This window comes from Malaya genurostris, chromosome 2, assembly GCF_030247185.1.
Source record: "Malaya genurostris strain Urasoe2022 chromosome 2, Malgen_1.1, whole genome shotgun sequence".
Classification (NCBI taxonomy): domain Eukaryota; kingdom Metazoa; phylum Arthropoda; class Insecta; order Diptera; family Culicidae; genus Malaya; species Malaya genurostris.
The window spans coordinates 293,906,988-293,979,076 of NC_080571.1; the positions used below are offsets into that span (position 1 = coordinate 293,906,988).

At 37.6% G+C, this 72,089-nt stretch overlaps 3 protein-coding genes and 1 pseudogene across 4 annotated transcripts; 1 reads left to right on the plus strand and 3 right to left on the minus strand.

The window, feature by feature from the left end:
* Window positions 1-8,290: 8,290 nt before the first annotated feature.
* LOC131430630 (probable cytosolic Fe-S cluster assembly factor CPIJ010948) lies at window positions 8,291-10,300 on the minus strand. The gene is made up of 6 exons (XM_058595738.1): window positions 10,067-10,300; window positions 9,911-10,006; window positions 9,584-9,851; window positions 9,313-9,520; window positions 9,074-9,258; window positions 8,291-9,013 (listed from the first exon to the last, which is right to left on the minus strand). Exons 1-6 carry the CDS (start codon window positions 10,127-10,129, stop codon window positions 8,397-8,399), a joined length of 1,437 nt encoding a protein of 478 aa, XP_058451721.1. The 5' UTR covers window positions 10,130-10,300; the 3' UTR covers window positions 8,291-8,396.
* A 5,577-nt stretch (window positions 10,301-15,877) lies between these two features.
* On the plus strand, window positions 15,878-18,088 carry LOC131430633 (RNA polymerase I-specific transcription initiation factor RRN3). The gene is made up of 3 exons (XM_058595744.1): window positions 15,878-16,687; window positions 16,747-17,364; window positions 17,428-18,088. The coding sequence occupies exons 1-3, from the start codon at window positions 16,155-16,157 to the stop codon at window positions 18,086-18,088; spliced, it is 1,812 nt and encodes a 603-aa protein (XP_058451727.1). The 5' UTR covers window positions 15,878-16,154.
* Window positions 18,089-18,094: 6 nt separating this feature from the next.
* Window positions 18,095-21,597, minus strand: LOC131430632 (zinc finger protein 236-like). Of its 2 annotated transcripts, none has more exons than XM_058595743.1 (7): window positions 21,489-21,597; window positions 20,487-20,900; window positions 20,311-20,433; window positions 19,792-20,255; window positions 18,988-19,737; window positions 18,615-18,931; window positions 18,095-18,526 (listed from the first exon to the last, which is right to left on the minus strand). In XM_058595743.1, the coding sequence occupies exons 2-7, from the start codon at window positions 20,892-20,894 to the stop codon at window positions 18,213-18,215; spliced, it is 2,376 nt and encodes a 791-aa protein (XP_058451726.1). In that variant the 5' UTR covers window positions 20,895-20,900; window positions 21,489-21,597; the 3' UTR covers window positions 18,095-18,212. The 2 variants fall into 2 exon arrangements, with proteins under 2 accessions (XP_058451726.1, XP_058451725.1); XM_058595742.1 differs by having other exon boundaries at window positions 21,474-21,573.
* A 5,106-nt stretch (window positions 21,598-26,703) lies between these two features.
* Window positions 26,704-35,663, minus strand: LOC131429276 (putative nuclease HARBI1; annotated as a pseudogene).
* Between the last annotated feature and the right edge of the window lie 36,426 nt (window positions 35,664-72,089).

Here is a 72,089-nt window from a genome sequence, read left to right on the forward strand (position 1 = left end):
ATTTGGACACCGGATTACATTGAAATGAAAAGATACAGATCCGACATACTTTCAAATTCAAATTTGACGATTCAAAGAACGTAAAAAGTCTTCGAAACTGTACCAAACACTGCATCAATTTGTAAGTCTTATTAGTTAATATTCAAACAAACTGACTTTGGATAAATATTCCAAAGCGGAACTCACATTGATTTCAAACGATCTTCATAAACTAAGATAAAAATTAAAGGTTTTGGTTATCCAATACTTTTCGATTAGATAGAATCATGAGCTGCGAGTGAATTGATATTAGCTTTATTAACGCAGCTACAAATTCTTTGCTAGATCTTTTTTTTTTCACGCAAAATTAACATACAAATTTTTTTGGTATGATAAGATAATATTATGTCCGAAAATTTGTTAGAAATCTATCCTGACCAAAGTTTTGTCGTCCTTGGGTTCTCTTGATCGACCGCAATCTTTGTCCTACTGACTTCGTGTACGTTTTTGCAACCGATTCGACCGGACCAAACACTTGAAGCGCACGAATAACTACGTGCTTTGCATGCTTGTGAGACTCCTTTTGCATGTTTAAACAGCTTCCCGATTTTCCCTGCACAGAAAAGCGAATAATAACAGATCTGGCAGTTAAGGGTGTTGTAAAACCATTCACGTTTTTTCATTGCTACACAAACCAACCGGAATAACGCTTCCTAGGTCGATTCGACGTGCGAGGATACGTACACATTGCAGCTATAGGAATTCGATGTGATTGTTGAACTTTTCTTCACCAGATCCAATCGATTTTACCAAAATCAGCACATTGAGATACCTGTTTGCACCGCCTTCACGTTCCTATTCCCGAAAGAATTTCAGTCCAAGTGCTTGCTGAATCAGAAAAATGGTACTCCTCACAAGCGGTGTTGCTGCGGCCAGAGAAGTGGAAAGGTGTGTCGTTCGCCCTTGATCTTCAATAATCAACTTTGAAAAGGATTATTTTTGCGCCGGTTGAATCCTGCAGGCACGACTTTATTAACAGGTTCGTCACTTGTGGGTTCCTATCGTCGTACAAGTCACTCACCGCTTTTTTTCGGAACTAGAATAGCGGGACAACTGTGGCAGGCTTAGAACATATGCTTAATATCTATTTTTAGCGACTACGGAGATTTACGGACCCGACATGATTAGGTAAGAGTATGTGAAGATGTCAGATTTGACTGGGAGAGTTTTATTGTCATATGTTTTAGGATCTTGATGACAATATCAGCGAGAGCAATTCACCGTTATGTGTCCTCTGAGACGAAGTCAGAGAGCAACGGTATGGTAATGGATTTTTGGGACAATTTATGCAAATGAGATTAAAGAGAAGAACCTGATTCCAGGTCGTAAAACTGTATTCGATGCAAGCAAATAAAGAAACGGCGTGAATTCGGAGGTTTTTAAGAAGTCGTTGATTCGAGAACTCTGGAGGTGATAAATATTTGAATCTCATTGTTTTATTGGCATTCCACAAGGGCATCGTTCGTTTTTGCATTCGATTTCGAGCACTGAAAATTACAAGTTGTAACTGCCACGCAGATATTCTGTATACTAGAGCTTATATAGTTGAAAAAAAAAACACTTGAACTCATTAAATTAAATTATTTGCTTAAGACTATAGCTCTTGAAAACACTGGAAAGTTGTAATAAACTGATTCGTGTGGAAGTGAATCTAATTTAAGGACTACCCAACCAACAAAAAGTTCGGATAAAAGGGACTGATTTGGTTTACGAAGTTCATGAATAGAATTTTAAGTAGCCCGTTTTTTTAAAGTAATTATCTACACTTGAAAGCTTGCGCGACGCAACCGAACGAACTTCCAAGCTACTACTAGAATAATTGTTTTACGTTACGCATTTAGCTCATCAGTGCATGAGCAGATTATGTTGGACTGCCAATGCCACCTCGCGGATCAACATAATCCGTTAAGCAGACATAAAGTCATTGCTATTTGCAACGCACGGTATTTTGCACCGAAGTGTATCTTCGGTGTAATCTATGATTCACAGATTCTCAATATACTGCACAAATTTGAAAAATGATGATCACAGACTGACAATGAGCACCTAAAAGTCTTAAAAATGCTAAAATCAAAATGATCCCGATGTGTAATGTCGTTATGGGAAGTGTATTCAGATTTTGCACAGACTAATTATTGATTCGAACACAGATTTTTCAAAAAAAGGCCAAGCATCCTTGGTTCGCAGTTGACGGAGTGCTTTCTCTTTTCATGGCTCAGATCTAATGGTCCATAAAGACTGTCCCAGAAAGTATGGACGCAACCAAAAACCGCTGCCATTTCGCAATGGTTCACAATCTGTCAATTTTTATGGCTGCGTCCTGTTGTTTACACTCTTCTCTAACCACTTGTGCAGTTGTTTATTCGTTTTCATTAGTTTGTTTCGAAATACGTGGACTTTCAGCAGAACAACGTCGAAAATGGTGTACAAATGGTGCACAGAACGCGGACTGTCACTGAGAAAGATAGCAAAAATGGAAGGAGTAAGTGAAAAAGCCGTGCGAAATGCTATCAGGAAGTTCGGTGAGGATAACCTTTGAGGATAATCCGAAAACGGGTCAAAAAAAAGGTCCTGATAATTCTCAGTTGGATAAACGTATACTGAAGGCGTTCGAGCAAAAGAAGGAGGTTTCAGTTCGGAATGTGGTCAAAAAAAGTGGGCACTTCGAAGTCAAATGTTCTTCGTGCTAAAGAACGTTTGAATCTTCGTTACCTATAAGAAGCAGAAACAACCAAAACGTAGTCCGAAACAAGAAGCATCGATCAGGCCGAGTGTTCGAAAGCTGTACAATACGATTCTTGCTGGAAATTTGAACTGCATAATCATGGACGACGAAACCTACGTTAAACTCGATTACAAATCCTTGCTGGGACCACAATATTATACGGTGCGAGAAGGGCAAGTGTTAAACCAGTCCGAGACATCGTTTGAAGTCGAAAAATTGGGTAAGAAAGCTATGGTCTGGCAAGCAATTTGTAGCTGCGGTAAGATTTCGAAACCCTTCATCACCACTGCTTCAATGAACAGCGAAATATACATCAAGGAATGTTTACATAAACGACTTCTACCCATGATTCGAAGTCACAAGGATCCTGTTGTCTTCTGGTCAGATCTTGCTTCTTGCCGCTTTTCGAAATCAACGGTAGAATGGTATACTACCAAAAATGTCACTTTCGTCCCAAAAGACATGAATCCACCAAAAGGCCCGCATCTTCGACCAATTGAGGAATTTGGGGCATTAACGAAGGAACATCCTAGGAAACATGTCTCGGCAGCCGAAACCATTCAACAGTTCAAAAAAGATTGGAAAAAAGTGTCAAAACTTGTCGCCAAGAAGTCTGTACGGAATTTAATGAGAAACGTTCGCAAGAAGGTGCGCCAGCTAGTCTACAATGGCTAAATAGCAAATGTTGAGAATAATATTCTGTTGTTGTAGTCTAATATTATCAGTACACTGAAGTCTTTTTTTATGCGAATTTACGTACCGCATAACTCTGAAAATTTGTGAATTATTTACAGTGAAATCAAAGTGCGTCCATACTTTCTGGGACAGTCTATATCAGAAGTCCTTGCTCTGATGTGAGAACAAATTACGCGAGATTTCGCTTCAATCAATGACAATTACATCAACATTCCTCTGTTGATAGTTTGGACTGGAGAAAAATACAACGAAAAGTGAGCAAAGAAAGGAGGATTTTTCACAAATTGACCCTTCTGAGGCCTATATATGTTAACTGAATTACTTATCTGTTGAAATATGCAAATCGGAATATGAAAATATACATTTTAGTGTTCCGTTCGCAGTCAGAACTCGGTTTCCATCTTGATAATATATAAAACAACAATCGATTCACCTAAAGTGAGATAATTTTTTAATTTGAATATAAGTTTTCGGTCCATTAAATCGTTTAGAAAGATTGTTTGTGTGTTTTCGGGAATATAGTTGTAATTTAAAGTTATCAAGTATTTCCGACTTGAAAATGTTGAAATAAAGCTTTGTGCTCGGTAATTACAAGCGGTCGTGATTCGACGGATGATTCTGCAACGGCAGATGTTTATATTTTTCTTCATCTTCCTATTTTTCCAGAAAAAAATTGACAATCGCAATCATACATATCTCGGTTAGTTTTTCAAAAGGACGTATAAGCAAGTGACAGTTTCTCTTTAATCACTCTCTCTCTCGATTATTGTGATGTGATTAAAAAGATTTTCTTTGATATCACTATTCTGTTTGAAAGTCGAAAGTTTCGGGTATCATTTCATGCATAGAGTTGAGTGATAAACGTGGAAACCGCTTGGTAATTAATAGAAGAGAAAGTAAACAAAGAGAAACTGTCACTTGCTTATACGCCCTTTTGACAAAATTAACCGAGATATAATAATCTTAATTTTGGCTTGCAAATTGAAGCAATGAATATGAACAAAAGGGTTTTACCATCTGTGCTATTCACACACATTCGTATGTCAGGTAGAATTCACAGCGCCACCCAAGCAAGGAGAGCTGCTTCGTTCGTTCATTAGTTCATGAATATGCCCGCTTGCTGAGACCTATGCTTCATGAGGTTAGCATTTGATGAATGATTCTCATATAGTAGATGCCTATGAGAAAACTAGATTCATAACTTTTAGTTCCGATGAATATTAATTTAAAGAACATTGCTTTTAGTGTTTCTAGGATATATACACAGTGTAAACTGCCAAGAAACAAATTGATCGTTTTGAAAATGGACCCAAATGCAAAATTTCTGCTATAAAATGTTTAAAGTATGTTTGAAATGTGATCAAATTTGGTCTTGGAATGCGAACATTATGTTAAAAATGATTTCTGTAAACCTACTTTTTAAAAATAAACCATAAACATTGCCTATATGACTTTGCTTCGCGTCTTGTAGCATGCCGTGAAGCAAGGTCTTCTTTCTCGTACAATACTAACGAGAGAGAACCCTTCATTTCATTACATTGTCATGGATTGCTTAGTTCATGTTTAACTGAGACTGAGAGCACAGACAATTTACTTGGCAAGGGGAATTGGTCTGCTCAGTAGCATATACTCTCACGCATCCAGTTTCTCTCTAATATAGGTCTCTCATTCAGCTATATCAAGCAAAGTGTTCACAGCAGATGTTTTTTGTTGCTTCGTTTGTTTGAGGATTCACAATACAAGCACTGAATCTTTTTGTCAGTCAGTGATGCCACTTTTTGCCGAGATCAAATCCGTACATTTGGTTTCAAGTGGTCTCAAAATAATGTATTTACAAAAATTTAACAGCTTGGAGCTCTAAGCCATAAATTCAGACTCCCACTTTCTCAACCACTTCGAACAGTAAATTCTATTTACAACTTCGAAGTATGTATTTCAACACCAGACGGAAGATAAAACATGACTCTCAGTGAACGCTGCATTATCCATAATCATTCTTCAAAGTGAATGTTGAAAGTGAAGGTTGGCTAATTGACCGTTATCATACAATAATCAAATATTAGTTTCAAACTAAGCGATTATTTGGGTTATTAATCAATCGATATTACGATATCCCTAAGAATAAGTTTCGCGTCAAACAAGGGCAATTACATCAGCATTCAGCTGCTTGTCGTTAGAAATTGAAGCAAAATAAATCAAAAAGTGAACAACTATTGTGAAAATTCTTCAAATTAACCTTTTTAAGGACTATAAATGTTTACAAAAGAGCAATACGAATTATTCAACCGTTGAAATATACATATCGCACCATAAACGACAATAATATTACATCAAATTGTACTGGATAACCGGAAAGAGAAAGTGCGTGAGCTTATCATAGTTGAGTAAGATTCTGGAGATGAGAAAGAAATCCTGCTGCTGGATCTTGCACATACTTAATAAAAACATGAACGCAGTAAATGTTAAGAAATGAAATACAATAACCTTCTCTCAGGCACAATCACAAATTTTATTTAATAAAGTCATAAGTGATAGTTATTGCGGAAAAATTGAAAGTATCTGTTTAAAAACGCTGGTGAAAGACTTACCGAGAATTAGGTACATAACATATTATGTTTCTTATCTTTGGGCCCCTCCCGAAACGAAATCCTGAATACGGGCCTGATATGAAAGTGAAAATAATTAGTGAAATTAGTAAACCATTCGCAGTGCGAACTTCGTAGCTTGTAGCAAACGAGGGCAAACAAAAGTTTGAGTCGTCAGACCTGTAAATTGCGTAATAAATCAACCATAAAATCTTCGAAAATGTCTTTCTATGGGGCCGAGACAGGGATGTCAAGTATTTAAAAAAATCTATATTTCGGAATTTAATACTAATGAAACCTTGAGTCCTATACAGCGGTGAAATTTAATTTCACTTAGCAACACTATAATTGCACTTTAACACAATATCTTCTTTGGCTCATTAGATGACAAATTTCAAACTACCCTGCATTCTTCGAATTTTAATTTTTGAGGTGCAGATGGATGCTAATATTATATATATCTTAATAATATTAACACATTGGCTGAAAAGTCCCGGACCTAACAAAGAGAACACGATTTGTTTGGTTCAAAATTAACTTTATTCATCAACGTAATCTCCATCAAGAGAAACGCAACCATTCCGGCGCCGCTCTAACATTTCAATACCACTTTTGTAGAACGATTTATCTTTTGCCTCAAAATAGGCCTCAGTTTCAGCGATAACCTCTTAATTCGTGCAAAATGTCTTACCGGCGAGTATTTTTTTCACATCTGCGAACAGCCAGTAGTCGCTGGGAGCCAAATCTGGCGAATACGGTGAATGTGGGAACAATTCGAAGTTCAATTCATGTAGTTTTGTCATTGTTTTGATTGACTTGTGACACGGTATGTTACCTTGATGAATTAAAATATTTTTCTTTGCCATATGCGGTCGTTTCTTTGCAATTTCAGCCTTCAAACGCTCCAACAACGCTATATGATATTAACTGTTAATAGTATTTCCTTTCTCAAGATAGTCGATAAATATTACACCAAGCACATCCCAAAATACCGAGGCCATAACCTTTCCAGCCGATTGTTGCGCTTTGGCGAGGTTCACCGGTTGCTGTCCACTCAGATGACGATCGTTTTGATTCCGGAGTAAAGTGATGAATCCATGTTTCAATCATTGTCACATATCGACGCAAAAATTCCAGTTTGTTACGTTTAAACATTGCCAAACACTGCTTAGAATCATCAACGCGCTCTTGTTTTTGGTTATCGGTGAACAAACGTGGCACCCACTTTGAACAGAGCTTTCTCATAGCCAACTGATCATGCAATATAAAGCCAACACGTTCTTTTGATATCTTTACGATGTCAGCTAACTCACGCAACTTCACTTTTTTATGGTTGAAAACGATTTTGAGTTTTCTGGTATTACCGCCTCATTTGGACGTCCACTGCGTTCTGCATCATCGGTGTCTCTACGACCACGTTTGAAGTCAACAAACCAACGTTTTATTTTTGTTTCTGATAGAGCGGAATCTCCATAACATTTTTGAAGCCATTGCTTCGCTTGAACGGTATTTTTTTCCAACAAGAAACAGTGTAAAATTAAAACACGAAATTGTTTTTGATCCATTGTTCTGAAAATAACAAAAGTAGCGTCACTCTTAGCACGATAGCTCACAAACTAATGAATAGAATATCATGAAATTAAAGCATCCAATTTTCACATTATTTATGTAGGAAAAAAAACATGTTACTGGCGTTTATGAGGCAAGATCCTCGGGCCAATTGCAAACACATACAACAACAACAACAAACAAAAAACGTCCAGCTTGCCTTTTCACAATGCCCAGCAAAGCCTAACCACTTTCTCGGTGGGAATCGTGAAAATTCTGATTATTCGATTCAAGCGTTATGAACATCTCCGGTGAAGCTCTCGACGTCGTCTTGTGTAAGTGCCGTGAAGACTCGTGTATTTCACGAGAAAGGCTGAATTTTCATCCGTTCGCTTGTTTGTTACGGGCAACCTGATCTATGCTGCGTTCCTACAGTGGCAGTCGGTAAAAACTTTGAATGCAAAAACCGAATAAAATCATTTTAGAAGAACCGCTTAAGTTTTTGCCCGGTTCTTACAAAAAGATGTATTTAAACGATCCTTGCATCCGTGTCTGGTTTTTGCTCTCAATGTTTTTATCCGGTTTCTGCATTAAAAAATATTCAAATGGGTTTTCCAAATTAAGTTGCACTTTTCGGATTTTGCTTTCACCCGTTCAATTGTACGTAGCAAAAAATGAGCGATAAAACGAAAACGAGTTGGTTTGAATTGTCTTTATAATTATTTACATCTTTTTCCCGGTTCAATAAACGTATAGTGGATATATTTACCAATTATTTAACAAAAATCTTAAAACAGCACGGTTCACCATTTAATATTCAAAGCCGTATTTAACTTTTCGATAGAATGATAACTGGTGTGTAAGAACTCTTTCCGTTTGTTATTGTCGCCCGAATTATCTAGAAACGTGGTATAAACCGCTTCAACTGCCTCGTTTTCAGGACTGGATTGCGGCAAACAGTTATACATTGCCTCCAGTTGCGCTGTTAGATCCCGCTGTGTTTCTCCATGTATCGGACGAACCTGAGCTCCTCCGTTCAAACAACCCGATGGACAAGCCATTATTTCAATATAATTATAAGTGCACTTGCCGCGTTTCAACTTTTGTACCATATTTTGAATGTTACGAAAACCGTTGGCAATCGCAAACCGGAGAACCACTTCGCCATTCTGTTCTAATACTGCTTCGCGAAGATCATTGTTTCGTAGGTTCTTGAATTCTACTTGGTCAATGGCAATATTGAACAGCTTGCGGGCAGCGTACTTGAAAATGAATTCACTGTATCCACCGGATCCCGAGCTTCCGTGGGACCACACAAAAACGGGTGGCCGAGGTGCTGGCCATGGCCAATCGATAGGAGTTTTTTCTACGATTTGCAGTGCTTGGACACCGGAACTATCTAACATTTGTTCGATTTCGACTGAAACGGTTCAGTTTTGTTGTGACAAACAGTCTCTAAGAACGAATAACAATAACTTACTTGATGTTATCACACAGTCTACATCGCGGCAATTCTCAACGTCCGAAAAGAAATCTTCCCTCGATGCTTCCAACTTTTTGTCATAACATGGCATTACTGTTACGTGATAGACACGATCGCCACTAACACCCAACATTCTAGCGAGGTACTTTTTAACCAGAACTCCCATTATTTGCTGAGGAGATCTGAAAAAATCCTTTGTATATCAATTCATTCATAACTGGCATGACATCGCTTACCTTGTGGTTGCTATGTAAGGAAGAATAAAATTACCGTGGGTTTTTTCTGCGTAACAAACGAATCCGGGGCATGCGGAAGCCAGCATAGGTAACATTTGACTATTAGTGTTGTACCGTTCGATAAATTCATTTCGGCTTTCGATTAGAGCTAAATCATCCGCTATTTTTGTGTCGAGTACTATGTCCGCTCCTAATTTTTTAAAATATCCTGTAAATAAAAGTAAAAGCTCAAATATTGCCATCGAATTCTTTTTTTTCAAATTTAACTTACCTGCAATGTGCTCGAAAGTGTCTTCCGGTGTTAAATTGTATCGTTTTGCTAGTGATATGATCGGTTGTTGCGCAATGGTAAATACAATACACTTGACTGTATCCAGACGGTTGTTCAACTTGGCCAGATTGTTTTCGTTCATTACCTTTAAAAGTTCTTCCTGACTTTGCTGGGTAATCAACACGCCCTCTGCAGAAGTAATACAACCGGAACAGGCCAGACAATCTGCCAAAGTTATCTCCACTTTCTCTAATTTTTGAAGACCACTCTGCAAGTCGACAAGGCATTGTTAGTTTGTTTATTTCACACACTTTCAGTTTTGCTCACAGATGTTGCTTGCATGTACGATCCATCGTCTTGAATGGTGATCTTCGACCCAGTCTTAGATTTCTTTGTTTCAATTTTAACTGGTTTTATACATTCCTACAAGCATAAAGATATATATGTAAAAGATAGGTTAACTTAATAATTGTATTACTATACCTGAGACGGTGTAATAAAATCATCCAAATCCGTAAGTTGGAGTGCTCCACTAAACCGCGACATAGCCGTTTTGTGTGCAGTTTTTATTACTGATACGCGGAATAATATTTATCGTTTATAAATGATCGAATGAATCAAGCATTCAATACAAAATAAATTTTATATTTCAGTTTTAGTTAAAACAGCTGATAAAATAAACCCCTGTAGTTAATGTTGACAACTTTTTCTCCTTCTTATTTATGCTCACAATTGACACCAGTCACGCCAGCGATGCCAGATTGTGTGAGTCTAATTTTCATATCTTGGTTGATTTTTCAATAGGGCGTATAAGCAAGTGACAGTTTCTCTGACGACACGACCTGCCACTCGTCTATCAAAACTGTATCGTAAATTAAACTACCCCTCAGTAACTCGTAATGTCAAAACGAGTTCGCATGATTTTTTTTTAAACTGGCAACCTTGGTCGATAAATTGTTATTTTGGACTAATAGTTGCCGATATCCTAGCAACGATTCGATTAACGTGTTGTTTACATGTCTTGTACCGTCGGATTGAGCGAAAATCCTTCTCGAATCCTGCTGAACCTAAAGTGCCTTGTTTTCGATAGCTACATTAAGAGTATACGGAAGTGTGATAGTTGTAGAAGAGTTGGAGTTTGGTTCTTTTTGTCAGTTTCCGTGCCTTAAACTCGACCTATATTTGATTTTGTGTATGTCTATCAAATTAACATGTAGAAACGCATACAGCCAGTACTCAAAAATCTTATACATATGATAGCTCTCCTGTTTTATACACAATAATATAAAGTTATGAAGACCGGTGAACATTTCCAATCATTGATAGAAAATGTCGGCAATGGAAGAATACATTATCTTGTTTTTACTGCGCACTGCCCGTAAAAAAATAAACCATTGATTTTACAGCATACACAATTGATTCACAGTTAGATATATGGGTTACAATGCATTTTATTGTATCTTGACAAGATTTTTTTTCATCTCCAACGATTCAATATATTGTTCCTACGATTCTACAATTGAATTTATTGTACACGTGGCGTTTCAAACAATATGCAAACTGTACATTTTATTGTTTTCCAAGAAAACATGTATGAGAAATCTTTATGATTTGAATTGTTACGATACTTAACAACCTATACATTCTATTGTAAAAAGCATTTTCACAATTGATTGAATAGTGTATAACAATACATTAAAATATTTTTCAATGGTCAAAGCAAAATTGTGGCAGCTTTTGTAACAACAAATCGTATTGTTTTTCTACAATATTTTTTATTCGGGTGGACTGGCTCCCACAATTTGGTTCCAACTAAGTTCCAGGCTCAATCTCCATGACCTGCGTTAGCTCTCTAATGACATACGTTTATATGCCAAAATCAGATATACCAAAACTAGGTTCGATTATTAGAAATCAAACTGGACTAAAGATTGCGTAACAACCCTATTCGGTATTTCGATCGAATCGTAATATTTTGGTCGAGTACCAAATTTTGTATTCTCTATCGAGTTCGAGATTTCCATAAAAAAGCATCACTCAATCGAAATGCAGAATGAAAATTTTTACATATTCTAATTCGATCGACATGCAGAATAATAATAATTTCGTATTACATTGTTTATTTATCAGAACCAATCCAGACTAGATAAGTATATTAACTATTAGAAAATCTGAGATATATTTTAGTGTACAAATGAAATCGTTCTATCATTGATACAAACACACAACTGACATTTTTTTTGTAAAACCGTACCAACAATTGTGAATTTAAATAATAAATAAAGAGAAAGGTAATCCCATTGAACACGAAGATTTGTTATAACAACGGTCGTTGTAGGTGTTATAACATAAAATATTTGCTTTCAACTTGATTAGGTTAAAAAGAACATTGTGTAGTATACTTTCCCACAAAACTGATTTTCTCTGCAATGGAAGTTTCAATTTTTTTGTTTATTTACTTCGCTGGAATTTCTTGGTAACCAGTCCGTAGCAACCAGAACAGTGTTGCTTGAGAAGACTATTTTTTTTAATAAACAAGGGGACGCTCAATACTGTGGTAACTGGTAGTGAATCACTCACGAACACTTTTTATTGCAAATTTTCTTCGAAGTTTCTGGTCGTGTCGTCGGTTTCTCTTTAATCACTCTCTCTTTCGATTATTGTGATGTGATTAAAAAGATTTTCGTTGATATCACTATTCTGTTTGAAAGTCGAAAGTTTCGGGTATCATTTCATGCAAAGAGTTGAGTGATAAACGTGGAAACCGCTTGGTAATTAATAGAAGAGAAAGTAAACAAAGAGAAACTGTCACTTGCTTATACGCCCTTTTGAAAAATTAACCGAGATATTCCATCTAGTATAGACTAGAGTGACTATAATCAGAGTGGCGACAGCTGTTCGTTTGGAATGACAGCTCCTAGTTCCAAACGAGCAAACGACCTGTCAATTCAATGTAAAGCTAATGGAATGTTTTGAATTGTTGCCAAAATTACGGATGAGATGTCGTCACTCTGGTTATAGGCACTCTAGTATAGACAAATACAAATTTGTATTTGGTATAGAGGTTATGGTAGAGAAAATCAAATCAGTATAAATCTCTATAATCTTTGAATTATTTTGTTTAATCGAGAGAATCTCTATCTATATGCAATCATTGAAATGACTAAATACATCCATTCCGGCAGATAAAGGAAGTTTCATCATTTTAATGGTGAAGAAAAGTATAAAACATCATAAATCAGCTGTTTTTCAAAGAAGGCGAATCTAACATTGACAGCAAATGGAGAAAAACATCGATGAATGTTTCGACTTTTGTTTCAAATCGTTTTTTTTCGAAATTATCGTATATTCTCAGATCATTTTGATCAAATTTGATCACTTTTCTTTTGTATCCACTGAATAAATCAACATAAAAATAGTTTCGCCCTTTTCCCTTGAATTTTTATTGGTAGGAGAGAGAAACTCGATTTGTTTATCTTTGTAAGATTCGTCCTTCTTTGAAAAACAGCTGAAATGAAATTGTATATGACGAGAAAAAAAAGAAGGCCAACGCAATTTTGAAGGTCTGTTAATTGGACGATTGTATATAAAAGTTTCACAAACCTGTAAAACAGCTTAATTGCAGAGTCTGCTTACGAAAGAAATCGACAAATTTACATACAAATTTGCAACCTGGCACCTGTAATTTCGACGCTCATTATTTCGCTATTCTGCGGCGATTTCATCGCATTCTATGCCCCGTCATTAAATTTTCAGTGCAAAATAAACTCAAATAATTTTTCATCCGCCAAACTTTGAAATGAGCCGAAGTATTACCAAATACAAATTATAATACGGAGTACTTCGACAAATTTTTAAGGACACATTTTGCATCATGCGGTACACTGTCATGATACACTGTCAGAGTGACAATGTACTTTAACGAGTTTTCTATAAAACTAGCAACACTGAAGTGTAAGGACAAGTTCACCATAGTTACTGTTTTGTTGTGTATGAGATATGGTTATTCCATATCGGATTTTGTTTTTTGTCCTCCTTGGCTTTTCAGAAATTTGCTCCTTGGCTTTTCGGAAATTTGCTCAGTACTATATGTTAGAATGTCTCGGCAATGTTCACCGAATCGTTATGGTAGCCATCCGTTCTTCTCATTGCAAATCACTCCCGTCAGAGTAGTAGGAATTTTTCCAACATCTGCTAAATGCGGGGAACCTTTACCACAGACTAACAGACATGACAGTATGAGTAAATTCTTATAAAAATAATTTTTCGTGATGCACTAGTTCCACCTATATTGTACTGCGCGAACTATTTACTATCGGTACACCCCTTGTTTTACGTAAAAGTTTTTTTAATAGTTGGTTTCCCCTCGTTTGTCAGCACCGATCAGCTGCTTGCAGGGATGCCTGATTTCATCAAAATTTTTGAAAATGAATCGTCACAATAAATTATTGGATTACGTTGATAATATATTTAACTTTTTCGCGATGTTGGAAGGTAACCATTTATTTGACTCAACGTTGTTCATCTACACACTTAAAAAATGTTGCGTCTTCTTAGATGCACATAAAAGGAGCGTCGCGATTCACTAACATTCACAATACATAGCATGTAAAGATAAGTCATATCATTACCTTCACAGTTAATTTAACTGAAGTTTACATCGATACAGACGCAAAATTTATATTTACATGTTAGTAGATGTAATATTGTGTCATCACCGAAGAAATTACGGCATACTTGAATTTACGTCAAGCGTAAATTTCATTTTTTCTAAGAGTGTAGACTATTTTTTATTGTGTTGGTAGTTTTCACCCGAAATTAAGTGGCGGCAGACCAGAAGCAAGTGAATATGTATTAAATCTGTATCCTGCATGAAATTCGCATGGACGTATACAAATCAATACATTACAGGTAATTCTGCATGAATGGCAACTCTGTTGGTAAATGAAAAAAATAAACACAGTCTAGATGACAGACAGGATGTTTTTGATAGGTTAACGTGGCGCCATCATGACACATGTGAGTACTGTCCCAAATAAAGGAATATTCGAAATGACCGTTAAAATGATTGAAGAATCTAATTTGAGTGTCCTGTCTGTTAGTCTGTGCCTTTACGTCATAATACTAATAGGAAATAACTCAATTAATAAGTTTATCCATCATGAAAGAAAAACTGTTGTGTCTGCCACCGTTCGGGCTATAATCAATTTGTCTGGGTCACGCATAGATGAGTGACTATTGGGAAAACGCATACACAGCTTGCATTTGTTGCTCTTTTAACTTTTATTTTATCGAGTAGAGCGCTAATCGCTGTTTCCGTGGTACGTATACGAATCGTACCCATGTTCCACACCAAGGCCCGTTTATGAAATAAAGTCCCATCACTGCCAAAATATATCGCAATTCTTCATCCATCGATTAGCTAGAGTGTACCTTTGAATTTGTTGCAATACAACAACGGAAAACATAAACAAACAAACTTATTTTGCGCCGTAGCAACTAGCATAAAGCGTTGCCAGAAACGATCTCCTTCCACATTTTCAAACTATCGCAACGAAAGGGAGTAATTTTCTAGGCTTACTTGTTCAGGCTGTGGAACAAACATTGGCGGTTCGTTTGTATGGGACTTAGGGGTATTATTATTTGTATTTGGTATTACCTAAACTTGACTATTCGATCAAAAATAACAGCTCGGCGTTCAAATTTTAACAAAAAGTTAAAATATTTCGCGAGATGGTCCACGCCTGAATAACAAATATTATAGAAAAACAATACGATTTGCTGTTACAAAACCTTCCACAGTTTTGATTTGACCATTGAAAAATATTTTTATGTATTGTTATACACTATTTTATTAATTGTGAACATTCTTTTTACCATAGAATGTACAGGTTGTTAAGTATCGTAACAATTCAAATCATAAAATTTTCTCATACATGTTTTCTTGCAAAACAATCAAATGCACAGTTTGCATAATGGTTGAAACACCACGTGTACAATAAATTCAATTGTAGAATCGTAGAAACAAAATATCGAATCGTTGGAAAAGAAAAAAATCTTGTCAAGATACAATAAAATTTATTGTGGCCCATAGATATAATTGTGAATCAATTGTTCAAACTCAATTGTTTTTTTTCTTACGGGCGGCTTAAATGACATGAGTGAATTCCGTAGGAAAATTACAAACACACCGTGTGATCACCAGTTCATTTTACATCGTGCTTCAATTTGACATATTTGTATGTGTGTGCGTGACATCTTATTCTGTACTTGATGGATTTTTCCATTCTTTTCACATCTTAAAACAAAACGTCAGAAAGGAAAAACGTGTAAATAAGAAAAGAGTTCGGACAACGTGCTCGCTATTTGATCCGTAAAATTTTAAAATAAATAAGTTGATTGTGATTTGCTCGTGCCGGCTTTAAAGAAAAAGCTACCCAAATAAGAACCTAAATAACTAAAACGATCGTACTTTCAGTCAAAGTTAAAAGCAAAAGCGGAAATAGAACTGCGTAGTCGCCATCCATAACCTTCAGATTTTCATTTTTATTGAATCCATTGCCATGAAAGAATGTCAGTCTCTACGGAAAAAAGGCGATTATCTTCAATTTTAAAACCTTACTCGGGTCTGGATGGTGCAAAACTAAATACTTCTCAGAACAAGGTACGATTCGATGATTTGTCAATCGAATCGGTACTCCAGGATGCGTTGGAAAACAACCGATTGCAGCGTTTCGAACACTTGCTGGCCTCTATCAAGGAGGAGGAATTCGATGATGGCAAATTCCAGCAGGTTTTCATTGAATCAAAACGATGCGTTCACCTGTTGAACGCCAATTTTGGGATGCTAGTTGAAGCCTTGCTGTCGGTCAAATGGTTGTCGCGCACCGCGGATGCCCAGGAGGTTTATAAGGCATTTGTGATAGAACTACTGGTGGCGCATAGTAACTACACTTCACTAGTTGTATCGAAACTGGTGCAAAGTTTTGTTCCGAAGGATGACGGCAAATCTGGTTGGTTGCATGGAGTTCCTAGTGATGAGACGCTTAGAATGGTGACACCGATTCACGACTTGATTGTAAGACTGAAAAACGTGATACCGATGTAAGTTGTATAGTGATTATTGAAAGCTGAAATAACGGTTTCGTTTCTTTTGTTGCCAGGGTATTTGATGTAATTCTAATCCATTTGAGGAAAAATTTCCCCTATTTCAAGAAGCCTACTCATGTAGTTTGTGGCTATTTGTACAACATGCTGCATATGACGGAGTACTCATCAATGTTTGTTGAAGAATTGTTGGAGATTGCCTTCAACCGGATACTGGTGATAGATGTCAATGCTCCAAGAAATGAAATTGAGGAAGCTGAATTCCCAGAAGATGATCAGCAAATTTTTACAATGGAAGAAGATCCAACCGGCAACGAGGATGAAGATGATACGACGATGAAACTGCCTTTAGCAGAAACACTCGATTGCTGTATGGAGTTGATGTTTGAATACATCAAGAAGCGAGCTTCGTCGGAAAGAAGTACCAGTGAAGGTGATCGAATGTTCAAGGTGCTACTGTCACTGTTCGATCATCACATTCTGCCCACGCACAATACGCATCATGTGCAATTTTTGATGTTTTATTTCTGCAGTTTTAAGCAATCCTATGTAGAATACTTTATCACCTATCTGTGGAAACAAGTATGCAATCCGAACATCTCTACTCCGATGAGACAGGCTGCGGTTGGATACATGGCTAGTATGCTGGCTCGTGCTAGATTTGTTCCAATAAGGTTAGTAAGAAATGATTGTGTTTCTGTTGCACTGATAAAATATCAATATTCTTGTTGTTTTAGTCTGCTAAAATCCACCATCCAAGAGCTTTCTAACTGGGCTCATCAGTACATTCAGGAAACTGATTCGATGATGGGATGTACACTAAGAGCACACATGGTGTTTTATTCGGTCTGTCAAGCAATCTTCTACGTTGTAGCTTTTAGGAGTAAACATTTAACCGCGAGCTCGAAAAATCTCGTTTTTCTGCAGTCGCTTCAACTATCGTCCATTGTGACCAGTCATCTGAATCCGTTAAGGGTATGTCTACCGCCCGTAGCGACAGCCTTCGCTGGTGTAACGAGAGCTCATCAGCTGGCCTATTGTCACACTATTCTAGAACGAAATGCACGTCGTAAGCTGGCAACCGTATACAAAAATGAAGCTCAAACTCCTGAAGAATGTCTCGATACATTCTTTCCGTTCGATCCGTACATGTTGAAGAAATCCGGCCAAAGAATCGAACCCATCTTTCTACAGTATCAGGCCAGCGATGCGGAGGAAAGTCATCCAATCAGCTCACCGAAGGCGTCTACCCGTAAAAGGTGCGAATCGATGTCAGAAGATGTTGATGATTTCTTACAAGAAAGTAAGCGCCTAAAGCATGGCATAGGTGCTGCACAGGAGCATGGTGAAATGCATTTTACGTACTCCTACGGAGTATCGCCCGGTTTTCATAGTTAGAATCAAAAATTCTTGATTAGAATCTACCTAGTTTTACATTTATTTCAAATATATTTTCCGATGTAAAACGTTAGTCTACTTACAATATATCACAGTCCATTTCGGAAACGTTTGGCGTAGTGCTTCATTTTTTTAATTCATACTGATGCAGGTTTTGCTTTTGTTTCGCTGTTAGACGCGAGTGGGAAATCAGATGTGCTTGCATGTGGCCAGAGGTTCGGAAGGTAAGCGTACAGACCGTACAACGGAAAGGTCGGTAGCCGGTGTGAATGCGTCGGTGCAATTCTAAGCTTGTTTTGCAGGCGAACTTCCGTCCGCATCCCACTTCCGGACAGTGTATCGTTTCGCGTTTCGTTTCATGTGTTTTCAAGTGTGATTGAAGTACGGCCTTCAAAGTGAACCGTTTGGAACAATGAGAGCAACGAAAAGGGCGCTCCCCTGTTAGGAAATAATGTGAATTTAGAATTGGTTTCGCATTTCTCCATTACTTCACATTCGGAAAAGGGTTATTCTTACTAATACTAACCTGTATGAGTTCTAATATGTCGTCGAAGGTCGATTGGCTTCTTAAACATTTTCTGACAACTTTTGCAACCGTATTTTTTCTTGCCATCTTCAAGCACTTCGGAAAATAGATCTTGCTCGGTTTTACTGACCACTTTGGTCTGTCGAGTGTTTCTTCTTCTTTGGAGCGTCGAGGAGCTACACTTTGCGGAATTTTCCAACTCGCCTTCGATCGTTTCGTCATCGACAGGTCCATCTTCGGATGTTGGATTTATATATTGGTAGAGAGTTTCTTCTGTTGTTTCTAGGTTGATGTTACCATTTAACGATGAATCCAATCTACAAAATCAAGGTCTCGTTAAAATGCGTCAAATTTAAACATTCAATCCACCCACCTGTACGGCATTCCAGTGTCAGAAGGGTCACCGTGAAGAGTGAAAAAATGTTGATCTGTTAATTGTATCACTTCTGTTGTGTCATTCGATTCCATTTGCACTGGTATTTCGTACAACTGATCATCTATTCTCACTATACAACTATTGAGGTTGCTAATATCAACAATACTGACATTAGCCGGTAAATTGCTTAGATCTATTAGCGTTTCATCGGTCAAACCGACGAATTTAATCTGTTCATTTGACGGGATTTCACTTATCCTTTGTGCGCCATCCTGGAGATTGATCGGAACAACTGTTTCTGACATTGTCGATGCTACCGTTTCCGGGTGAACTAATTTCATATGCGTCTTGCAATTTTGAAACCATTTAAAGGTTCGTTTGCAATGTGGACAACCATAACTGCGATTCGGGTTGTCATGAAGTTTTGTATGCCGACGTAGACTAGACTGAAGACTGAATTGTGCCGTACATTCGTTACACTTGTAGTGCAGCTGTGAGTTTTGACTGTGGCTGTTGCGATGCACTTTCAGTGTGTGGCTAGTAGTGAACGTTTTGTCACATATCTCGCAACGGTTCGCTTTGATGCCGTAATGTGACTTCATATGTTGCTTCAGGTGGCTGGACTTTTTGAACGCCGCTGGACAAATTATGCAACCATACCGGCGTTGTTCGCTAGATCCTTGGAGGTGATCATCACGTCGACTATTGATTATCGGTCGAACTATTTCCGGTATTTGTTTGTTATGTCTAAAATGAAAATAATTAGCAGTTTGAATCTGGAATTGTTATAGATGTACTAACCCAATTTCGCGAACATTGCTTTCGACCGAATGTGAATCAATGTGATTTTGCAACTGTGTCATATCACGAAAATCCATCTCACATGTGCCACATTTGTATACAACCCCAGGTGCGTGCAGCGTTAAATCTCGGCCTGATTCTGTGATTATTTCGCTGTTGGTAGCGTTGACCAAACTATCGTCGTTTGCGATAGGCTCCGAGAGAAGGGCAGCATGTATTTTGGTTTTGTGCGCATTTAAGCTGCCAAGTTTTTTGAACAAACAAGGACAGTAGGGACAAGGTAAACGATCGTTGAGCGAAGAATTTTTCTTTGGATGAACACGAAGGGTATGCACCCGAAGATTAACTTTCTGAGAAAATCCTAAGCCGCAAAGCAAGCAAACAAATTCTTGGATCTTACTATGTACCAACAGATGCGTTTTTAGACTGCTCTTTTGATTGAAAGATTTGCCGCAAGTATCACACTGTGTACAAAAAAAATGTTATCATTTATTTTGGTAAGAGAAACTAGTTAATTACCATGAATGGTTTCTGCTTTGTGTGTATTAAAAAATGCCTCTCTAATAAACTCTTCTTGGAAAAAACTTTATTTTCGCAAATGGAACATTTAAAAACCTTGGAAGCTTCTCGCGCATCGACTGTCTATAAAATAAAAGCATTGTAATATTGGTTTCAAGAACCTGAAAATGATTCACCTTTGTCTGATCATTACTACTCAGAATTTCTTCGTGACCATCGTAGACGTGGGACTTTAAATCGTCAAGTGATGCAAACTCACGATCACAAACAGCACATATATGATCTTCTGCTACATAGTGCCGTTCGATATGTCCAATCAAGCTGGTATGTCTACGAAAAATCATTGCACATTTGGGACATTTGAATGGTTTCGGACCGTGGATGGCACGGTGAAGAGTGATATTTTTAAGGGAATTAAATGCTGAACTGCAATGAGTACATTGATATTTTTTCAACGGTTTGTGTAGTTGGCTCACATGACGGATGAGCAACGATCTATTTCGAAAGCGCATTGAGCACTGTTCGCATTGATGTTGATCCGTAAGTGCTTGATTATTGCTTGAACATAATTTTGATGCATCCATTTGAGCCTGCAATAGAATGTTTTCGTTACAATAGCTAATATGCTAATCAAAAACCTCTCTCCAGTCTATGTCAGAAGAAAATGTACGCAAGGTGAGAGAAAATTCCTGAAGCATTGAATTATTTCATTTGAAGTTACGGAACTTCAAATCCGCCTGTTGAAGAGTGCTAATACTTATACATATTTCTCCGCTATTATATACTTTGTGATTGTTCGCGTCAAGCGCCGATTCTTGTAGTCATTTACACTTTTGATCTCCTCGGATCGTTGGATCTACTTCGTAATAAAGTTTTACTAATTTAGCGTCCGTAAATGTAAATGAAGTTTTGGTCTAGTTATATGTTTTCAGTGGAATAAGACTTTCAAACGCTTCGTGTACTAACTCTTGTTGTAGGAAAATGCTCACGCTATATACGCAGCGAGTAAACCTATAAAAATATTACCTATAGGTTCCAATCACAGTCCAGAACGTATGAAAGTTTAACAAATTTAAATCCGATCTAACGAATTTCTGACTGATAGGTGAAGTAAATTTTGTCAGTGATGGATAAAAGTGGTTGAAGCTCTGGCCCATACTTACTGATATTATTCCTACCTAAATAAAATTGCGCTGCAATAGTTATAAATTTAATTATTTGTAAAATTCTTTCACTATGATTTCAGCTGAGCATCATCATAAATATAAATGTTTACTGAAAGTTACCCATGTGGCCGAATTATTAGCAGAATGTGAAATGGGAACATAGTAACCGCTGATACAAAAATAAAAAATATCGGGAACTATGTAAAAATGAGCACTCCTAAGACATAAACCAGCACTCATATCCTGCTTAACCTACTTCATACCCTGTCAGCTTGGAGCGAAATCAATCTTCAGTTCAGCAACGCCATCGCACGGTGTCACATTCAACATATCATGTCAATTGTATGGGTGCGCAGTGCTGCTATTTTGGCGCGCACGAATTTGACATTCCTCTTCCCTACTTCTGTGTACGAGATTCGATGCGAACTCGCCTGAGGACGCCATGCTCGCAAAAAATGTTGTCTCCAATGATTTGTTCGGGAAATGTGAGAGCTGGATATCTTGTTAATATGATGTCTTTGCCTACTTGAACGTGTTTTGTAATAATCAAATCTTTACGATCACGAATCATAAAACTCTAATCCAATATCATCCGTTTATTGAGATAACCACCCAGTGGCGTATCTAGAGGGAGGGGGAAGGGGGTCCAAAGGGATATTTGCCCCGGGCGCAACATTTTTAGGGGAGCGGCGAACCAATCCTGGGGACCTTTTTTTGTTAGTCCAAATCATCTTTAAGGAGATGGAGTTCAACATTTATTTTCTCACTAAACCAACGATGGGAGTGACGAATCTTATTTTGCCCCGGGCGCCTAATTTTCTCGGTACGCCACTGTAACCACCTGTCAACATCAAGTTTGAAAAGGGGAGCTATGACTAATAGAGTAATAGAAATTTTGTCATCAGACGGAAAAGTATACCTACTATCACGACTAACTGTTAACAAAGACATCATATTATCAAGATATTTAGCTCTCAAATATTACAAACAAATTATAAGCGGCACACTTTTTCATGAACATGGTGCTCTCAGGTGAGTCCAAATGAAACAAACAAACAAAATAATGATTTCGAAAACGATATGAATTTTTGTCACGAGTTGCTAGAAGAATCTCTGGATGCTAATGAATTAGAGAGCTTTTAAATGAAACTGTATTGAACAATCCAAATCGCGTGGTCTTCACGAGATAGCGTTATGGTGATTGTTTTGACATATCCCATGTATTTAGAAAAATTTTTGACGAATTTTTCAATTTACCTGAGTTTGAAAGAATGCAGATGGCAAAACCTTACAAATATGGGTAAGAAAAACGATTATTCACGTGTTGTCATCAAACATATAATTTCAAATTGTCATAAACTCTGGACAATCTCGGATGAAATTTGAAATTTTCAGTTCACATACAGATTTGATTTAGATGATAAAACATGAGTAAATAGACTAGTCATAAAACTTTTGATCATAATTTATCAATTAATCTCAAAATCCAACCCAAAAAACAAAGAATATCCCAGATATGAAAACAGTACCCAACCTCACTCACTTCTTCGAATTTGGTATTTCATGTTACGATTTCTCCATAAATATCAATCAAACATACCACGGAAAGTTACTGAATCATTAATGATCGATTTTTTTACCAAATTTTCACACGTTTTTGTATGTTAGTATTCGATTCACAAGAAAAAATAATAAAAACCCTGCATTTTGTTCGAATCTTTAAACAAAATCTGAAAATTATCACCATCGCTTAGTTCAAAGCTCGCCACTCGGGCAGCGCAGCGATCGCAAAAGAGTTGGCTGGATTCTTCAATTATTCAGTGCAAAACATTTACAGTTTGAATTGATAATTTCTGAAATTAATTCGACACTTTGACATTTCGTCTGTCAGATTTCGTTACACACACTCACGCAAGAAAAAGTGTTTTATAAATGTTTTAAATTTTCTTCAATTTGAAACAAATTTTTCGACCAGTTATAATTCTGCTTCAAATTTGTGCTAGAAAAATAGAACTAGATCTCTGTGTTGCGAAATGTAGAGGCGCTGCTTGTTTAGAGATGATACTTTCAGCAAGAGCTGTCAAATCGGTAGGAAAATTTCTAATTACTCCACCTTTTCAACGATTTCTTATGAAAACGGGCAAATTCATTTAAATAATCATAGTAGAAGTTGAAGAAAAAGTTTTTACTTTGAGGTGGTAATGTTGATCTTAGTTCATTGTGTGAAATCTACCGTTTATTCAGAATAGAGCATTGAACTTGGTTTGATACTATTTTTCAAATGTCTGGAACAAATAAAGTATCCAATATAAATAGTACTCGATCGCTATACATTCTAGTGCTCGAGAAATCAACGTTACACTGGTTTCTGTTTAAAAAAATGTTGATCCGAAAAAACCTAACCTTACCCAATTTCACACATTTCTGAAGATTTTCCATGTTTAATCGTAGTTTACACTAAAAAAAACACTACACTTTGAAATCGATTTTCTTCTACTCCGAGTGTACTTTAATTGCTAATATTTATTTGTACTCTTGAATAAACGATAAAAATGTTGCAAATCACTACAGTCGATATGAAAATTTTCGAAAGAATCCTCCTCTTCTTGGTTCCATTTTTCATTGACAGGTGTCGCTAACGGTAAATCAGCTTTGCGACAATTTGCCAATTAGCCACTATCCCCAAAAAAAAACATGAGCTAATTTGAAACGTTAATTCAGCGATAAGATACTGAAAACTAAATTAAATCATGATTTCGTCCGAATACAAGATGCAGAGAAAATCTTAGTCAATATTCGGACTGTCAAGGCAAATCGTTTATTCTTTTGAAATTGAGTTTCCGGTTTGATGTTAAAAGTATATGATTAAAGTACTAATTGATTATCCGTTGCATTCGTGGCCCTTAATCAAGCATACAATCAAATCTCAAGCAAGCATACGAACATATCTGTCAAACCTTCAAAACCACAAAGAACAGATTTGTATACTTGAATAACGTATCTCTCAAAATCTCTCTGTTTGAAAGTTTATATTCATGTTCAAAGATCAAATGACTGAAATTTCGTTCAGGCACACTTTTGTCAATTACCCGAATCAATCTGAATGATTTTGATCTAGCTGTCGAAATTCAGCTCAACAAAAAATGCTTTAAATTGAATAAAAAGAGAAAGGAAATTAGGATTAGGAAAACAATTTCTTTAAATTTTCTTTAAATTATATTTTAAAACATGATAAATTGTTCAGATTTGGAATTATTGTCGGTTTTGTTGTGGATATTTCAATTACAAGATAAATCTAAACAAGACTGCCAGAAGAAGACATACGCTCGAAATTACATTCAAAATTTCATTGTTGTGGATTGCAACTTGGATTTTACAGTAACAATAAAGTTAGAATTTTTTGCTATCCGAAGAATTCTTTGCACTGAAATGATTGTGTTTGTCAAAGACATTGCGCAGCTTTCACATTTTACGAAAAAATCATAAGCGACATCTCTGGTGAGTCCGCATCAAATCTCATACATACCAGTAGGTGAGAGAAATATCAAATTCAAACGCGCTAACATGGCAGCACAATTGAGAGGATATATTCAATGGGATGCCGTGCGATGGCGTAGCTGAATTGAAGACTGATCTTTCTATTTTAGCTATTTCTTATCATGATATCACATATTTGCGGTCCTTTGAGTGAAATTTGTCCATCTGTGCGGTCCTTTGAATGAAATTTCATAATGTACGCGGCGAATAAAATCATCTGAAAATTATCAACATAACCTTTTCTCACAAGCTGAAATCAGCAAATTTTCATTGTTTGAAACAGAATTTTATACTATGTTCACACCTGCAGAAAATAACATGTTTTAACGATAGTAATATAAAGTTGAAACCGCACTGTTCACACTAAGATTATGTTATACTCATGACATATTACTTGGTATTGAGTTTGTTTATAAACAAACTGCAAAAATGCCTACGTCGCAGGTAGGAAAGAAAAAGTATTTTGACAACATCCGAAAATTAAGAAATAAGCCAGGTACTTCTCCTAGCTATGAATGATATTATCGTTTCACGCTTATTGCCAACGTTTCGAATATTTTTGAGCAGCAAATGACCGAAAAAGTCATCTTTTAATTTAAAAACAAAAGTGGTTGTACCAGTCTGCGTTGCCAGCTCGTTTTTTCAAAAATCTGTATTCGGCGCAAAAATCTATCTGTGCCATATCGGTATGAGAGTCTCTTCTACATAAGTAGTAGAAAATGTCACCAAGAGGTGAGCAAAACAAAATGGTCCCACGACAACCTTTTCTCATGTCTATTCAAGCTAAAAACCAAAATCGGTACCTATCTGTATAATTCGTGAGTTATAGGTATTTTGGGGTAACATATCTGTATTGCGGTATAGACGGCAAAAATCTGTATAAATACCGAGAAATCGGTATACCTGGCAACGTTGGTACCAGTTTTTAGCTTTGTTTTATTATGATTACATGGCTATTTTGATGGAAAACTGCTGTTGTTGAACAGCTTGCCTTTTGACATAGTCGAAAAGTGAAGGAAAATGCTAGCAGGGTTGTGCTTACTGACAATTATATCATGTTATTTCGGGAAAACATGTTTTAATGTGACGAACGAATGATGATGTTAAAAATTTATAAAAGATTTTATTAGTGAAGATTGATTTTCACTTGTATTTCGACAGATAAATTTGCAATCATCATCCTGACACTCGTACGCCTCTAGTTGTGAAACACAACGATAGATCGCCAATAGCAGTGTTTTTGAATGCACGGGAACTACACGAAATAATAATGAGAACATTCTCCCATGACTCGAATCATTTTCATACGTTGTGTAGTTTCTGTGGATCGTATTAGGATAAATCGACACTGACATCTTTGTGTCAAAGCAAATCCATTGTGCGTTAGTTTTCTTTGTACGTATGGGAGGTCACTACCATAGGGTACAATAGTTTAGTGAATACCCGTTGGAGGGTGTTTTTAAAAGGAATTCAGGTAGCTTATTATCTGCGGCAGCGCTGTAGAAATCATAGTGTTCAGGCATACAATTTACACTTTTAATATCGTTTATAATCCGTATGAATAAAAGTTTACTTTGCTTAGCTTGCAACCTAGCAAACTGGAATTTCGAACATAGATTTTGCTACGTCATTCTTCTGCCAGTTTCTCTTTGTTTCAATTTCGTATTTCATTTCTGAATTGAGTTTTTGGCTAAATTTGTGCTTTCAGGAGGTTGAGTACCTGAATTCTACAGGTGAGCGTATTCAGCTATTTGAAAAATGTTTCAAAAAAGAATAAACAGATTTTTGTTTTGTTTCCACATTTTTCGACAACGAAGATGAATCTGAAGTGATTCAGTATTTCGTTAGAATAATCACTGACAAGAATTTAGGCTGATTTTTAACATAAATTATAAACGCTTACGTTGAATAGTTGAAAACACTCCTCAAACTAACAGTATCACTAATAATACATTTGAAATTGATCATTAGTTACTTTCAGAAAAAAACGAATAGAAGAATGCGAGTTTTGTCGGTTACGTCACTTATACCAGTATATCTCCGGAACCCGATATGTCAAAAGTTCAAATGATATTTGAACTTTATTCAGAACCCAATAGTAGCTTTCAGACAAGACTAATTTTGTTTAAGTCGGTTCAGCTATATCCGAGAAAACTGTGCGGAGAGAAACTTCCTTTAAAAGTGCACACACAGACATTTTCCGATCTCGTCAAGCACAGTCGAATTGTATATAACGCTGGGTCTCCGGAGCTCCAAGCAAAGTTAGTTTCTCCACCTATTTAGTTAATTTTCCATAGAAAAAGGCAAAACATTGATTTTTTTAATTGTATTGTTCTTGGAGTAGAATTATAGAATAATTTATGGATGAATGATGCAATTGCATCTCTTCGACGTTTTCCACGTTGGAGCATCGTAGTGCTAGTTTCATCTATTTCTGTCAATAAATAATCTTCGTTTTTGAGCAGTTTTGTAATGTTATGCAGGGTGAAGCATGCAATAATTATAGTTGGCACTCGGTTTGTCATAACACGGATTTTTGATTGAAGAATGGGAAATCTTTGTTTTACTTGTTCAAAAACTCTTTCTATTACAACTCTTTCTCTCGTGTGCTGAATGTTGTAGGATTTTTGTTCAGCATTTGAAGGATTCTTGTATGGAATCATTAACCACGGTGTTAATGGGTAAGCTTCATCACCAAGAAGTATAGATCCTGTTTGGTTTTCAAGAAGAATGCTTTGAATCTCTGAGTTTCGCCAAACTCTGGCGTCATGCACAGAACCAACCAAACGACCATCTACACTAGTAAACATTTCCAATGCATTGCATGTAGCTAGAACATTGAATATAGTGTTACCTTTCCGATTATCGTATTCGTCTTTGTATTTACTTGGTCGTTTTATAGCAATGTAAGTGCAATCTGTTGCACCGATAACCGACGGAAAATTATAATTTTTGCGCCAAAGTGACTTTTCTTTTTCAAAATCTTCGTATTTTCGTGGAAATTGAGCTCTTGAAGTAATTTTGTCAGCAACAAACCAAATCGTTTTACATACAGTTGTTTGGTGTAGTCCCAAATCTTCTCCTACTCCGTCCTATTAAAAAGTACCCGTGTAGCATAAAAATGAAACTTCCCAATTATAAAAAATCGTACCTGGAAACCCGGGTCTCTAACATACCGCAAAAAAAACATTTCATTTTTTCAACACCTCCTCGAGTTTCTTCGTGTCCATTAAGGAAAGTGTTAGCTAAATAATCAACGTTTTCTCGCGAGAAACGATACAGACTCCTGAAGTTTTCATCGATGCCTTCTCTACGGCTTAAGTATTTTTTAATATTACGGAAACTATTTCTAGAATAATCTTCAAATAATATTGAATATTTTGGATACTTTAGTTAATAAAACTGCAGAAATAATTACCGAAAAATGTGGTTCAGAAAAATTTTAATAAACTGTTTCAACTAAACGTTTTCTTTGAAACAAGCATCTGATCAACATGAATTCAGAGTTATATTTTTGACTGATATAACATTTGTAGAACACATGAGCAAGCTACTGAGCATGCTCCAGAAATCAAAGCATTTACTTATCACTTGTTGAGCATTTGCTCACAAATTTCAACTTTATTCATACGGAATCAGATGTTCGAAAAGCAAACTCTCAAATCGGGAAAACAACTGTCAAAGCAAAGTCTTTATCAGCCCGGTGGCAAAGATAGGGCGCTCCAGCAAGTGCTAGCGTGGCCAACATCTGGGGCATTTGGTGGGCAATCAGAGCGCTCAAAGTACGGTAAACAAACATTCGAGCATTTCAATTCGAGTAAAATCTTAATTTCCTTATCGTAGTGATGATATTCTGATCGATAATTTGCGGGGAAGTGTTTTAAAGGGTACTGAATAAACAAGTAGTTTGTAATATCCAGATTTTAGTTAGCCATTCTTCTTCATTGTTTTGGTTTTTGCAGAATGATGCTGGCCACAGTTTCATGACGTCATAGCAGGGGGCTGGTCTTTATTCATACAAACCTGAGCAAATGCTTAAAACGACTGCTCGACTGCTCGAATTAAGCAAAGCTTGAGCAAATGCTAGTTTTTATTCATACGGCTTAATGTAGATGGTATCGCCAAGTCGAATTATCAAAAGGGTGTGATCTTTGACAAAAATGATGATTATAGAATCCAGAATCATATTGGTTGCGAAGGAAAAATGTTTCACAAAGAGGGTTGTAGTGAAGAAGATTGTAACATATAGGAAGTATACGAAAATTTCATATTCATAGTAAATATTAAAACATCGACACATGACTAAATATTCAAGATCTACAAGAAGGACGATTCCCATTTAAAATATCGTGATTTATAATTAACTCATCAGTAAACGTATTTTTCGAAAGGTGTAAACAAACGCCAAGTATTAATGATTAACACATTTCAAGATCCGGAAGACAACTAGAATCAGCTACATTCCCTGGTAGTGATTATGCCTAATATCCGCCCAGGATTTCAGACCATACATAAAACCAGATAACTCGCTAGGGTGGAAGATTCGCAACACGACCACAACGAAACGCAACAAAAACATAAACATAATTCTCGGAACATCCTTTTTATGAGCCGAGCCAAATTTATTGCAAATAAGTTCAGATAACGAGTCATCAGTGTGTCACAACTCACATAGTTCTAACGACGGTTTGAACGTAGAAAATCGAGGTTAGTTTTGCTTCTCGTCAAGGTGAACTGTTGCCAACAGTGCCAACATAGCTACATGACATTTAGCTCCCTAAATGTGGTGCCCAGTAAATGGAGAGGGCTGCTTTTGACGGGTATCTTTCCCGAATGGGAAATTTTGGACGGTAATTGGGTAGTTTTTCTTCTCTTGGTCAGATGTTCTGTGTTGATTTACATCGTAGTCTCGCGGGTTACATCGTAGGGAACGGGTCAGCAGAATCTGCGATTTGAGTTGAATTAGTAGGTTTTGAGCGTTTGGGATACATAAGAGAATTATTGATCAGACGCATATCAAACTTGTTAATTTGCATGAAACTACTAAATTGTTGTAATATTGCGTATAACGATCGTTTCTATGAATGAAAGAAAAAAAAAATCAAAACAACTACAAAACAAGTATAAAGTAATAAATTAATAGGCACTTTACATTTTTTGTATGCTAACTGAAAATCAAAGCCTGGCTTTGTTTATTTTCTTTTTCGATTGCAGAAATTTCTTGAAAGTTTCCAAAATTATTGTCCTTTCTGTTTGAACAGACTTCGCAGCCGATTCATTGCGTACAGAACCATTACATGATGAGTGCTACGATGTTACGATGACGAATTTGTTAAATAACACCAATTCAACTGTCACCAATATAATGAAAAAGCATCGAAGAACGTTTGCAGACAACCAACCGAAAGCCGCTAAAACATCGAATTCGCCCCGGGCGCAACGTTTTTAGGGGGTGGCAAACCAACCCTTGGTACTTTTTTTCTTCTCGTCCATCTTTCGGGAGATGGAGCTCAGCATTTTTTTGCTCACAAAACCAACGATGGGAGCGGCAAATCTTATTTTGCCCCGGGCGCCAAATTTTCTCGGCAAGCCACTGTCGAACGGGAATATTAAGAGGAGAGGTGTCAGAGATTTTCAAACACATAATGCTGTCGAGATTTACAAAAAAATATCACGTGGCGTGAAGAGTGATATTGAAATCGCAACCGTAATCATTATCTAGGAAATTTATGTGCAAGTGTAGTTAAAAAAACGTCCGTCGTATTTTTTTTATACAAACCAATGATTCCGTTCTGTTTTGTCCGAAATTGGCATCTTGCCATTACGGCACACCCAGAATGTGCCTAAGGACATGAACCCTCTCAACACTCTCAAACATTAGAAAAATCGTAAAACAGAACTCTAAGAAGACGCTAACGACAGTTGTCACAGTTAATAAACTGGTGTTTTGCGGTGAGAAAAGAGACCAAGGAAGTTCGAAGGTTTTTCTTCATTTCGCATGAATTGTTTGTAGAAAAAACTTGATTTTTGTTTTCAATAAAAAGTTTGATTGATTTACATACATTTTTGTTGGACCGTTAAGCCCTCTAGTACTTGATCAATCATTGTGAACGGATAAAGAAAATTGAGCAGTAAAAAAACAACGCATTTTGCGATTACATCACTTATACCGTTATATACCGGAACCAGAAGTGACAGCCATTTGATCTTCGAACTTGATCAATGGTGTAATAGCCTGAGCTTGCTGAAATCGGTTCAGTCATCTCCGAGAAAATTGAGCGGTAGAAAATCTTTGAAAAGTACACGCACCTACACACACATACAGTCACACATACACACAGACATTTTGCGATCTTGTCGAGCTGAGTCGAATGGTATATAACACTATGGGTCTAAGGCCAAGGCCCCATTCGAAAGACGGGTTTTCCAGTAATTCTAATACCTAATACATTATTTTATTAATCTCTATGATTGAAACTTTCCTCTAAGAAAATTATTGGCTTTTATTTGTTCGACATATTTACTTGAAGCAGGACAAGCTTGCTGCAACTGACAATCACTAAACTGTATTCAAAGTTCGATAGAAAAATTGCTATAATCTGTAAAAGTGCAAAACAACAGAAAAGATGATCTACCCTAATCGTCGTATCAAGTTTCGATGGTCATATTTTTGAAAATGATATTAGAAATTTTCAGTTATTAGAGCTCATATTTAGATCGAATTATGAATCAGCTGAATTGGAAATATATGGATTCGGAGGTTGCGAGAAGCTTAGAATGAAAATAAATCTTCAAGTTCTGTAATTTAGTGAGATCCTTTTAAGTTGTTTTTTCCCCAATTTTTTTTCTCTGTTGTGAAACCTAAAATTTCTCTACTTACTAATTTTTTTATACAAAGTTTTCAATTGCCCGAATCACCAAATATAAGTCGGATGAAACGATAGGCAACAACTTGGATTTTCGTTTTCTGTCGACTTCGAGAATCGGTCGAAAGAAACTGTTCTGAATCAAAATCGTGTGATTTTTACAGACTAATACGGCAATTGTTCCTTTTTCATCATCGTTAAAGTTTAACTTATTTGCTCAGAAATTCATAAGGGAGGAAATGTGGGTTCTGCGTCATGTCAGAAGTTAGAAGTTTATTCGTCATTATCAAGAGTCATGTCGAAAGTTGGACATGAGAAGCAAAAATTTTTTCTGCTCTAAGTTTAGATAAACACTACACATTTCGAAAAATTTACATCTTTATATAGATGCACATAAAAAGAGCGTCACGATTCACTAACATTCACAACTCAAAGCATGTAAAGATAAGACATATCAGTAACTTCTCAGTTTATTTAGCTGAAGCTTACATCGATACAGACGAAAAATTTAGTTTTACATGTTAGTAGACGTAATATTGTGTCATTACCGAAGGTTAGTAGATGTAATACACAGAAAAAAATTATGAATTCTACAGGTGACAGAATTCTACAAACGATACAATTAACAACTACCTCATTTTTCAAATGACGCAATATTACATTCACACAGAAATTTACACGTTCCGAGTGAAATTTGTACTCGGCTACCAAGTGCCACTGTATGGATTTATATGCATCAATTATTCAATGAACAGGTATGAGCTCTGTGGTTCAGTCGAGTAACCGATGTGCTTGTGATCTAGTGTTTCTTGGTTCAAGTCGCGCTGCTGCTAACGATCTTTTGGTTTTTATTTCTTTTGAATTTAAGCCATGTAATTTTCAAAACACATAATATTACATGTTCTTGGATGAAAATTTGTGTGCAATACGACGCTCCATTTATGTGCATCTTATAAGATGTAAAATCACAAGATTTTTTCGAACTGTGTAAGGAGTGTATCGAAAATAAGCTATCCACAAATTTTTCTTTCAAATTATGATAAAAAACGATATTTTATTCAAACTAAAAATTGATCCTTTATTGTACGAGGTTAAACTTGAGCATGATGAAATCCGGATGAAATTTAAGTTATTCCTTCACGAATTTTCGAACTTCTGATCGAACGCTCTTCATCCAGTTCCGGACAATTATTGCATCGCATTTTTTGGACTCTTGAGGAAAATTTTTTTTTTGAACTTCTGCATGTTCCCAGCTGCCTTACCAGTCTTCCAGTGTTGGTGATTGCCGAAAATTTGACAGAAGCTGCTATATTGCTGTCAATATTGTATACAACATTTTCAATCCGATAGAAGATGCTACAAGAACTCGAGTCTCTCAATGCATGAACCGTGAGAGAATTTTGCTACATTTCTTCGCTCCACTTCATACTCTGAGTGTTTCACGCCCTTAAAAAAAATTTACAGTCTGATAATAATCGTTGCTGTGTGGAATTTCCCAAGATAGAATCGCAAGTTGACAATAATCGCAGAAAATCGAATCGATGATTCAACTTGATGATTCTCATACTAGGTTGCAATATTTCAAAACCCTTGTGTGGAGCATTCACATACATTTTCATAGACACAACTTATACGAAGGTTATATGCACATAGTTAGAATAAGCGGCAATAGTAAAATGATTCTATCGTAATTATCAACTGCCTGTATAGAATCGGATCGCGAAACGAGAATAAGTGACCGTTTGTTACTTCAGAGAGGATCCCCACAGCAGCGTGCTAACCTTTGATTCTCAGAAATATCATCGAGAGAAATTAGCTCTCGCGCTGGTGTCTATTCTATATTGAATGAGCGATGCCGGGTTTTTGTTGTTGCGATGATATCCGTCTCTCTTTGATGGCACTGATTCAATCGTGTGAAGAGTTGCTGATGAGCGTTCTTTGATACGATATAAGCCATCCTTGCAGTCTTCTGTAACGATTGCCCAGTAACGTTCGATGGGTCGAAGCTGAGGGCAATTTGGTGGATTGATATTTTTCTCAACGAAATTTATACCCTTTTCCGCAAGCCAATTGAGAGTGGTTTTGGCATAGTGAGCCGACGCTAAATCCGGCCAAAACAGTGGAGGTGTACTATGCTTCTTATATAAAGGCAGAAATCTCTCCTGGAGACACTCAGATCGATAGATTTCTGCATTTATAGTTCCGGTAGTGTAAAAAATGGTTGACTTCAAACCACAGGAACATATTGCTTGCCATACCAGTACTATTCGAAAGAATTTCTCCTCTTGAATCGACCTGTCCGCATCGCTCACATCCTCCCCAACGATGACAGTAAAGTATTGTGGACCTGCACGGAACCACCCGCGATCCCATTTCAACCAGAATATTAGTTGATTTTCTGAATTCGATTGGTTAAAATTTGGTACAACTAATCGATTGTTGTTTTAACTAAACTGTCATTTTTGTTTTTCGATTAGCAGAAACGATGGTTGAAACAACTAATTTAACTGTTTGAAAAAAATGCTGTCAATTAGTGAGGACACATACCTTTCAATTTCAACAAATATTTTAGTTGAAATAACTGGTGTTGTTATTGAAAAAAAATTCTGTTAGTTGAAAAATAAATAGGTTTTATTTGTTTTAGATATTTTTATTAAATTTACCTGAAATGAGTATTGAAAGATGATGCCTTCAAACGGTTGAACTAAAGTTATGCACTTATAATTTTAGTCAATTTATATGAGCTTGGGTGCATCAACCGCTGGGAATTGGAATTTTGCGACGGCAATTCAAACGCGCCATTGAATCGCAGCAACTTTTATAAATTAAATTCATGTCAAAAAGCATTTTATTGCTATTGCATGAACATCATCATCGGTATCAAACAGCTGGAAGTAAAACAGCCTGCTGGAATTAAATCAATGATCGAATTTGAAGCATAACATTTTTGCGCATACCTGAAAGATTACGAGTTGATCATTCATTAACATTTTCTAATTTGTCACCAAATCATTTTCATCTTAAAAAAGGTTAACTTTATCACAACACCGCTGTTAGATAAACACTTGTTATCATAAAATTCTCAAATCGAATGAACACAATTTCACCAAACGCTTTAACCATCGATGTTGTTTTCATTGACATTTTGAAGCGACGCGAACAGATTTCAACTAAAAAAGTTATTGATTTTGCATTGCGATTATTGTTTTTTTTTTCAACTGTCCCCGCATTTGACAGCATTCAAACAACATATTTTTCAACTACTTGAATATATGCAAATCAAAAATCATATTGATTGAATCAAAAAGAAATTAGTTAAATCAACTGTCGCAAAAATCAAAAACTGCGATATCGCAATTTTATGATCGAAGGGTTCTCCGTGTGGAAGGGTTTTTGAGTCCTCTTTTACATAAGTCTCATTGTCCATCAAAATGCATGCATCCGGACACTGCAAAAGACGCGAATACAATTTCCGGGCCCTTGTTTGTTAGCTGATAGTTTCTTACAATCCGTTAGTTTTCGCAACAAATTCCACATCAACCGAAAAAAATAGCTAACCGTCGATAATTAAGATTTACAAATCATCTCATTTGCAAATTCCTTTTTGCAAACGTTGAATAATCTAAACCGATTTAAAAGTAAAGTAAATCTCCACATACGACGAAAAAGAGACAACTTCCGACATCCCATATTGCGTTTAAAGTTTAAGTTCGCAAGTGAAGTGAACTGCAACTTGAATCATGTACTTACAGTACGTTATGTCGCTTCCGATCTCATTAAACATCGTGTCTACTGTTTAATTTTGATATTTACTTCTCGATTGTTAAAATGGCATCGAAGCAAGAGCAAAATTTTGCTCGTCCACCGCTAAAATCTAAGCTGTTCGCGTGTGACGTAGTCTACATTGATAAATGTGGCAAAACTACCCGGTGAACGATCGCAACTAGGTTGAAGCTGAAATAAATAAACGATATAAAAAACTGTTAATAATGCAAGAAAAGTATGTGGGCACATAACCAATTTCACTATCCTTCACCTTTCGCCTTCGAGCCGTCAGTGCAAAACAATTCAGATTGAGAGTTTCGCAAATTGCGTTAACTTCACGTCTGCTTAGCAATTCAATTTGGACTGTTCAGCATTGACTAGTCGAAGACGAAACGTAAAAAATAGTGAAACCAAGTCGGTCGGTTGCGCAAGCAGCTATAGAAGTTTGATTACAGGGTATAAGATGATGATCAAAAGGAATGGTTGAAGTGGTTCTAGAAACACTGCATCGATAGTAAAGTAATCAAAGACGTCATGCGTTTGTTTTTAGAGTACCATAATTAGGATATGTTACATTACATGTAAAAAATGTTCGATTGAAACACGCAGTTCTCTTCGCGCCACCGACTACACCTTTCCCATCAAACATACACACATACAGGGATAACTCACGCCAATACCCGCGGTGTCACGGTTCAAAAATCAAACTTTCAGCAGTTAATTTCATTTACCCCCCCCCCCCCCCCCTACCACTTCCGTCACTGTCCGAACATAATTTTCACCATTTGCCCTCGTCAAAAGGACACTATCAAGCGTCTATCGGGAATTTATTAAGATTTACCGCTGTAATTTAAATTGATACCCATGAATTATGGCGACTCGGCTCCGGTTGCCCTCGGTTCCCGTAGCTCCCGTGGTCGTCCGGCATTCCGGTAACTGGGCTGGGGCTTCCTTCAGTTTTGAGCAGCGACAGAAGAGTTAGTTTGTGTGTCGATGATTTGTGACTGTTGGTTGAAAAATTCTCTTCTCGGGTAATTCGTTCATTAACACTCTTTCGGTACTTATATATTTGAAATATACTCCTTTTTCTAGCTGCAGGGCATTTGGAAGCAGAAGTAGTAGCAGCAGCAGCAGCAGCGATGTACCGTCACAATGAGCGCTCGGTTGTTGGACGAGGGTATGACACCCCCTCGGGGGCCACCGGAAAAACTCCTCTGTGCCAAGGAGAAATCGCACATAAAAAAGCCAAAAAATGAAACCGTAGGAAAATAGGAAAAACGTGAAATATTTCTATACGGACGTTTTGCGCCACAAAAGTGGCACCAATGAGTGGAGCGAGCCGGTCGTTGGGCGGGGTGGCAGGAATTATGATTATGATTTCTAAAGATGTCGTTTAATTTTTGATTTATTATATTAGCAATCCAAACGATGCTCGCTCTCCGGCTGTCTAAATAGGAAGCAAATCCTATCCTTTCGGTGCGCCGAGATATGGTACCGCGGGGGTGGCGGTTGGCTTCCATTGGAAGCCAGGAATGCTCAAAAGTTATATAAATTCGTCGGAGGTTGAGAAAAGGGTTTCGGTGTTAGGCAAAAGTTGTGCAAATGGATGGGACTGAAACGGCTCAAACCGAGAGGACACAGTTGTTGGCTCATTTACAGAACGGCCTGTGACGGTGCTGATCATGATGATGATGATGATGATTATGATGGAGCGAAACGCAGGGCGTGTGCTGGTGAGGTGAACTCCGCTGGATGTTTTAAAATATGTTTCCGCTGGAGATCCTGCCAGTAGTCTGCTGGCTAGAAATACGCATTGGAATATTGCGCAGAAGGATGACGAAGCCCTCGCGGAGTGTTTTTGTGAGAAAGCTTAGCATTACCTTTTGTGGATGTCGAATCAAAGTTAGTTTCATGAAGAAGTAGTCTTTGATTCGCAATTATTTCGAAAATTTTCTTTAGGGAAGATAACAAAAGCATTTAAAAATCGTGGTAAGTAGTCACTTTGATTTACATATAGATGATCATAATGCTCATATGCATACACTTGTACTTACAAAAGATGTTTCTTGCACAATATCGACTATCCAACTGCGAAACAAAGATAATGAAATTGAACATGAATTGTATGTACAAGAAATACCGGTATGAATTGAGCGTTTTTTGTTAAAATAAAACAATGATTTTGAATAGGAAAATGAAAAAAAATATTTAAAGTATTGGTTCAATGCATACGTCACTGGTCTTACAAGCCAGTTGTCATATGTTCGAGCCCCGACCTGGAAGGATTCATAATGTCTGTAGGATCGTAGTACTAGCCATTCAATGATTTTGTACGCTAAGATTCGGCTGCGAAATCTGTTGAAACAGAAAGGCCAAATTACACAAAAGGAATGCAATGCCAAGACTTTCATTTGCTTCTACATATCTGATCATTTTTCTAGTAATTTGTGGAATAGAATAGACAAAAGAAATGTTCGTCTGTTTAAGTAAACCAATCAGATATTTTTGACTTCGTAGAAATCGAAATGCTGCTCAACCAATGCGGGGCCGATCGGTGAAAACAAATGGCAGTCGGAAGAGGCCAAATCTGGTGAATACGACGAGTGGTGTAGCAGCTCCTAGCCAAGTTCTTTGATTGTATACTGAACCGGTTTTGCTTCGTGTGCAGGCACATTTTCATTCAACAAAATTAGTTTGACATGTCTTCTGATCCATTTTGATCGCTTTTCGATCAATTCATGTTTTAAATTGATCATTTGTTGACTGTAGCGATTAGTATTGACAGTTCTGAGACCTGAGAAGTTCATGATGCACCACATCTTTCTAATCCCACAAAACACAGCGCATTTCTTCTTGCCGAATCAAGCTAATTTTGCAGCCAATATTTGTCTTGGTTTAATCCATGATTTTTTTTTCCGTTTAGGATTTTTAAAATAAACACTTTTTTCATCGCCAGTGACAGTTTGATGCAAAACTGATTCTCTTCAGCTTTTGCAATGACTGAGTGGAAACATAGATTGGAGAAGCCAAATGAATGAGAATCTCACAGAATGATGATTTTTTGGAAAAAGATACGCTCAGAGACAGGGGTCAAACATGCGTTCTTATACATTCCGTGCATACGCGTCACCATTTCGCCACCCTAAGCCTTGTGATAGATAAGGTTTTAATACACGACTGGGCAACCAACCAGCGACTGGTACAATAGAAAAGGCTCCTACCCAGTGCTTGAGCGGAAGAATAGGTATAGAGCAAATAAGAATAGGATGTTTGGATATATGATACCGGCCACGAGGCGGATAGGATTTAGACCATGTTCGATGTCTATCACAGCTCAGGGTGGCGGAAATGATAACGCGTATGCACGGAATGTATAAGAACGCAGGTTAGAGTTCTGTCTCTGAGCGTATCTTTTTCCAAAGAATCATCTTTTCTGTGAGTTTTTCATTCATTTGGCTTCTCCAATATATGTTTCCACTAAGTCACTGCAAAAACTGAACTTAGTTATGGAGACTTTACGTCAAACCAACTAAAAATGAATAAATTACTGACTTTCTTTCCAATCTTTGAAGCTAAATTTCATCTATCTTTCATTCAATTCATGTGGCACCCATTATACCCCTTTTGAGACTTTTCCCATAGCTATTAAACAAAGCTAAAACAATTGTTTGTTGTGTAACATTCAAGATTCGCTTTGGACTAGAAGTATCATCTTCATCCACCACTGTTTGCAGTTCGGAGATTTCAAACTTTATCTTCCATATTTTTCATTTCTCACCTTGAAATTCATCTTGCTTCTGATAGAGCATGATCATCATATGCTTCAACAAGTATTCGATGCGACTCTGCAGAACTTTTCTTCGAATGGAAAAAATAATGCTTTCCGTAAATCATAACTTTCTGGTACAAAATGTAACATTTTTAACACGATGAAAAAATGTGACGTTGTTTGTTCAATGACTTGATGTATATTAAACATGTTTGGCAGGTGTCATATAAACCAAATAGAAAAAAACTCTTTTTCATCCACCTAGTGATGTGAAAATGCCATTTAAATAGTCTTTTTAAACATTTATAAGACTCTGAACCCCGGGTTGGCGGTTCAATGCAAAGGACGCTGGTGTTACAAATCAGTTGTCGTATGTTCGAGCCCCGGCCTGGAAGGATTTCTTAGTGTTAGTAGGATCCATAGTACTATCCATGCAATGATTCTGTACACTAAGAACCGGCTGCGAAGTCTGTTGAAACAGAAAGGCCAAATTTCACAAAAAGAATGTAATTCCAAAATTTTGCTTTGCTAGAAGACTCTAACCTTGGTATTGTGAACTCATCACATCGCTTCGCAAATCGCGCTAACTTTGACAGCAACCTTAGGTTGCTGTCAGAGTTCAAGTGTCACGCGAAGCGTCAAGACGCGCGTGCGAATCTAGGACATGGCCAGATAACTGGCTTCTTTTTTCAGAAAAATATTTCTCATCTTATTCCGGTTGATCCCTGTTATAAATAATACATTCCTCGCGATCACCAGTAGAGATAATTATTCATTCTGAAAAGCTTCTCCCCTTATAACATGCAATTATTTATCATTTGAAAACACTCAGACAAATGTTATATCAGTCAAAAATATAGCACTGAATTCATTTTGATCAATGGCTTATTTTAAAGAAAACATATAGTTGAAACAGTTTAACACAATTTTTCTAAAACACATATGTAGGGTAATGAATTTTTGCAGTTTTATTAACTAAATTATCTAACATATTCAATTTGAGAAAAAAAACTATCAGGTGTACAACTTTGCTTCCGCTGTTTTCCGATAGGTGGCAGTACCGGCTGAGGCTGGTCAAAATACATAGATGATAATGCCTTTAAAGTGAGTGTGTACAGCGCCTAACGAACTGTCATCATCGTTTCAGTGACAGTTGTTCTTGTTTTCGTATTATTCACGCTCGAAAATATCTGTTTATGTGCCCAATTCTCGCCATTTGCGGGAAGTTTTACTTATCTGTTACAATTCGAAAAAAATGCAGCTGAAGCGCATCGAATGCTCTCAGAAACTTACGGTGATGCTGCTCTGAGTAAAAGAACGTGTCGAGAGTGGTTTCAACGTTTTCAAAATGGTGATTTCGATGTCGAAGACAAACATGGTGATGAAAGAGAAAAAACCTTCAAAGATGAACAACTAGAAGCATTGCTTGATGAAGACTCGTGCCAAACCCAAGAAGAGCTTGCCGAATCGTTGCGAGTGAGTCAACAAGCCATTTCAAAACGTCTCAAGGCCTTGGGCATGGTTCAGAAAGAAGGAAACTGGGTGCCGTACGAGTTGAAACCGAGGGACATCGAGCGCCGTCTATTTGTACCTTATGATAAAAAAAGAACCGGAATTTTCATTTTAAAATTCCCGCGCTTGTCCAATCGGTAAACTTTTATTCTCTCAACGTTGGCAACACTTTTATACACATTCTGTCAAATTTTGACGCATATCGTACGATTAGTTTTTGTTTGGCGTCTATACAAAGAAGTTGAAAAAATTTCGTGTGACGATTTTTATAATGGAAGAACAACGTGCGTGCATCAAATTTTGTGTTGCAAATGGATTTAAGTGTTTCGAAACGTTGAAAATGTTAGAAAAGGCCTTTGGTGAATCGTGTCTAGGAAAAATACAACCATACGAGTGGTATAAACGCTTCAAAGGTGGTCGTACAAGCTTGGATCATGATGAGATCCGTGGCCGTCCAACAACATCTGTTACTGAAGAAAACATTGAATCGGCGAAGCAAATCGTGTTGCAAAATCGTTCTGTACCGATTAGAGAGATTGCTGTGTTGTTGGGCATCTCTTATGGATCAGCCGAACACATTTTAACTGATGTTTTGGGTTTGAAACGCGTCGCTTCTCGGCTGGTGCCAAAAAAGCTGAATTTCATTCAAAAACAGCGTCGTGTTGATGTGGCAAAAGAAATGATTTCCAACACATATAGTGACCCCACATTCATCGAATGCATCATAACTGGTAATGAGGTGTGGATCTATGAATATGACGTCGAAACCGCACAACAATCGACCGAATGGCGCTTCGAAGGCGAGCCGTTGTTCTAAATTTTCATCCATTATAAAAATCGCCACACGAAAATTTTTCAACTTCTTTGAATAGACGCCAAACAAAAACTAATCGTACGATATGCGTCAAAAATTGACAGAATGTGTATAAAAGTGTTGCCAACGTTGAGAGAATAAAAGTTAACCGATTGGACAAGCGCGGGAATTTTAAAATGAAAATTCCGGTTCTTTTTTTATCATAAGGTATGTGAGCAACTGCTTCAAAGACAAAATCGTAAGGAGTTTTTACATCGAATCGTAACCGGAGATGAAAAGTGGGTTCGATACGATAATCCTAAACGCAGAAAATCATGGGGAAAGCCCGGACATGCTACTTCGTCGAAGGCAAAACCGAATATTCACGGCGCCAAGGTTATGATTTGTATTTGGTGGGATCACCACGGTGTGATTTACTACGAGCTCTTAAACCGGGTGAAACCATCACAGGAGATCGCTACCGAACGCAACTGATGCACCTTAGTCGCGCGCTTAAAGAAAAGAGGCCACAATATCAAGAGCGATATGACAAAGTCATCCTCCAACACGACAATGCTCGGCCACGTCACGTCGCAAAAGTGGTCAAAAAGTACTTGGAAACGCTGAAATGGGAAGTCTTGCCTCACTCGCCGTATTCCCCAATCCTTCTAAGAGTTGGAAAAATTGATTGCTTCATGGATAGCGTCAAAAGAGGACTCCTTTTTTCGAGCTGGGATCCGAAAATTGCCAGAAATATGGGAGAAAGTTGTCGCTAGCGACGGACAATACTTTGAATAATACGTCTGTAAGCACTTTTTCGCAATAAAGCTTTTAATTTTGGAAAAAACGGCGGAAGCAAAGTTGTACATCTGATAACAAACACTAAAAAACAGAAGTATCCAAAGATTTGGTGCTATTCTCAAGTACAACCAACATAATCAATATTCTCGTCCATATCACACCTCGTGATTTCAGGCTTTGTCTTTCTATCATCCAGTGATTGTTAAATGTGCTTGTATACTTTCCACATTGACAGGATTTAACAACAAATTGAATTAAGTTCCTATTGAAATTAATAATTTTAAAAAGATGATTAGAAAAACAAAATATGCAATATCAAACTACATTGTTAGCGACGATACTGACAACACTTTTTCTACCACCCTCCTGCAGTAATATTAATTTCAACAACTTGTACTAGCTTATGCCAATTTCAACTAATCACCAGCTGATCCTAAACTGGCTCTCGAAGTGCATTAACGAATGTCAGGTCCTGTCCTAGGTGCGAACAAATTACATTTGATCAAAGCAAACCTGTCAGAGTGAATGCGATGCGTTGACAGCACATCTGACAGCAACCTTAGCCGTATGCAGTAAACAACGTTGAAGCAATAAATAAAGCTTGAACACCAATTTTTGCGTACAGTGGTTAAGCTTCTGGTTCGCGAATATGTTACTTTTCTAATATTTACTTTTAAGAATTAATGTTTCTAGTAGCGGAATATGACCGCAGTTAACTCCATTTTTGTTGGACAATAATTGATGTACGTTTGCTATAGGATGTTTCGATTTTTATTGACAAACATTGTTATTGTCGATTTGTTTTTTAATTACACTATCATCATGATGCAATCGTTAACAATAATGATGCATTTTACAAACATGCACTTGTTTGTAATTTCGTTACTGTTGTTACAATTGTTCATAATGAATATGCGTTACTTGCGAAATGTATCTCATTCAAATCTCGTAACTATAATTTTCTTCCCGCATAACATTTTGAGCCTTGTGAATCTAATGATAATGTAATAAATTGTGTAATAGATCAATTGAAAGGCAAAAAGTAAACATTAAAATACATGTACTAATCAGTTTGTGTACTTACTTCGGAGAAATATTAATTTGAAAATTGGAAATAAATTGTGATTATTGATTCACTGACTGATAGAGAAGTGGCATCATAAAATATGCTGAACGGGCTTGGTACGGCCACACTCGTCGTTCTCAATCTCCAAACTAATGAGTTATGTACTACTCACTGCAAGAATATGGACTAATCTCACCTTGGATGAATTGTCTAGTTAATGTAAACTTTGGTTCGATGCTGAAGACATACATCGGACTGAAAGTTGATGTCTACCCCTTAAAAAGGTAGTGAAACAAAAAATCATTAAATGATTGCATGATTTTACCGTGCAAACGGATTCCCATAAAACCTGAACCATCAACATCTGCAGCACGGCGGGAATCCATTCGTTCAATGGCCACCAATCAAAGCGACAGAATGAGAACAAGGGTAAGAGATTAGCCGTGCGGAGGAAAATGATCCAAACGACGGGGTGAAAATAAATCTTTCTTAAACTTTTAACATATTTCTTAATGGTTACATGTATTTGAGTTCGAATAACATTTCGGCATCACAGTGCACGAACGGATGGTACATGGATGGAATGTGCACAAATACAGCAGCAGCAGCGGCATCAGCACCAACCTAATGGCATCAGACCAAATCACCGCCATTGAGTTGTTCCTGACGAAAGGATGGGGCTTCTGGGAGGGGTGATTTCGCTTTTCACAAAAAGTTTGCACCCGCCCATCTCTCCTGGTCCCCCTTCCCCGCGAGAGGGAACACTCTGATGAACGGTTATATAGCTGCTAGCTATGATGGTGAAATGCGGATAAAGTTCTGCATAAATATCCTTCTTGCCAACATCAGGAAACACGTCGACGACGAGAAACGACCAGGACGAATCAGGATGCTGTTACGCTGCACGCTGGCTATACTCATGCACCAAAGCAGCAATATCACGCTTCAGCTCGTGAGAAGACGTCACGGCCGTCGACCGAAGAAGAAAAAAAAGGATGGATGGATATCGCCAATTTCTACGGGGAGTGAGAAACGGTACACAGTAGTACAGTGTTTCGTCCGTGTGTGCGAATGCACTTTTTCTTCCATTTCTTCCTTCTGGAAGGGCTGTTGGGTTGAACCATTTCCTCATCACGATGTGACTGCTGCCTGGCGTACTACTCTCCAATGCAATACAGTTCTGCACGTCTTCAAGGATCCGCACATTTCACTGCTTTCGCTCCATTTCCATTCTTCCCAGTTTTTCTCGATCCTCTGCCATTCACACCGAGAGCATCGAATCAAGCAGGTTGGCCATGCCGGGATTGTCGAGCGGTGAACGGAGGGAGTAAAGTGCACCGGATGGTATCGGTCCCATGGCTGCTGGTTGCTGTCTCTCTCGGAAATGAATCCGAGAACTCTTCGTTTCGTTCGGATAGATGGAGATGATTGTGATATGCAGTCATCTAGATAGTGTACATGCTATAAAATAATAAAATACAAAACTTTTCCGAGTGAAGCCGTACATTTAATTTTATGTACAATTTCAGTTGGAAAATGCAGCAGTTTTGAAATTTATTCCTAGATTTAGCAGTTGCTGGCAACTGTCATGTCCCCGATATTGTTTGAAAACTTTAGTCCGGTGCTTGAGCTGTTTTTTTTTTCTGACTGACTTCTAAAGATACTATGCGAAAAGTCGGAGTCCTATTACCCGAAATGTATCAGTTGTACTTGAAATTTAGGTAAATACATGCAAAATTTAATTTAAATAATAGCAAATTTTTCAAATATTATTTTTTCACATGCTGTGTTATCGGATCAGGAGTACAGTATGTGAACAATATTATTGAGTTAATTAAAAGTTAATTCCATTTTTTTATCGGAATTAGGCTCACTACGGTTACAGTCTTCTTTTCAGAGTCAATCAAAGTAAATCAAGTCACTTCATTTTTATATTGAAACCACAGGTAAGGTATCCGCACAGCAAAATCTAGCCTCGCAGTGTAACATTACTTCTATTTATTTCTAAAACCAAAAAAAAACAGTAAAAATTGTAAATGCTCATTTATATCACAATATTATTATTCGGGTTTGTATGCTCTAGTCACCAGTCAGCTTTTTCTCACTTTTTGGAAAAATTGTTTTCATTCTCAGTCTGTCTTTTCGATTTCCTAACGTATCACTTCACAATAGTCCAATACCTTTCAAGGCAAGTCAAGTCTTAGTTATTCAAGATATTCAAGAGGTAAAGATATTCAATAAATCTCAAACAGCTTCTCTGGATGAACGATGAGAAAGCAAATGTGATTAAAATCCCATATTATGTAAACATCCGTTCGTGGGCATACGATTTTTAGGCGTGGAACGATAAGATAGTGAGTTAACACACAGTTTTAATGTTTTTGTAATACCTTTCATAACCAATAAACTTAAAGTTTCCCTTGAAAAAGACGATAACCAGTGGTCGAAACGTCGGGCAGTATATAACAGCCGTTCTTATTTAACAGACCGGTAAAGCCGAAACCATACAAGGTGAGATGAAAAAACTGCAACAAAGTAAAACGCCATAATTTTTTCATTTTTTTTTAAATTTTATTGAATGAAAGCAAAAAATGTCGGAAATAACATCAAATTTGAGAATCGGTTTAGATTTGTTCGAATTGGCCACCTTTGGCACGAACTATGGCCTTCAAACGGCCAATGAAACCATCACACGCTGCCCGAAAGTGGCTCTGCGGTATTTTGTCCCATTCTCGGCGAAGCGCTTGCTTGAGATGATCGACACTTTGGTATTTTTTAGTGCCAACCTTGCTTTCCACAATACCCCAGGCACAATAGTCCAACGGATTGGCATCCGGAGATTTTGGTGGCCATTGTGCGGTGGAAATGAAGCGAGGAACCTCATTTCTTAACCATTCTTGGGTGGCGCGTGCTGAGTGCGATGGTGCTGAGTCCTGTTGGAATGTCCAAGGTCTGCGGCCGAAATGTTTGCGTGCCCAGGGCTTCAGAACTCCCTCCAAAATATTTTCGCGATAGATTTGCGCATTTATTTTGACCCCACGGTCGATGAATACGAGCGGCGAGCGACCATCGGCTGTTATGGCGGCCCACACCATCACCATGGCCGGCTTTTGAGTTCTGGTGGCCAACCGAAGTTGCAAATTTTCAGCTGACCTCTCTGGCAAGTAAACACGATCATTTTGTTTGTTTACAAACTGCTGGATAACGAATGGTTTCTCATCGGAGAAAACCAAATTCGGCAGTTCACCACTTTCGGCCAAGCGAAGCAACTCTTTAGCTTTTTCGAGTCTAACTTTTTTTTGCGCATCAGTAAGATCTTGCACTTTTTGGAACTTCAATGGCTTTAGTCCAAGCTCATTTTTCAAAATTTGCCGAATGGCATATTGCGATATGTTCAGCTCACGAGCCATTTTTCGGCCACTGCGACGCGGATTTCGTTCAATTCGCTTCTTCACTTTTCGAACCATTTCTGCCGATGTTGCTGTTTTTTTTCGTCCACTTCCTTGACGTCGGGCTACGCTACCAGTATCACGGTAACGAGCGATGGTACGAGACACAAAAGATTTATTCACTTTTAAATGCTGGAGGGCTCTAACGATAGAAACTTGTGGTTTTCCAGCCAAATGCAAAGCAATCACACTATCACACTTGAATTCCATCACAAATAACTTTTTTTCTGAAAAATTCCCACCAAAACGCTTTTGTGCGCTTGTAAATAATATAATGAGCTGTCACTAGAATAAATCTGACAGCTGTGGGACGAGCGGTTTAGAAATGACAGCAGTCTGAAGTTGGTTGCAGTTTTTTCATCTCACCTTGTAATTATTGCAAATTAAAATCAACAATTTTATGGGTGGAAATAGTTGGTTGGTTCGATTTCAACCTCTGGGATGTATTTTTAGGCAAATGTTTACTTTCGAAACTCCAATCATTTTGAATTTTCAAATCCGTTTTTGGTGGGTAGAAACCACACTGACAACTACTTCACGTCAGAACAAAAATATGAATAACTTTTTAGACTTACTCGCGATTTGGTATTTTCATAATTAATTTCTTTTTCTTATTCGTGATCAGCTATAGATGAGTGATAAATTTTGATCATTTTGTCACCCTACTAACATCGGTCCTTTATCGATTTCTAAAATTCTCTGGACATTTCACTCGTCAGAACGCTCATGGATTGCATATTATTCAATAAACAGCACTCTCACTACTAAACACACACTTGCCACACCTGCACTATCACTCAAAATATCTATTTCAACCAAATTTTTACCTATACTATAAAACAACACATTGAAATTATACTTTTTTGTGAGCAGCACCAGGACACCGCATCGCACTCTCAGTGATGCCAACTCTCTCAATGTGACTGAATAATAATCGGAAAGCATAAAAATTGAAATTTATTCATTTAATGCAATAAACTCAAAGTTCGATGACTTCTTGCAAAGAATAATGAGCTTTTTCGATTTATGTTTTATGTAAGTATTTTTTTTTAATTTTTTCACTTCGATAGGGAATAGAAGAATTAAAGAAAAAACGATAGATTCGCCTGTCTTTGAGTGTACTTCTACTTGGTCATAGAACTACGGAGTATTTCATTTGACAAACACTTTCACAGTACAGATTCCAGTCGACGATGTTTTAGTCAGTGTGTCAAGGTTATTCGACGAGTTCGTGCTCGCATCTCACACGACACAGTCGAAAATCATTTACGATCGGAACAACAGAAATAAAGACAATACAGTACAGTACAGTGAACAATAGAGTGTACGGAATGGTCAAATACAAACAAAGCCTGAATCTTGGCCTGCAAGACCCAATTCAATTTGTATAGATTTCAAGCGTTGCAAAGTTAGACCAGCAGCAAAATCTTACTTAAAGAACGAATGCATCGAGACGCTAATAATGTAAGTGGGATTCAATTTAACAAAGCGTCTAACTGTGTATACATCATGTTTAAACGTGGAAGAGATGCAATAGCATTCGCTTCGGTTAACAATGAGGTGCACAGCGTTGAGTGTGATAACATTAAATACAAAATCCCTGTGCACATGGTGGACAATGCCATAGAAGTACGCGTGCATGACCTTCCTCCGCAGGCCAGCGATAAATTCGTTCGGGATAATATGTCGCAGTATGGTGAAATCCTTTCCATCGAAAGGGAAGTATGGCGGAATTTTTTACCCGGCATCCGGAATGGCGTGCGAGTGGAACGTATGCAACTACGTAAGGCAATTCCATCTTACATCATTTGTGGTCAAGGTAGGACACATCCGTGTAAAACGCTGATTACCTATGAAAATCAGCTGGTTACATACCAGTTTTGTGAACAACCTGCACACTACGGTAAACCTTGCACCGAAACTGCGAAAAGGACATCTTCAACCAAAGACAAGGTCAACCATTCAACAATGGAAACTAGTGAGCGCAGTACTCCAAACTAGTGAGCGCAGTAAACCAACCAGCAACTGCAACCAATGTACAACAAGGCGCATCTACAGCAACTAGCAACGAGCTCAAGACTGCGAACATCAAGGAAAACGAAAAGAAGACGGAAATCAACAACAAAACCACCGATGCGGCAATGGATGATGAGACGAGTCACGAACAAAGTGCCCCTCAACCCTCGCAGGAGGGAAATGGAAGCTCCTCTCCTCCTAGAAAAAGAGTGACAACGAGATCCACTTCAAAAAATGCATTATTTAAAAAATCGGCTGATTCGGCCCCGTAAAGCTTGTTCGCAAATAGGCCTGAATAAAAATACCTTAAAAAAAGGTTATTCGACATGACAAAATGCAATTTTGCTCTCAAGCATCATTTGGTCGAATACGCAATTTCAACTGTCTTTTTGATCAATCGAAGCAAACGCGCGGCCGGCTAATTAAACTAAGTAAATTGCTTGAAAAATTAAAAAAAATATGAGACTAGACGTAGACTTTAGGCAAAACCCCCCTCCCCCCTCGTAGACAAACGTACACTTTTGTCAGACCCTCCCCTCCCCCCAGTTTAGGAACGGTCCATCCATTGGACGAAGTTTTGCGGTGCTACGGGGATTGCTGTCCTTTGGTATAATGTTGATGTTGTTTCCTGCATTCCACTCCTGAGCAGCTTCAACATAATGGTAAGGTGTCAAATCAAGCCAAAAGAATATAGAATTCATGTGAATGTGATTGAATGATAGTAGCCATAACATAATGGAAAATCTACCAGTAGTTATGAAGATTTTTTTTCAAACCACAACTACAATTAGCCTATCATACCATGTACTGTTTAGTTAATTTCGACAACTTTTTGGCCTTGACACGTTGTAATGCAGTATAAAACCCAAGACCAGGAAGCCAATGGAAGCCTGTTTTGACACTTGTCTCATCATCCATAACCACACAGTCAAATTTTGTCTGCAATTTCACACTCTTGTTTCCGTAATAGTTTCTGGCCTCTCGTTGCTTTCTGAGATTTTTGTCAGCTATATCATGCAGCTTCCTCCATTCTTTGAACGAATGAACACGAATCAGCTTTTATACACTTTTTTGCAGTTTTTGCCTTTCTCATATAGAAAGGTTATGCAATCACTGTGAAAACCGACTTTTGAACTGAGGCCCGGAGGGCCGAGTGTCATATACCATTCGACTCAGTTCGTCGAGTACGCAAAATGTCTGTGTGTGTGTGTGTGTGTGTGTGTGTGTGTGTGTGTGTGTGTGTGTGTGTGTGTGTGTGTGTGTGTGTGTGTGTGTGTGTGTGTGTGTGTGTGTGTGTGTGTGTGTGTGTGTGTGTGTGTGTGTGTGTGTGTGTGTGTGTGTGTGTGTGTGTGTGTGTGTGTGTGTGTGTGTGTGTGCGTGTGTGTGTGTGTGTGTGTGTGTGCGTATGTGTGCATGTAACGTTTTTTTGCACTAACTTTTCTCGGAGATGGCTGATCCGATTTTCACAAACTTAGATTCAAATGAAAGGTCTTGTGGTCCCATACAAAATTCCTGAATATCATTTGGATCCGTCTTCCGGTTCCGGAATTATGGGATAAAATGTGCCAAAAGTTGTGAAAATAAGTGCACTAACTTTTCTCAGAGATGGCTGAACGGATTTTCACAAACTTAGATTCAAATGAAAGGTCTTGAAGTCCCATACAAAATTCCTGAATATCATTTGGATCCGACTTCCGGTTCGGGAGTTATGGGGTTAAATGTGCAAAAAAAAATATATGTTCTAACTTTTCTCATAGATGGCGCGACCGATTTTCACAAACTCAGGTTCAAATGAAAGGTCCTGTGGTCCCATACGTAATTCCTGAATTTCATGCGGATCCGACTACCGGATCCGGAAATATCCCTATGTTAAAAATTGTATACCATCACTGAAAATGGGGAAAAACCTTAAATTTTTTTCTAAATCAACCTTAAATGTTTTCCAATTAATAGTTTTTATCAGTAGACGGTCAAACAAAACGATTTCGGTTATTCTTTTAAGAATCGAAGAAAATTATTTTGAAGAATACCACAGTATTATATATGATAGTATGATTGATATGAGGAAGGCATCATTACACCACTAGGTCGATTAAAACAGGTTTTTAATGCACTCTTTTGATTCGATTTAAGGATCAAGAGCAAACCAAGTGAACTTGTGTTGGTAATTTGTGTATTATGTACCTTTCATTTGGTACGTATGTCATAGATCTATGTATTCATATATGCAGTGCACCGAGTTTATCAAAGTGGCTTGCACGATTGAGTTTTAAACAATCTTTTTGAACAATAATTTAATCTCAAATAAATGGATGAAATATCAGTTTTGATCAATTTTTCACCAACGTTTGATGGAAAATTGCTTACATTTTATAAATGTAGATTTTACTCATTTAATGAAAATGTTAGCAACACTGTTTCAATGCATTTGTCTTAGATTGCGCTGCACAAAATAAACAAAAAAAATTTTTTTTTGCGAAAGCTATTTTCCGGAAAAATAAATAGTTATACGACAACATTCCATATCAATTGCTTTCGCGTCTTAAATTAAAGGTTCCTATTTTGTGGGTTTACTTATAGAAGGTGCGTAAATCTTTATATCGCAATAATTTCTGCAAGAGGAAATCCATATAAGAATGTGTTTGTTGCTAATAAAATGTGTCAGTGGAAGTAAGCTGAAACTGAAATAATTTTTTTCGAGCAGTTTTAAGAAAACGGAAGAGTTTTAGACTAAGATTTTCGCTTTTCTTGAATTGCAATACTCATACGCTTGCAAAGAGTATTGCTCCTTAAAAAAAGCAACCCATTTGTGTCAACAAACCGCATGTCAAAACGTTAACGCACACAACGGCATTGCGTGAGTGGTGTTGGTTTCATCTTCATATTAATAATTGAAACAAATGTGGGTAATAAACCACCGCTTTGCGCATATTTTATAGCGTAAAGGGAAAAAACAATGGTTTTTTAAGGAGACAATATTTTTATCATCAAAATTCGAAATATTAAATATCATGAAAGCGTTACAACAACTGTACGTGTCATAAAACAATCAGAGCGTAGTGTACCCAAGCATATGCTTCTTACAGTACGTGATAGAAATTATGCGTTATTTCAGTAATGACCTTCTGCTTATCTTGTCAGTTTTCTGGATCAATTTTGTATCAGAAGTTTTTGTAGTTGTACAAATTAAGCATTTCATATATAATTTCGTCGCATTCTTACCATAATTTAAAACTTTATTGTGAAAAACTTGTTTCATATCCTTTATTCAAAGCATGAACGGAAGCTAAAGACTTTCCTCATCGTCGTGGTGAATTATTAATCCTCGTATTTTGAGCCAATGTTATTTTTATTAATTCGGCTGAAGCGCATTATATTCCGGATTTAGCAATCGACACAAGCGACACAAGTTAGTTGGGATCGATTCCGGACTATAAAACATGTGGGCAAAATTTCCGTATAACTTTCATCTAAATAGTATTTAACGGGAGACGCATCGTGTGACCGACCGTTTTTGTGATGAAAAATGACTTGGTCTTGTTCTTATTTATTTTTTCAATGCTGCTGCAAACAATGGTACAACATTACTTTTCTAGGGCTTAACTCTTGCTTTTAGCCAAACCCCTTAATAACCAAAGTCTGTTTCGCAAATAGCGTTAACTTTACGTCTGCTTAGCGGTTTACTTTCACTAATTTTCTAAAATGGTTCTGTACACTCTGAATCGGCTGCGAAGTCTGTTGAAACAGAAGGTCAAATTCCACTACAGGAATGTAATACCAAGGCTTTGCTAATTTTCTAAAATATATAGTTTCATCTACTTGAATCGATGCGTAGAAATATTTCCAAGCAGTAAGTGCAATGATATCAAGAATCTGTTCAGGTAGGTGTGGAAAACGTGATCTTTGTTTTTTTTAAATCCCATGATAGCAAACAGGGACGCAGTTCTACGTCAAAAGCCATTTTGCCTTTCTCATATAGAAAGGTTATGCAATCACTTGAAAAACCGACCAGTGAATATTGGCCCGGAGGGCCATGTGTCATATACCATTCGACTCAGTGCATCGAGCTGAGCAATGTCTGTGTGTGTGTGTGTGTGTGTGTGTGTGTGTGTGTGTGTGTGTGTGTGTGTGTGTGTGTGTGTGTGTGTGTGTGTGTGTGTGTGTGTGTGTGTGTGTGTGTGTGTGTGTGTGTGTATGTGTGTGTGTGTGTGTGTGTGTGTGTGTGTGTGTGTGTGTGAGAGTGTGTGTGTATGTATGTGTGTGTGTATGTGTCAAATAATCTCACTAGGTTTTCTCGGAGATGGCTGAACCGATTTTGACAAACTAGGATTCAAATGAAAGGTCTTCCGGTCCCATACGGAATTCCTGAATTTCATCCGGATCCGACTTCCGGTTCCGGAATTATAGGGTAAAGTGTGTTCAATATTGTACACCGTCACTTAAACCGGCGAAACAAAAAACGTAAAAAATTGTCTAAACTGGTCTCAAAACTACACAAATCGATAGTCATTATCAGTAGGCAACTAAACAAACCGATTCCGGCTATCCTGGTTCCCGGTATCCGGTTCCGGAAGTACCGGAAATAGTGGTCATATATACCAAAATGGATCTCACTCACTTTTCTCAGCGCTGGTTTGACCGATTTTCACAAACTTAGATTCAAATGAAAGGTCTTCCGGTCCCATACGGAATTCCTGAATTTCATCTGGATCCTACTTCCGGTTCCGGAATTATAGGGTAAAGTGTGTTCAATGTTGTACACCGTCACTTAAACCGGCGAAACAAAAAACGTAAAAAAATTTCTAAACTGGTCTCAAAACTACACAAATCGATAGTCATTATCAGTAGGCAACTAAACAAACCGATTCCGGCTATCCTGGTTCCCGGTATCCGGTTCCGGATTCCGGAAAGTGCATATAATAGTGAACCCATTTCGTTTTCTTAAGGATGGCTTACGCAATCAAAGCACTGTTTTATTCTGTATGTTTTGCATAAACAATCTCTTGGTTTCTTTCAAAACTCGAAGAGGATTTTTTTGAATAGAATACCACAATATTATATGTACATGAGAAAGGCATCATTGCACCACTAGGTGGATTAAAACAGGTTTTTATATTAGTTATCGGTATTGAAATATGGCGTCATGCATAAATTTGAATAATAGTGCAACAAATCAGTCATATTAGTCAGAAACGATCGCCTAGTGTTGATTTGCATATCTCCATAAAAATGACTCTGCTATTTGGCCCTAATTCAAATGACCAAATGAAAACATGATTTGAACGATTACTTTTGCGTAATTCGATTTTTATGAAATTGTTCAGCATGGCGCGACCGATTCAATTTTTTTTATGTCCTCGTGTTGAAACTAAGACAAAGTACGATCGTTTGAATAAAATCGGAACGGACATCATTTCCAAAAATGAAAGCATTCATTCTGCTGAAGCTCATTCAGGCTGGTGGCAGTGGCAAATAGAGCGTAAACATCTTTCTCCCATCAAAAGGTTTCAAAAGTTACGATCCCGGAGCAGCGGCATAAGAAACAAAGGCGGAAAAACAACTCTGCAGTACTATATATTTTTCCCTTTACACATCCTCTGTTACAAAGCCCGTACTCTTTCGCTTGTGTAACCCAAGGACAGTTTCTGTTCGTTGTTTTTCTCCGACACTTCAGCCATTAAAAGCATCTCTCTGGGCTCCCTTAAACTCTGAAGATTTTTCCTCTGGCTTTCGTCCTTCTATCATTAATAAATACGACCGGGGTATTATGTATATTACCATGCTCAGCTGTGTTTCGGCTTTAGTTCATTTATTTCACCGCAGCTTCTGTAAAGCTTTCGGATTGAAAGGCATCACGCGTCGCCATCGGAACATTTTCTCAATTTTAGTTATGAGTACGTAGTATGGGAGTGCATTCCGTCCACCGATTTTCTCATCACACTTCATATGCAGCGTATATTATTTATCGGAGTTCTGATTGGTTCAAAACCGAATTCAGCTTGATGACCAGAGCTGTCACATAACCAACTCGTGCGTTTATAAATCTAGTAAATTGTAAATTTTTTCGTATCAATGTAGCTATGTTAGTTCACTTCGTCTATGTTTGTTTATTTTGATGGAGCAATCCATGGGTGAATAGCATCATTTTGGAAACCACTGCGTCGTGTCTCCCGCTAGGACAGGATCGGAATACCGAGTAGTGAGCGAAAATGCGAAGAAAGCTGAGAACTAACTGATCACATCACATTACATCATGTCTTTTTTGTGCGCGTTGCTTTGAAAATACGGTCTGCGCTGATTTGCTTTCCAGTAGGATGTTCTCATCGAAAGCAGTGCTGGCATTTTTCTAAAAGGATTTGAGCATAAACTTTTAAATTCAAATATAAGCCTAACCTTGAATCTTTACGTCAAATTCGTAAGTTATAAAATAAAAGTCCCAAGTCCCAAGTCCCAAGTCCCAAGTCCCAAGTCCCAAGTCCCAAGTCCCAAGTCCCAAGTCCCAAGTCCCAAGTCCCAAGTCCCAAGTCCCAAGTCCCAAGTCCCAAGTCCCAAGTCTCAAGTCCCAAGTCCCAAGTCCCAAGTCCCAAGTCCCAAGTCCCAAGTCCCAAGTCCCAAGTCCCAAGTCCCAAGTCCCAAGTCCCAAGTCCCAAGTCCCAAGTCCCAAGTCCCAAGTCCCAAGTCCCAAGTCCCAAGTCCCAAGTCCCAAGTCCCAAGTCCCAAGTCCCAAGTCCCAAGTCCCAAGTCCCAAGTCCCAAGTCCCAAGTCCCAAGTCCCAAGTCCCAAGTCCCAAGTCCCAAGTCCCAAGTCCCAAGTCCCAAGTCCCAAGTCCCAAGTCCCAAGTCCCAAGTCCCAAGTCCCAAGTCCCAAGTCCCAAGTCCCAACTCCCAAGTCCCAAGTCCCAAGTCCCAAGTCCCAAGTCCCAAGTCCCAAGTCCCAAGTCCCAAGTCCCAAGTCCCAAGTCCCAAGTCCCAAGTCCCAAGTCCCAAATCCCAAGTCCCAAGTCCCAAGTCCCAAGTCCCAAGTCCCAAGTCCCAAGTCCCAAGTCCCAAGTCCCAAGTCCCAAGTCCCAAGTCCCAAGTCCCAAGTCCCAAGTCCCAAGTCCCAAGTCCCAAGTCCCAAGTCCCAAGTCCCAAGTCCCAAGTCCCAAGTCCCAAGTCCCAAGTCCCAAGTCCCAAGTCCCAAGTCCCAAGTCCCAAGTCCCAAGTCCCAAGTCCCAAGTCCCAAGTCCCAAGTCCCAAGTCCCAAGTCCCAAGTCCCAAGTCCCAAGTCCCAAGTCCCAAGTCCCAAGTCCCAAGTCCCAAGTCCCAAGTCCCAAGTCCCAAGTCCCAAGTCCCAAGTCCCAAGTCCCAAGTCCCAAGTCCCAAGTCCCAAACTCCAAGTTCCAAGTTCCAATAATTAACCAATGTAAACATCAGTATTTGTCGCATTGAACTAAAATCTAATTGTAGCAATATGACATTTGGTAAATATTTAAACGAAAAATTGTCAACAAACCAAAAACCGAAAGTTTTCCACCACTGCTGAATTCAATCTGCCAAGGTCTGCTTGTGCTGCTGCGGTCTTGACGAGAGCCTGACAAGAGTCTTCCGTTCGCTACCCGAACATTTTCGTTTCCGTCGACGTCGCCTACATCGGACCACCGTTTCATCCAAGTTAATCCCCCCACCGTTTTTTTCTCTTGGCATGGCATTTCTTCGGTCACCACTGATGGCAGATCTTGGAGCCGGAAGGAAGAAGAAGGAGTAGGAGAAGGGGGGCGAAAAATTATAGCGCAGTGCCGCAGAAGAGCCTTTCATCAGTCAGTTTGAATGCTGCGCTGGGAAATAGCGATAGCACGCGGGATTGCGTTGGATATGTACAATTTATACATACATAAATATATAGTCTCTCTGCTACGAAACATTTGGCAGGGAATGAAAGGACGCCAAGCAGCAGAGGCGGCGGAAGGAAAGTCAAGCAAAGCAAGGACTTGCAACCGTTTGGGCTGAGGGATTTAGTTGAGCGCTTTCCACAAGACTGACGAAGATGGTTCGGTTCAGGCTCGGTTGGACCGTTTTCGGTAGGGGGAAGATGAAAAGTTATTGGAAGAGATCCTGACACGTCGGAAAACAGAGCACGCCACTAGAACGAAAAAAGAGGGAGGGAGATTTGGCCTAGGTTGGCTGATGCCTGTGTAGCACGTGGTCCCAGGGCTAGGGAGAAGTGGGCGGGGGCGATTTACGATTATAACCAAAGTTTCCTTTCCTTCATTTTGATTTGATTTGAATTCGACAATAAGGCTTCAAAAAATATATTTCACGTCAAAAATTGCTCGGAGCGTTTTTCTGCGTGAGTTTAGGGAAGGATCACCGAGAAAATGTGAAGGGATGTTTTGCGTGTATTTTGCCGGTCTGCTGGCGGCTGCTGGAAGCTGATTTGCGGGAATGGATGCTGAACCGAAGAGGCTTCGAAGGGAAGTGAGGATGTTTTCCTTTTGCTGCTTACCCGACCCTGTTAATGATGATGATGATGCTTGAATTGAAGTTAGCCGCCTGGAGGAAATTGAACACCGGCTCGGTGAGGCATAAATTCTTACGGCCCTGCGGGGTCTTTCCTTTTGTTCTTATTGGTTTGATCGTAAATTTCAAACGCAAAGCTAATTTCGGCCTGGTATCATTTTCATATTTATTTTTACGTCTGCAATCGTTCCGTTTTCCGGTGGGTGTCTGGCAGAGTTGGCTGATGTGTTTGGCCTTTTTCGCGCTTTAAACGGACCGGGCACCATTAGGTTGAGCGAAAGCCAGTGAAAGTTTATGGTGGAAAAATGGACCAGCTTCTCTTAGGTGAGGGTTCGGTTTTGATTAGTTCTGCTCGGCTCACCGTAGCAAGTAAATCGTAATTGATTAGAAGATTAACGATAATTGTTTCGATTGTTGCTTCAACGAGTACAAGTGATACCCCTACCGAAAGGTGGGGAACGCTTGACTTATTTGTTAGATGATGTTAGTTTTTGAAAGTGCTGCTTCAATGGCGCTTGGAAGGAATTAATTGGATTTAAGATATAAAATAGATATTATTTCGATTTTGACCTAATAGTCGTAGATCTCTAATAATGAAAAGAGAAAAAACATCGACAGTTTAGAACAATGTAGTTAAATCGAAATCGAATACCCATAGTAGAACACTACCTAATGAACAGAGTACAGTTTTTACTTTGATCTACGTATATTCGAAGTGTAATTCTTTCGTTATTTGTTTAATGCAGCAGCAGGGCTTTCTAAGCTGACGCCACAAACTGTTTCTTGTAACTTATATAAACATGACATAACCTCACAAAACGAGTCTCCATTTCCAGCCAGGGTGGATTGAGGGGCACGTTTTTGGGACTCGTCTTATCATTAATTGCCGCAACGTCGATGTTGTTGTTGTTGTTGTCAAACGTATTATTGTGGGTGGTTTCCACTTTCTTCTCGCTGTTGTTCGCGGTCTTGTGCTCGTTACTAGTTGCCGTAGATACGTTTTGTTGGACATTGATTGCTGGTTTGATACGGAAAGTGTTTTTGAAACAGAAGCACTGAATTCACCAGTTACCGTTGCTGAACGGTTGTCTTTGTCTTTCGTTTAAAATGTCCTTCTTGCAGTTTCAGTGCAGGGTTTACCGTAGTGAGCAGGTTGTTCACTGAACTGACATATAATCAGCTAATTCTCGTTGCTAACTAGAACGCCACCCGCCTTGACCACATATTACGTAAGATGGAATTGTCCAATGCAATCGCATTCTTGAATCCAATTCACGTTAAAGTCTGTTCGTTGGAGCTTGCTCATAGCGTACAGTTGCGATTGTGATGCAAATAAATTCATTGACAATTCAAACTGAATAACCAAGAGATCTGTGAGTTTTTTTAATGACTCCATATTCAGTAAATTTCAATTGAAAATTTGCATTCGAACACGGAATTTAAGTGCACTGATAACGCTCATGAAAATAATTTGGGTTGAGAAAGATTTTCTCGTCTATGTCAATTAGGCTTCGAAAAATTTGCTGTTGTTTCTTCTCAGGTGCGGTAAAATCTCTACCGGTATTTTGGAAAATTTTCGGTAATGCAATAATCGTTTCCGCTAAAAAGTTTCGTCTAACGATTATTAAGGGCTGAGGCCAGTGTGTTTTAGGGCGTTTTAATAGGATATTTTCACGCTTCAAATCTGATTTTCTCAGAAACGGTGACGAATATAAAACCCAACTGACAATCTCTTAGAGAATTAGTTTAGATTATTGTGTGAAAATTTCAGAATGATTGTTTGAATTTAGCGGTCGGGAAAGTCTTTTTTCTGAAGGAAGAATTGCATAGCTGAAAACAGTAACTTTCAACTTGTTCATTGAATAACTCGCCTTCAAAAGTATGGATCAAAAATCTATCCTGACAATGTCCAGATAGTTTAATTTAGATGCGATTAGTGCATAAAAACATATATGTTGTCGCGATGAAAATGAAATGTAACACATGGATCAATAAGTCCCGAGACTAACAATGGAAACAACATGTTTTTTGCAAAATTTTTTTTTATTCATCAACATAATCACTTTTTAGGGTGATACAATGGTTCCAACGTTTTTCTAATTTTTCAATACCATGTTTATAAAAAAATTTATCTTCCGCTTCAGAATAAGCTTAAGTTTCAGCGATGACCTCCTCATTTGAGCCAAATCTTTTTCCCTGGAGCATTTTTTTAAGATCAGCAAAGAGCCAGTAGTCACTGGGGGCTAAATCTGGCGAGTATGGGGGGTGGGGAAGCAGATCAAAGCCCAATTCGTTCAATTTCGCCATTGTTTTCATCGACTTGTGGCAGGGTGCATTGTCTCGATGAAAAAGGATTTTTTTTCTCTGCATGTGCGGTCGTTTTTTTTTGCGATTTCCTCCTTCAAACGCACCAGTAAGTCAATATAATAATCACTGTTGATCGATTTACCTTTTTCGAGGTAGTCAATGAAAATCACGCCATGCGTATCCCAAAAAACTAACGCCATGACTTTGCCAGCTGACTGCTGCGTTTTCGGACGCTTCAGACGGCTTTCGCCAGCTGTGCGTTACTCAGATGACTGCCGCTTCGACTCTGGAGTGTAGTGATGTATCCATGTTTCGTCCATGGTCACGTAACGACGCAAGAAATCTTTTTTGTTGCGAGTAAATAGCGATAAACTGCTTTCTGAATCATCGACTCGTTGCTGTTTTTGTTCCATCGAAAGCAATCGCGGCATCCACTTGGAAAAAACCTTTTTCATGCTCAATTTTTCATGAAGGATAGTAAATACACTTCCATATGATATCTGTGTCATCTCAGCAATCTCACGGAGCTTCACTTTACGATCTTTCATTATAATTTTTGTCACTTCACTCACATTTTCCGGTGTAACGGCTTCCACAGGTCTACCCGAGCGTTCCACGTCATTTGTGTCGGTACGACCACGTTTAAACTCGGCGAACCACCGACAAATCGTTGCTTTTGATGGACAAGAGTCCGGATAACATTTTTCAATCCATTGTTTCGCTTGCACGGTGTTTTTACCCATTAAAAATCAATGTTTTATCAAAACACGAAACTCGGTTTTTTCCATTTTTTAAACAAACTACAAAACGACTTTACTCCAACCTCGATAACTCAGCTGTTTCTGGTCGGATCGACTTGAAATTTTGACCCGTTTCAAGCAAAGGTTAGTACTCTAGAAAGACGTGGTTACTGGTTTACTACGAGCGCCATCTCTGCTTTAGTCTCGGGACTTATTGATCCATGTGTTGAGTTTTTTTTGTGGAGGTAAGTCGATTTCTATGTCGGCGCCATTTTAGTTCCCTGGTAACGTAACGAAACATGAGAGAGAAATAAAATCGGCTCAAAAAGGCTGCCAAACAAGCGGCAGCTTTCTTGGATTTTATGTGATGTAGTCAAACTTGTAAACGAAAATATCAAAATTTTCTTGGCCACATTGAGAGTCATTTTGCACATTTGCGAGAGAACATGGAGAGGAATGTAATACGCATAGCGAGCCACGTGGTTTTACGTGACCTCAGCCCTTAACAGTCAGAATCACGCCAGTTAAGCCTAAGGGCATGTTCAGAAGTGTTCCAGTACTAGATGTATAATTTATGTCAGTTCTACAATTTTAATCTGGAAATTATAACAAGAAAAACTGGCAGCCACAGCAGCGTTTTGTGCGTGTTTCAAAAATGCAACAAAATAGAACGGCAGCGTACACCAGTTTTAAATTTGGCAGTAGAACTGTTCGAATAAATAAAACTAAAACGGTTTGCTACTGATACGTTTGTTCCAGTTTCAATTCTATTATAGATCACCCATATAAAACTTCCAGCTGCTGAATTTGTTCTAACGGAAGCGTTGGTGTTTTTCTTTCAATTTATTAAATTTTTGTTTTTCCACAATAGTAATCTTTCCGAAGTGAATTAGCTAATTTCTCAATAACAAATCGAATGTGTTATCGTCGAAGGATTTAAAATCGATTCAAAATTTAAACTTAAAAAACCTGGATTCGATTGTTTATTCTACACTCTTGGAAAAATCAAAATTACACATGATATAAATCCAAGCATGCCGTGTTTCTTAGGCGGTGATAGATCATTACATGTTTTATACTATGTTCTTACTATGAGTTAAGATAAGTTTTAACTCTGATTTCATGTTTTAAGCGAAATAACATGTTTTACTTTTGCGTTATTTCATATTCAGAAAAGTCGCATTAAAACATGTTTTCCCGAAATAACATGATGTAATTGTCAGTAAAGCACAACCCTGCTAGCATTTTCCTTCACTTTTCGACTATGTCAATTGACAAGCTGTTCAACAACAGCAGTTTTCCATCAAAGTAGCCATGTGATCATAATAAAACAAAACTGGAAACTGGTACCACCGATAATTCACGGATCATACAGATAAGTACCGGTTTTGGTTTTTAGCTTGAATAGATATGAGAATAGGTTGTCGTGGGACCTTTTTTTTGCTCACCTCTTGGTGACATTTTCTACTATTTATATAGAAGAGATTCTGATGATATGGTACAGATAGATTTTTGCGCCGAATACAGATTTTTGGAAAAATGACCTGGCAACGCAGACTGGTACAACCACTTTTAATATATGACATTTTTGATAATTAATTATGACTTTTTTGATCATTTGCTGCTCAAAAATATTTATTTCTCTTAAATGGTCAACGTTTTGAGGAAATAAACCTTCGAAACGTTGGCAATAAGCGTGAAACGATAATAATCCTACATAGCTAGGAGAAGTACCTGGCTTATTTCTTATTTTCCGGATGTTGTCAAAATACTTTTTTCTTTCCTACCTGCGACGTAGGCATTTTTGCAGTTTGTTTCTAAAAAAACTCAAGACCAAGTAATATGTCATGCGTATAACATAATCTTAGTGTGAACAGTGCGGTTTTATCTTTATATTACTTTCCTTAAAACATGTTATTTTCTGCAGGTGTGAACGTAGTTTTAAGCTATAAAATTAAATTTTTCATCAGCTTCGATGAAAATTCAAATAAATCAGCAGTAAATTTACGAAGCGGATTCCGTTCCTGACTTCCTGCCAGAAAATGTCAAGAAGCGGATTCAGTTTTACATGATTTGTAAATTTAAGTAAATCATGACGCTTCTTTTATGTGCATGTATCGAGCCGTAACTCCCAAGATTTGTTGTGAGCGCGTGTAAAATTCGTTTCCAAAATGTTAAATTTTCATATTCAACAAATGTTGTGAATTTTTATCGGAGATAGAGGCCTATCTTTTTCTTTATATTGGATGATAAAAAATCAATGACGAAAACCGATCTTGGGCAAAAAACAAAAGAAATTGAGTTGAAACGAATAAGTAAGACCTAACTTCCAAGAGAATTACATATTGCTGACAACGATCTTTTGACAGTTGTCGAAATTTCATTAGGTTTCTGTCTGTTACTACTGATGAAATTCAATAGCAGCCTTTGGGATTTTGAGACCTTTTCTAAGCCTAAGTTTGTGAAAATAGGCCAAGTCACTTCAAGAAAAATGCCAAGTCTTTTCGATCTGAGGTATTTAATGGAATGAGACGATCTGCCAGTAACGATGGACAGAAGTACTACATCATCGTTAGGAAATAGCTGGCCAATTTTCACTATTAAATTTTTCAAGTTATTACATAACCTTTCTATTTTAGAAAGGCAAAAAGTATATTTTTATAAAATTAAATAAGTCATTTTGGTTTTGGTACCTTGTGGGTACCGATTTGTGCAGAAGTGCACATGACTGTTTTGATTATTTTACGTTTCGCATTCAGCTCATCAGTGCATTAGCAGATTATGTTGACTGCTAATGCCACCTCGTGGATCAACATAATCCGCTAAGCCGACGTAAAGTCATCGCTATTTACAATGCACTTATTTACACCGAAGTGCTATGTCTATCATGACGTCCCAGGCGAAAGCGAATTTACGACTTTATGGCCGCAAACATATTTTAGTCATTAAATTGTTATCATGAATTTTTGGGTCTACTAACAAGTAGGTACACATTAACTTAAAGAGAGTATCAAGGATAGTAAACACTACAAATGATCCCATCTGCTAATGAAAGGTTTATCTAGATTAACTTGTCTTACAATTATTTTAGCGTAATTTTAGATGTTTTCTAAAATTTCTTCTGATAAGATCTAAAGATGGTCATAATGTGAGATAGTAAAAAGAAATAATTACCAATTACATTACAATAAACGCTACAAGAAGCAGTTGACATTCGATTTAATAACTTTTTCATTTCGTTGCGCTTTTATTTTCATATAGAGATTTTCAATACAGAAGTTTGATCTCCCGACACAGATTTACCGATATTTTTCTCATGAAAAATATAGATTCAAATGTGGCAACCCTGCACGCTATACGAAATTGAACAAAGCACGACGCAAATGGAGCAAAGGCAATGGTGTTTTCTTTTTCCGTACCAACACGTACCGATGCATACCAGTTTTGCATCGTCATCGCCCATTAATTTCGGAACCGGAAGTCGGATCTGGATGAAAATGCACCGTATATTTTAAAACAGTGAGAGCTTTATTTTGCATCATGATTCGTGAAAATCGGTTTAACCGTTGCTGAGAAATCGAAGTGAAATCTGTTTTTGTAGATTTTTTTCACTATTATCGGTGCTTTCGGAAGCGGAAACCGGGAGTTAGTAGTCCCAAAGTATTGTTATATATTCACAAATTAACTAGATTTGCCAACAAGATGAATTTATCAGTAAGTTTTATGAAAATGTGCACCTCGTATAGTTATCGCTTGTTAAAAAATACCCATGAAATTGAAAATTTTCACTAATCGCACTGTAATTCCGGAACCGGAAGTCGGATCGGGATAAAATTTAATAGCAGTCTATGGGACCATAAGACCTTTCACTTGCATCTGAGTTTGTGAGTAATCTCTGAGGAAATTGAGTGACATTTTTTGTCACATACACACACACACACACATAAGGCATAAAACCGACTATACCGCGTCACTTTATGAAAAATAATCGTTGCGAAAATACAACACGCATTTGAACAGAATTGCAGTTTCCGTTTTTTTCTTTCCACTAATCAATCAGGAATTTATAATAAACGGTTTCTCTGATTAAGAGAGAACTTCAAATAGAGTAAAGCTCATAAGTTTTTGACGAACATTTTAGATAGGATTTCTGATGCAAAACAGAAAAGCGGCAGAAAGTCAATTTTTATAGCTGCGTCATTTTGTTTACACTCTTCTCTAACCATTTGTGCTGTTGTTTATTCGTTTTCATTAGTTTGTTTCGAAATGCGTGGACTTTCAGCAGAACAACGTCGAAAAATTGTGTACAAATGGTGCACCGAACGCGTGCTGTCACTGAGAAAAATAGCAAAAATGGAAATGGAAATGGAGTAAGTGAAAAAGCCGTGCGAAATGCAATCAAGAAGTTTGGTGAGGATAACACCTTTGAGGATAAACCGAAAACGGGTCGAAAAAAAGGTCCTGCTAACCCTCAGTTGGATAAACGTATACTGAAGGCGTTCGAGAAAAAGAAGGAGGTTTCAGTTCGGGTTGTGGCCAAAAAAGTGAGCACTTCGAAGTCAAACGTTCTTCGTGCAAAAGGGCAAGTGTTAAACCAGTCCGAGCCATCGAGTGAAATCGAAAAATTTAGTAAGAAAGCTATGTTCTGGCAAGCAATTTGTAGCTGCGGTAAGATTTCGAAACTCTTCATCACCACTGCTTCAATGAACAGCGAAATATACAGCAAGGAATGTTTACAAAAACGACTTCTACCCATGATTCGAAGCCACAAGGATCCTGTTGTCTTCTGGCCAGATCTGGCTTCTTGTCACTACTCGAAATCAACGGTATAATGGTATACTACCAAAAATGTCACTTTCGTCCCAAAAGACATGAATGCACCAAATTGCCCACAACTTCGACCAATTGAGAAATTTTGGGCATTAACGAAGGCACATCTTAGGAAACATGTCTCGGCAGCCGAAACCATTCAACAGTTCGAAAAGCATTGGAAAAAAAGTGTCAAAACATGTCGCCAAGAAGTCTGTACGGAATTTGATGAGGAACGTTCGCAAGAAGGTGCGCCAGCTAGTCTACAATGGCTAAGTTGCAAATGTTGAGAATAATATTCTGTTGTTGTAGTCTAATATTATCAGTATATCGAATAAAATTTAAATATCTAACACTTGTGAATTATTTACAGCGAAATCAAAGTGCGTCCATACTTTCTGAGACAGTCTTTAGAGTTTTTGTACGAAGGGTCATCTCATAAGCACAGCCACCACATTATTCAGCACAATTCAGTTTTAGAAATTGGAAAAAAATCGTTTTAATGTTGATGTCAATAAATTCAAAGATCTGTATCTTCGAATGTTTTTTTTTGCTAAATTTAACATAGCAACTATTGCAATTATGTTCTCAACTAATATGATATATCCATCGATTAGAGCAATAAAAAAAAAACACAATTTCAGTCTGTTTCTCGTTCGATACTAATTGGATTGTAGTTCGAATGTTAGTTCTTTCTCTATCGATAACCACTCTCACCATTCACGATCTTCCAAATTTGTTAAACTTAGTTGTAAAATACTTATGTCTACAATGCAAACAGAGCCCATAAAGTAGAACGTTTTGAATAGTTTTGGTACACAGTTGCTCCACACAATAATTATCGCTTCACTGCGAGTTCCGTCCGTTGGTAACACGACAGTTTGGATTAAAACAGTCGGAAATTGTCCATTTGTTCCTTTACTTGGAGCATTCTCCTTCGCTGATATCCAGTATCCTTTCGAAGTGTAGAACGCAGGATTTCGGTGAATGAGCGCAAAAAGATGTCATAAATAAGGAAAATCCGTACGTTTCTGTCCGTTGAAAATGCTACAATTTTTACCACTTTTGTCTTCCCCTGAATGGTTGAACTCAGCGGAAAGCTTTTCCGTGCGTCGATCTTTCCCTCTATGCTGCAGCAGCTCACCATCCGCCAAGCGTCTGCCATTTTTCGCTACTCTGATGTATATTATTTTTAGTGTAACCACTTTCCGACATTTATCAGACGAAGGCAAAAGCGGTAATAAATTATTTGAGTCTTAGTGTCCCGTTTTACCCTACCTCCCGGTGCAAAAGGGGCATAGGTACAGTAACCTAACCCTTCCAACGAACTATTGTTTGGTCTGGGCAAACACGAAGGATACACAGGCACACGGACGATGAAAGACGGCGAGCGAATCCAGAGAGCGTTCATACATCATAGGAATAATACAAAATGTATTTAAAAACTTTATCAGTAAATCTAGTCATTTCGGTGTTGTGTGGATACATGCCCGGATCCATGTCCGGAGATTGTAAAGTTCTACTCTCGCATCGTTTGCCTCTCAGCTATACGTCTTCAAACCACACATGCAAAACGTGTAAAATTTATGAAAAACATAAAAATGAATAAATATAAATTAAAGTTTTCATTTTCATCATAATAGTATAAATTTCAAAATATAAACATTTATTAATCCATTTAGCAGAATTTATTGTTATGATACGTAGACGTACCCCGACAGGGCGGAAGCACACATTAAGTACGGAACTCTCGGTGCCAGTTTAGCACTTCTGTATAGTTTTCGAAATGTGCGACGGTTACGTGTCGGCATAAATATTCCGCCCAACCAGGACTACGACATTGTGGTTTTTCCGCCGTCCCCCGGAAACATGGGGAAACGTATACAATTTCAAGGTGTTTTGGAATTAGTTCGACTGGCTGTTTTGTTTAGCACGGCGACAAATGTGCATTGTTTCCATTCGCAGCCGCAGTGCCGCGTTGTCGGGTGAAAGAGCGATCCGCTTCTGAAGACCATCATCGCCGCAGCTAGCGCTCTTCCAAGGGATAAGATTTTTGAATAATATCCGTAACTGGACAATAAATTTCGGCACACTGAGTAATAATAGCTCCCTCTTTGCCAACCAACCATTGAACCAGAAAACCCACCCCTCATTCCTTCCTCACGGAGAAGGTAGTAGCTAGAATGCAACCCGTTTTCGGGCTCTCATAAATTTACCGATGCTAAAATATTTCTTCACGTGGTGTACATTCCAAAACTATTTGGATTTCCGGCACATCGAAAACACCCCTCCACCACCATCGGGACGCAGCAGATGTGGGGTGGCAATGCCAGCTCGCGTTCCGGGATGTTGTCGAAAACTGGCATTACATATATTCATTAGAAGCACAAACAAAACTGCTCTTCGCAAACGAAGCAACATCCAAACTTACATTCAAATATACCGAACATCACATGCACATGAGCATTTCGAATATAACTTTGCCGAGCCAAATCCAAACACCTTACACAGCCTCACCACGCGGGGAGGGGATACGCTCTGAGTGGGGGTTGGGGCTATCGTTGGCAGTTACAGCATAAACCGAAGCTCTAAACGACATATATTTTCCGAGAATGCGCTTGTGGTACAATTACACGGGGTTTTCGTAATGAATTTATTTTCTTACCACTCTGCAGTAGCTCGTTGTGGAAGACCGTAACGCCTCGACGGTGTTTGGTGGTAGCGGTTTGCGGGCACTCCGGGCTCACATTTCGACATCTGATCGATGGTTCGTCACTATAAATTGACGGCCGGATTTGTTAGATATGAAAAAAAAGATCAGGCATCCCGATCACAATACATAATTCATTAGTTCATTATATAAATATGATTCTAATATGCAAACAAATATCGTTAGATTATTCGAGTGCTTTCGAGCGCACAGTTTCTTTTTCAGTAGTAATTTCTATAGACTAACTCGACTGAAAACTGATTTATAAAGAGGTGGATGCATTTTTGTATACATTTTTTTCAAACCGTTGCCAGGCCTGTTCGCGACAAAATCTGGACAGATTAAATTGGGAATAAAACAAATTTGCTGTTAGATCAATCAAAAATGCATTTTTAGTCATTTAATTGTATATCATTAGTCATCTTAAAACAAATTACAGTTACTTAATTAGGTTGCATGAAGAAACTACGGACTTTTCAGTTTAGTCAAGACTTTGGGGTCTATACAGACATTTCTGTCCCCGATTTAGCTGCTTTTATTCAAAACTTTAAAAATTTTTGTAGCTTGTTGTTTTAATTGAAAGAGTTCTCTCTTGAAGACAACCCAATATTGCTCGAAAGGTCAGGAATCGAACTTTCGCAACAGCACCCAAGTAGCAAATGTAACTAATTGAAATTTCAAGATGTTCTAGAATTGTTTTAGATTTGTTATTTTTGTTAGATATGTTCAAAAAGGTTTTCAAACATATTAGAATTGGTTTTGTAACTTATCACTGCTAAGTTTCACAATATCCCCAATGCAAGAATTTTCAACATCAAGTTCCATGAACAATAGAGTAAGTGCAAATAACTTGACAATTCTTATTTCGTTCTCATAATTTGTTTTCAAATACTTGACTTCACCACCCCTCACCTGAACCCACCCCTTTGAATGACTCCTGCGCACGGGCCTACTACCGAGAAAATCATTGTAAAACACCTTTGAGTACGTCTAAAACAATTGTGCTTCAAATCACCAATTTGCTCATGTTGCACTAGCAGTTACAGAAGTTCTGCAAAGATATTCACTTCGTCATGTAAAAAGGGAAGTAACTATAACAATTGTGCAACTTGATGTTAAAAATGTGTCTAATGGCAGTGTGCCGAAATGGCTATAAACAAGGGAAGAGTCGCTTAACACAAACTATATTGTGCCTCTAAAAAAACACGTGATATACTCAAAACCGAGCCCTTTGTGTGCCGCAAGTGTGCAACTGTATGAAAACGAAAGTACCAATATTGATAAATGCACCAACTCATTGTGTTAATGTGTGATTGGCACATTGTTCTAAGCGCCCTCCCCTTGGCTATAAATCTCTTGCGGAAGTAAAATACGTGAGCGAAATGATACTTTCCGCAAGGTAAAAAAAATGATAATCCGGATTCAGAATCAAGAATATTTTCTGCTGAGTCTGCATAGTTTTGACCGCCTCATAAATTTTTGTCACGGTGTGCAGTTTTTTTCATTTTTAGAAAATAATGACAATAAATTCAAAACTTGATATTGTGCAGGATCGGTTTGAAATGAGCTCAAATTTATAAGTTCTGAAAACAGTATCATAAAAGTAGCAGAAATGCAACATTACATACGCAATGAAAACAAACTCAATCAGAAAACTGCTTCTGTTTGCTCTTTGCTGAAATAATGAGCAGACCTGACATCAATTTTGAAAGATAGTGGACGAAAAGTTAAGGGGCGGGTAGGGTCTAACACGTTTGAAAAACCATTTATTATTTTCTTTATATTTTCTTTTCGTAAAACATTTCAAGAATTTTCTGTGAAATTTTCAAGCCTATTGGAACGAAACTCTGGAAGTTATGGACTTTTATCTATGGGAATCTCATTCTACGAAGAAGCAAGAGCTCGGCGCACAGGCCCAAGATTTGTACTTCGATTGACTTCAAAACTTGACATAAAATTCTTGAAATGTTTCGTTCTAATCTATAACATATATAAAAATGGATTGCCACTAAACTTGGCACAGGTACTACTTGCATTTCAGAGATGATTTAGGGAGCATTTCTATAGGGGAGGGAGCATAGCAAGTGTAATTAACAGGAGGGGGTCATGAAAAAATGCATATAACTTGACGACAACAGGAGGGAGGGGGGGGGGGATGTGTTCATGAAAAATTTGTCTAATTTGGCGAGAATCGATACTTTTTTTAGATCATAGAAACAGTTTGCATATATTAGATATAATGAAAAATGTCATGAAAAAATGTATCTAATTTGACGAGAATAGATACTTTTAGAAAACCATAGAAACATTTTGCATTCCGTAGATATGATTATATGGGGGATGGATGTACCTTTAAAAATGGGGGTGTAATGTTTTTAACGGCATAACTCCAAAACTACTGAACGTATTGCAATCAAACTTGGCATAGGCACTTCTTGCTCTTCAGAGATGATCATTAGGACAAGCGTTCTTAAATTGAGGAGGCCATGTCGAAATTTATCTTATTTAAAGAGAATTGATACCTTTTAAAACCATACATACATGTGATGTGATGTGATGTGAAGTGAAGCCACCATCAGTTCAAGGACTTGCCAGTGGATGCGGGTAGACTTACAGTAGCCCCGATATGACTCATCCATTCACTTTCTTACTATAGCTGTTACCGAAAAGCGAACAAAAAGGGTTGGGCGGATATGTAAGTAAAGTTACTTACTCGTATTCCGCGGGAATAAAAGATGCTCTTCTAACCATAATATCCAGTGCATGGATGAAGCATTTCGCTATACATGCTTGAACCCGCCTGATGGTTTGTTTGAGAAGGGCGCGTCAGACTCATTTCAAACCTTCAAAAGGAAACAAGTTTCCTTCAAGTGACTTGGGCTGGCTATCCACAATCCCTCGTTCAGTCGTCAATTCGTCCGATGCCCTGATGCTCCCTACCCTTTACGACCCCGTGCAAAATGTTTTATATTGAAAAATACAATAAAACATAGTGTAATGAAATTAATATAACATGAAAAGATATAATAGATTACAAAATAATACAATATAACATAATATAATATAATATATTTTAATTTAATATAATATAATACAATGTCATACAATATAATATAATATATCATAAAACAATATATAAAATAACAGTTAATGTAGAGTGTCAGTTATGCTCTTCCATCTTCGCAATACTGCAGGAAGTAGAATATTTCTCTTCTAATAACAATAATAATATCCACATCTATAAAAATAATATATGTTATTATTATTGATGACAAATTAATAATAATAACAGTAAATATAATAATGAAAATAATAATAAAAAACGAATCTAATATAGTACAATGAATTATATAATAAATAATAGAATGAATAAAATGATATGTTGCGATATGCTATGATATTATATTACTTGAATTTATATGTCATTTCTCATCCTCTCATTCTGTCATCAACGCATTCCATCGACCAATTGTCACCACAGACACACGTGTAGGCATGAAACAGGAACCAGTGAGGACCAAGCTCACCTTGTGACGACCTTGATAGTTAGTTAAAAGATTACTTTAAAAATGATAACTTATAAGGAAAACAAATTTATATTTTGCGCAGAGGTACGTAGTACTACTCATAATAAACCCTATAATATAATATAATATAATATAATATAATATAATATAATATAATATAATATAATATAATATAATATAATATAATATAATATAACATAATATAATACAACATAATGCAATACAATATAACATAATATAGTAGAATACAATATAATATAATATATTAAAATATAATATAATTATATAATATAATATGCTATGATGCAATGCAGTATAATACCATAATAACATAAAATAGTGTAGGACGATAATATATGAAACAATATGCTATGATATAATATAACAGTAATTTCGCAGTGTAAGTTACGCTCTTCTCATAATAAAAATAATACTAATAATACATGAT

What these genes read in the sequence shown, in the direction of transcription:
- LOC131430630 (XM_058595738.1), bottom strand. Translation starts at nt 10,129, where the DNA reads ATGTCGCGGTTTAGTGGAGCACTCCAACTTACGGATTTGGATGATTTT. An exon ending in CGTACATGCAAGCAACATCT is followed by an intron (nt 9,852 to 9,910) that starts GTGAGCAAAACT and finishes GTCGACTTGCAG; the next exon opens with AGTGGTCTTCAAAAATTAGA. An exon ending in CACTTTCGAGCACATTGCAG is followed by an intron (nt 9,521 to 9,583) that starts GTAAGTTAAATT and finishes TTTTATTTACAG; the next exon opens with GATATTTTAAAAAATTAGGA.
- LOC131430632 (XM_058595743.1), bottom strand. Translation starts at nt 20,894, where the DNA reads ATGGATGCATCAAAATTATGTTCAAGCAATAATCAAGCACTTACGGAT. An exon ending in CAAAGCAGAAACCATTCATG is followed by an intron (nt 20,256 to 20,310) that starts GTAATTAACTAG and finishes TTTTGTACACAG; the next exon opens with TGTGATACTTGCGGCAAATC. An exon ending in GACACTGGAATGCCGTACAG is followed by an intron (nt 18,932 to 18,987) that starts GTGGGTGGATTG and finishes TTGATTTTGTAG; the next exon opens with ATTGGATTCATCGTTAAATG.
- LOC131430633 (XM_058595744.1), top strand. Translation starts at nt 16,155, where the DNA reads ATGTCAGTCTCTACGGAAAAAAGGCGATTATCTTCAATTTTAAAACCT. An exon ending in CTGAAAAACGTGATACCGAT is followed by an intron (nt 16,688 to 16,746) that starts GTAAGTTGTATA and finishes TTTTGTTGCCAG; the next exon opens with GGTATTTGATGTAATTCTAA. An exon ending in GCTAGATTTGTTCCAATAAG is followed by an intron (nt 17,365 to 17,427) that starts GTTAGTAAGAAA and finishes TTGTTGTTTTAG; the next exon opens with TCTGCTAAAATCCACCATCC.